The 62,022-nt window shown below is 39.0% G+C and overlaps 4 protein-coding genes across 6 annotated transcripts; 1 reads left to right on the top strand and 3 right to left on the bottom strand.

Moving 5' to 3' along the window:
• Positions 1 to 2,918: 2,918 nt before the first annotated feature.
• mcm9 (minichromosome maintenance 9 homologous recombination repair factor) lies at positions 2,919 to 15,332 on the bottom strand. Its single transcript, XM_042503479.2, has 15 exons — positions 14,946 to 15,332; positions 13,184 to 13,372; positions 12,732 to 12,894; positions 12,367 to 12,473; positions 11,969 to 12,175; positions 11,799 to 11,880; positions 11,482 to 11,682; positions 11,271 to 11,396; positions 10,784 to 10,903; positions 9,323 to 9,497; positions 8,015 to 8,217; positions 7,723 to 7,926; positions 6,989 to 7,071; positions 5,472 to 5,617; positions 2,919 to 4,807 (listed from the first exon to the last, which is right to left on the bottom strand). The coding sequence occupies exons 2-15, from the start codon at positions 13,346 to 13,348 to the stop codon at positions 3,097 to 3,099; spliced, it is 3,693 nt and encodes a 1,230-aa protein (XP_042359413.2). The 5' UTR covers positions 13,349 to 13,372; positions 14,946 to 15,332; the 3' UTR covers positions 2,919 to 3,096.
• Positions 15,333 to 16,114: 782 nt separating this feature from the next.
• On the top strand, positions 16,115 to 34,805 carry gopc (golgi-associated PDZ and coiled-coil motif containing). 2 transcript variants are annotated; one of them, XM_042503012.2, is made up of 9 exons: positions 16,115 to 16,696; positions 19,944 to 20,108; positions 23,839 to 23,862; positions 27,899 to 28,074; positions 28,161 to 28,326; positions 28,410 to 28,505; positions 29,316 to 29,480; positions 29,579 to 29,744; positions 31,056 to 34,805. In XM_042503012.2, exons 1-9 carry the CDS (start codon positions 16,436 to 16,438, stop codon positions 31,169 to 31,171), a joined length of 1,335 nt encoding a protein of 444 aa, XP_042358946.1. In that variant the 5' UTR covers positions 16,115 to 16,435; the 3' UTR covers positions 31,172 to 34,805. The 2 variants fall into 2 exon arrangements, with proteins under 2 accessions (XP_042358946.1, XP_042358948.1); XM_042503014.2 differs by lacking the exon at positions 23,839 to 23,862.
• A 526-nt stretch (positions 34,806 to 35,331) lies between these two features.
• Positions 35,332 to 43,883, bottom strand: cep85l (centrosomal protein 85L). 2 transcript variants are annotated; one of them, XM_042503010.2, is made up of 13 exons: positions 43,565 to 43,883; positions 42,086 to 42,250; positions 40,526 to 41,364; positions 40,002 to 40,087; positions 39,795 to 39,912; positions 39,547 to 39,714; positions 39,158 to 39,310; positions 38,577 to 38,731; positions 38,208 to 38,325; positions 38,059 to 38,109; positions 36,883 to 36,990; positions 36,529 to 36,697; positions 35,332 to 36,444 (listed from the first exon to the last, which is right to left on the bottom strand). In XM_042503010.2, the coding sequence occupies exons 1-13, from the start codon at positions 43,611 to 43,613 to the stop codon at positions 36,278 to 36,280; spliced, it is 2,346 nt and encodes a 781-aa protein (XP_042358944.2). In that variant the 5' UTR covers positions 43,614 to 43,883; the 3' UTR covers positions 35,332 to 36,277. The 2 variants fall into 2 exon arrangements, with proteins under 2 accessions (XP_042358944.2, XP_042358945.2); XM_042503011.2 differs by having other exon boundaries at positions 38,577 to 38,728.
• An 11,965-nt stretch (positions 43,884 to 55,848) lies between these two features.
• Positions 55,849 to 60,269, bottom strand: LOC121955957 (B2 bradykinin receptor). Its single transcript, XM_042504054.2, has 2 exons — positions 60,098 to 60,269; positions 55,849 to 59,188 (listed from the first exon to the last, which is right to left on the bottom strand). The coding sequence occupies exon 2, from the start codon at positions 59,180 to 59,182 to the stop codon at positions 58,088 to 58,090; it is 1,095 nt and encodes a 364-aa protein (XP_042359988.2). The 5' UTR covers positions 59,183 to 59,188; positions 60,098 to 60,269; the 3' UTR covers positions 55,849 to 58,087.
• Between the last annotated feature and the right edge of the window lie 1,753 nt (positions 60,270 to 62,022).

Raw genomic sequence — 62,022 nt, 5'->3', positions numbered from 1 at the left:
AAAGTAAACATTTTTATTTTTATAGATACATTTGAAGAAAAATATGTTGATCCCGACAACTATTTGACAACCTTTGCCCCCTCCTGGTAGATGCTTACCTTCATTTAAAAAATAATGCAAAGAAATCCTGTAAATTCAATGTGGCAAACAGCTGTGGTGTTTGTTGATTTGCTACATTACTCATGAGGGCCTCATAACCCCAGCTATAAAGAACAAGATATACAAATATCAGCTTTATTATCATAAGGATTTTCCAACTGTACAGTGGAATAAATTCCACTCAGCATGGACAATACTTAAGTTTTAACGTGTTTTAAATGATTTGAGCTACCCACAATATAAGTCCTTTAATTCGGATTGATTTAAAGTGGTGGCAGAGGTTATCAGGTGAAATATCAAAAGCTCGTAAATAATGCTGAAAACTATGTGAATGACTCAAATGTAGAAAAACCCTTTGCTTTCCTGATACATAAGATCTTCATGAATATCATGAGGGTGTCACATGTGCTCCACTGCTGCTTCACCTCACTCAGCTCTCCGTTAATCATGCTGATGTCCTCCACCTGTGGTGTTTCCCTGTCTCCTCCTCTGCCTGTCTGCACCCTCCTCAGTAATCACATTCACCTGATGCCAGTCCCTGCTCCTGCATTTAACCTGTGCTGTGTCTCATCCTCACTTCCAGATTGTCTTTAGCCGTGCGAGACTTTCCGGCGTTCTGTTCATGCCTGTCCTCCTGTTGCTGAATCTGCTCGTCCCTGATCAGCCCGCTCTGTCTCTGTCCCGGTGATCCGACCTGCCTTCTGTCTCCTGACTCTGAGTTCGGTCTGTGCTCTCCTGATCCCTGGTCACAGAAAAGAGGGGGGATTCAGCGAGCCTGCCCGTCCGTGAGATCCGCCACCGCTGGGTTGAGATCGGCTGGTCTCCGCGGCTCACCTGCTCCGCTTTCCCGGTGGGTTTCCTGCCTGAGCCTCATCGTCGGTTCGATTCGGTTCGGGGATCGTGCTGAATGTCCGGCATTCACATTCAGCTCTTTGGACTTTTTTGAAACTGTGATTTATTCTGCCTTTGTTATTAAAGACTCTGTAAGACTCCTACCGGTTTGTGTGTTGCATTTGGGTCCTGGTACCAGCCGTGACAGTGGGATCTGCAGAACACAACACTTTATGTTGAAATAAGTGTAAAGTAGTCTCAAACCAAGTCAGAAACATTACTTGTTACGAGGACAACAACGAGCTATGAACAGAGTGAATTCTTTAGCTGCTGCCTGAGGACATTGACTAAATCCAGATTTTTAGTTCATTTTAGTCATTTTTGGGCTTAATTTTTTTGCCACCAAAACAGCTAAAACCTTGCATCCAAGAAATTATGTCTATCTGAATAGAATTGAAACTGACCACTTGAACATTTTGTTCAGACCTGGCATATTAATAGAAACAGAAATAAGAAAATGCTGACTTATTCAACAACCACTACTGTTACAAAAGTTTAGATAAAGTTGGTTTGTAACATTGCATTCTTATGAAAATGTACTTAAGTCAGATGTATAAAGTAACCCAATAGCCAGAACAAATGTTGGCAATGCACACTGGAGCTTTGCAATACCATATCTTTCATGTTAATACTAGTGTAATGACATTAATAATTGAATATTTTTCAGTATTTTCACAAAAAAAATATATTAATTAATCAAAAGTATTCACAAAAATCACAAATCACAAAAATATCGTGTTATTCTAAGGCTATGTCGCTCACTACTATTGTATGTGTCCGCAAATCATACTGCACATTTGTACATTATTATGTAGGAGATACATTGAAACTTAATGCTTAAACAAGGCTGCGGTTAACATATGGATATGGCATTAGGCACAAAAACCACTGTGTTATGGTTGGGAAAAGATCATGTTCTGCCTTAACCCCTTGAAACCTGAGCAAATTGGTTTGATGTCTTCCAAAAACATGGGGAGAAGGCAATGAGCAACGTATGAAATTAGCAAGAAATTAGAATAAAATATTAAAAGAACATTTCTGAAAAAAAATAAGCACAAAAAAGTAAGACAAGGTAAACAAGAAAATGACCTAATATGTGCTACAAACATCATTAAATAGCAATATTAGGTAATTTTTCTTACCAACTTGTACTTATTTTTGTCATTTATGGGACATTTCTAGCCAAGTTGCTTACTGGCTATAGCCCCATATTTTCTACAGAAATCAAACTGATCTGCTCATGTTTTAAAGGTTTAAATACTTGTAAAAGGCATCTAAACGCAGAATACAAAATTTGCTGTTGATGCAGGTGTTAAAGGGTTAACATAAACAGCTTTTTAGTGGCTGAAAAGCAGAAATGACTCGCTAAAAAACAACCGGTTTTGTTGTGTGTTGCTCTCGAACAGTGGTCTTCAGTTTGGCATCCACCTCCCAATGATAAAGTCAGATCACACTACGTCGCTTATGAAATGTTGATATGATACGTCAGAAACTTTCAAATATAATGTATCTGTAGTTTGCAAAAACGTACCTTACCAACATTTTCTTCTGGCGACTGAGCTGGATAAAGATGGATCCAGACTCCTTATGACAAAACACGGATACGGTTTTGACCAAAACATAAAGTAACCTCTCATGTTGCCACTATGTAGCTAATTAATTTCCCTGAACTCGAGCTGCTGTAGCCAAGTTCAAGTTTTTCCAGGTATAAAAAAGCGGAAAAATGCAATTCAAGGATTTCAAACTTCTCATGCGACTGTGAGCGTGTATGGTTGTCAGTGTATGTGTGTCGGCCCTGCGTTAGTCTGGCGACCTGTCCAGGGTGTACCCCGCCTTCCGCCCGATGACAGCTGGGATTGGCTCCAGCCCCCCCGCGACCCTTACGAGGACAAGCGGTTACAGAAAATGACTGACTGACAAACTTCTCATGCGATTTACCCGGTTTATTTTCAGGCTACAGAAAACTCATACACCAGGCAAAGAACTCAACCGATGTGCCCCACAACAAAACATGATCGCATTATTGTGACACTTTTTTATCCACACACACACACACACACACACACACACACACACACACACACACTGTGACAGCAGCTTTTGACTTCAGATTTTGGCTTTCTTTGAAACCTCCTGGTCCCAGTCAGTGTCAAGAACATCATTACCGAAGTCAACAGAGTCAAACAGTCCAGAGAACGGACTCTGGGAGCCACCAACACTGATCTTTGGAGGGCCCAGCTCAAAACACTTCCTCTTCTTCAGATTGGAAGAGCTTTGATAGTCAGCAGGACCATCATTCACTGTTTTTACACTGTTGGTGTGGTTTGCAGCATGAAGAGACTGTGTCTGCTTTGTGAGTTCGGTGGCTGGTGGGGGTAACATGTCTTTCCCTTTGTCTGTGGTGACTATAGTTTGAATCTTCCTAACTAAGGGACTGTATTCTGGGGGAGTGTTTTTATCTTTGGAATTATCTCTTGAGCATTCAGCACCAACTTTTTGAAGCAGACTTTTCTTCACATTTGAGGGATCTGTGGTCGTGGGTTCAGTCACACCGGTGAAGGAGAACTTTGAGAGTCTGGCGAGGGTTGAGGGGGTCACAGTGGACTTGGAAGGCACTGGATCATTGGTGTGGGTGGTTGGTTTTAAAGGTGTGCTGCAAATAAAACTACTTCCTGCAGTCTCATCACCAGAGTTGACTCTTTGCTTTTGACACAGATTTTCACAGAAGTAATATGTGACACAGAAGTCTTCACTTCCCTTTGTTCCACCCACAGTTCTTTTTATTGCCAGTTCGCCCTTTTTAGAGAAATCATCCTTAACCAGCTCTTTTGGTGTCAGACAAATACTGGCTTCAGACCTGCCGCCCTCTGAAAGACTTTGCTCCCAGTTCTGTCCTTTATTCTCTCTGTCCGTAGGTGTAGTGGCTAAGTCTTTGTGACTAAATGGCTTCTGTTCACTGATTGTACTTCCTGTGGAGATCTCTGCGCTGATCTCTGAGCTGGTACTAAGGTCATGAACTAAAGGTCTCATCTTTCTTGGTTTGAATGTAAAGCCTGAAAATTTTTCATGCAGTTCTTTTCCTGTTGCAGCTTCAGCTGCCATCTTCTCCTTCAGCACAGAACTATAGTTCTTAGTCACAGTTTGGTCCCTCTTATCTTTCTTCTCAAATCTTATTCCTTTGCCGGAGGACAGGTTATCCTGAACTTTGGATTTGTTCTGACCTGATGAGAGTGCAGAGGCTGAAGTTCTATCCAAAACATTTGTACTTGCAGTATCTCCAGGCCCTCCCTGTTTGTCACACTGATTCAGCTCCAGCTCCCATTTTCTGTCTTGCAGGTTGGAGACTTTCTGAATCACACACCCTGATGACTCAGGATGTTTTTTATCCTCTTTTCTCTCAGATTGCTTCATGCCCTTTTGAGTTCTGGAGCTTTTTGAGTTTATGTTTTCTTTTTCTTCTGAAGCAGAGCTAATTGTTCCAACAGGATTTGAAACACCACCATAGTTTGATGATGAACCAGCATTATTTACAGTAACCTTCTTCTTTTGACAGTCTGGCTGTTTGGTCTCTGAAAACAGTTCTGACCAAGTGGAGTTTGGTTTCCTGGATGAGTCTGTACCATCCGGTGACAGTGACGGAGAGATTGAGTTGAACCAGTCTAAGCCAGCATCAGTGACATCACCACTGGAGTTAGTGGTGGTGGCAGTGATGTCATGGCAGTGTGTTTTGTTGATGGCGTTTGGGTCTCTGTGTTGATGTTGGTGATTTCCAGTTGGTGGGTCATGTTGGGAAGTCTGTGAGCTGTTGTTCTTCAGCCTGGTGAACAAAGAAAATGCAGGTCAACTGCTTTGGTGTGACCTTTATACCTTTAGCAACCCTGATCTATGTACAATTCTGTGACAGAAAAAGTAATTTTCTGGTCTATTGCCAATTGCTATCGTCAATCAGTCAGTTTGCGTGTGTTAATGTGTGACTCTGGTTTTTCAAAGGATTAGTTTGGAGTCACCAAAGTCACACAACGTAAACTAAGTGATGGAGGCAGTGGTTGACCAGGAACCCCTGTGTTCAGTATGGAAAAGTGACACGTTTTTAATAGTAATGTTTTTGTAAAAATGCATGTGTTTGGAGAGTACTGAGCATGCGACCGGATGAATGAGACCTGGATTATACTGCATGAGATGCGTGAGAGTTTTGTAAACTGATATTTTGATATAGTCTCACTGGTGTTATACACAGTCACCCTTTACTTCAATTCATCAAGTATTTCCTCCTTTTTCAGATTCTCTCTTTACGGGGAGATGTGAGAAAAACAAAGTTTTCTTCAGAAATTCAGTGTAACACTGGGTGAGTCATTGACATACAAATGATCACTTGGGGTGTTCGGTGTTCCTTTACGTGCTGAAATGCGCGTAACAGTGGAAGTGTAACCCAATTTCAGCACTTTAACTGAGACTCATCAAATGATCACACAGTTACTCACATGGCTAATCTGTCCATCTCCTTTTGGAGGAGCAGCGGCAGGTTGAGTCCTTCCAGCAGTACCTGACACTGAGTCTGATACTGCTGACCAGGGTCATCGGGGAATGACGTGAGTAAAGCGTTTACATTTCCCAGCAGAGCGCCGCCCTGAAAGAGGAGTGCAGCGTATAGTTACAGACTGCTGCAGAATCACAGGTTGCAGTTACTCCTGGAAACTGTCCCGCATACTGGGACATGGGTCACGACCAAGATGAATAAATGATAACTCTTTGAAACCTGAGCAAATTGCTTTAAATTTAAAAAAAAAATATGAAGAGGAGGCAACAAGACATGTCCCAAAAACAGCCAGAAATGAGTTAAAAGGTACAAGAAAATTACCCCCTCAAAAAAGCAAAGCAGAAAAGAAAAAACAAAAACAAACCAAAAAAATAATGCAAAAGAATCCTGAAAATCCAGAGAAATTTCTTTTTTCAGCAGAGTAATTACTAAACATAGAATTATATTACTAATAATACAGCTTCCTGGATATTTTCTCTTTATTTTTTGCGATAATCTTCTAGTAAAAGAAGTATTTTTCGGCTCATTTTTTAAGGGCATATTCAGAACATTTTTGCCAAGTTGCTCATTACTTCTCCCTGTGTTTTTGAAAGAAATCAAAGCAATTTGCCCAGGTTTCAAAGGGTTAAATACTCTCTACAAAGTTTCTGAATACAGCACAAGAAGACTGATGTTGATTTAGGTTTCAAAGGGTTAATGGTCACTAATGTGTCAGCGTTGGAACATATCACAATTAGATGAAAATAAAGTCATTCAGCATTTCTACTGAGCAGAAGCAGCTGTCTGTCCTCTACTGGTGGACAGGAACATGGCTTCTCTCTACTGTCACTGCTTTTCTTTTTTCTTTTTTGGATTGTACAACACTTTGGTCAACTGTTGTTTTTAAAATCTGCTTTATAAATAAATATGGAGTGAATTTATTTTTTTTACAATTAAATAATTATTTTCTTATATTTTTCTGTGTGTGTGTGTTTTTCTCTTCGGCCTCTTTTTTTTTTTTTTTTAAAAAAAACAACTAATTTTCAGTTAATTTTCTTGTCAGATTTTATTTTCTTAATTTCTTAAATTTTGCGGGACATCTCTTGCCATGTTGCTCACTGCCTTTTTAGTGAGGTTTTCAAAAGAAATCCTTTTGCTCAGGGCTCAAAGCTTTAAACACATGTGGAAGGCGTCCTCAGGTAACAGAAGAAATTGATGTTAATCCAGGTTTCAAAGGGTTGATGTTTTTCTTGTGTTTATTAGGGTTTTCAACTGTAACAGATATTACATATAAATAAATATATCTTGGCAATATGGTATACCATAAAATTAAAAGCCAAACAAAATAAACAAACAAAATGTTTACATCTCTGACTGCACAGATGCATGCTTGGAGTGAACTTTCCTTATAAGAAGCAAACAAAACAACAAGGGGAAAATCTTTTTTTGGTTATTCTTGTATCAGAGTAGTGTTCTTCTTACCTGCATGGAGCACTCCATGACTGAGACGGCCATGACGGCGTCCTCTATGGTCACTGTCTCTCTGTACATGAGCCTGGCGTGAGCTGCAACATTAAAACACAACTCTGTGTGAGTGCTTTCAGATATTTACACAGTTCCATTGATTAGCTTTTTTTTACCTGAAGAAATTGCTACATTTAAAGAAATAAACTTTCATTGAAAAAGTGTTATTTTTAAATGGTGAACCAACATGAATGTAGCAGTGGTTTCTGCCGCATCACACTACATTACAAACTCTGTCATCTCCCTCCTGCCTAACACTATGTCACTGATTCCCTATAAAACCTTTGTGAGGCAGAAGAAGCTGTCATCGAACATTTCAGGGCCAGACGTTTGGGCCTGACCCTACAATGGACAAGTTGTACGAATGTTTTATATTGAGACTTATATGAACATTTTAGACTTGTGTTGTGTACTATGGGGTACAAAAACATGCGAGTAGACCACAGAACTGACAGAAACCTATGAATCTGCATCAATGGCTGAGGTCAACTCAATAACCAGCTCAAGATTTTAACTGATTTTAAAAATGATAATTAACTAATTTGAAAATGGCAGGAGGAGGGGAAGTACTGTCACTGTCTATGGAATAGGTACAGTCCATTTTGGAGGGTTTATGCTTTATATACTGAAAATTCAATAAAAAGAGGTTTCTGAATGACTGAATTGAAATGAAGTCAAAATTGTGTCCTCACCTTCAGCCAGTCTGCTGAGACTCTCCAGCATGCGGATGGTGGTGCGGGCAGCGTTGCGTCCGTCGCTCTGTCTCTGCAGCTGGTAGTAACGAGTCAGGATGCTGTTGGCGTCCTCGGATACCTGCGGCTGCAGGCCTTTAATCACACTGAAGTAAGCCTTCATCTTCTCCATGGACCACAGGCTGCCGCACTCAGCAGGCAGTCCTCAAGAGACATCACACAATTATCATAATTATTTCTTTTTTTTTTTTTGCTTTTAGCATTTTATTTCAGAAGTTAAAACATCCTGTACCTCTGTCCTCCAGAATAAAAGAGGAGATGATGTTGTCCCACTCTGCGTTTCTGGTGTCCAGCAGCACCAGAACTAGGTCGAAGCGACTGAGCAGAGGGCTGGCCAGAGCTACGTTCACAGACAGCGGCTCATTGGGATCGTACCGGCCTTTAGGGTTAGCAGCTGCCAGGATGGTGGTTCGAGTGTTCAGCTTGCACACTATACTATAAAGAGGAGTTAGAGTTGGACACAGAATAAACAGAAAAGAGAACCTTAGTGTTGATCATCTTTTTCTCTGTTTTTTGTCAAAAGGATCCATTTTAAAAAACAGAATTGGCGGTAGTCGGCTCTTCAGTATTACCATTTGGGCTGCATGATATGAGGTAAATATGCAACAACAATGTTAAATATCACAATGTTACTTGTGATTAACAGACAGATATTAAGTCAGTTCTGCCTTTCTGCTGCTCTCTGTTAAATTCAACAAACTGCTTGTTGAATTTTAAAAAATGAAATAAAATTATTTCCAACATTATTTTATTTGCACACACTGAAAATTATTGAACTTAAAACAAAAATTAGTTGGGACTACTTAACAGCTCAGAGGTGAATGTTTGCCACTCATGTTAGCTTTCTTTTTTTTTCTTGCCTGTGTGTCCCTTTTTTATAATTCTGTGCCCCCTCTCTAAATTCAGAGGTTTCTGCAGGTCTGTGATTGCAGCAAAGGCAGACTGAAAGTTTGTGGAGTTTGTGTTGCAGGGTGCATCATTGATCTGTCAAACCGGTCAATGCTGATCAGATCGGATCAATGTCTGAGAGGAGAGGCAAGAAAGCAGATTTTCAGACCCAGCACAATTAACGCTTTCACACCTGAACAATTTGGCTTGATTTCTTTCAAAAAAATGGGAGGAAGGCGATGAGCCATTTAACAAGATGGCTACAAAATTAGACAGAAATTAGTAAAAATTTACGAGAAAATTACCCCCCCAAAAAAGGAGAATAACTAAATAAATAAAAATCAAAAAAACAACAAGATGTTTTTCTGTAACAATATTTTAAATATCTAATCAAAAGAATTATAAATATAGATTTCTGTACATTTTCCCCCAGTTTTGTGACAATATTAAATAATTCCTCCCCTTATCACCTTTTACTAAATTTTTGCAGTTTTCAGGACGTTTCTTGCCAAGTTGTTTGTTATTTTCCCCTCGGTTTAAAAAGAAATCAAACCAATTTTTTCAGGTCTGAGAGGTTTAAATGATATTGAAAGGCAGCACAGGAAACCAAATGTCAATCCAGGTGTTAAAGACGTGTGTACATGAGTCTCACCCGGCTTTGGCCACACTGATAGACTGCTGCTCCATGGCTTCATGGATGCTGATGCGGTCGTGCTCCTTGATGCTGTTGAACTCGTCGATGCAGCACAAACCGCCGTCTGACAGGACCAGAGCTCCGGCCTCCAGGTGCCAGTCCCCTCCATCTTTCACCGCTGCCACCGTCAGTCCTTCAACACATCACGTCAGGCATGTTAACTGTCAAAAATCCAAAAGCACTTTCGTGTTTTGAAGGGGTGAGCTTTACATCTGAGACCATGCAAATGAATTTCCAGGCCACTGTCCCTATTTACACAGATTTTAGCCCGTGCAGCTGTTTGCTCGAAGAAGCAATTATTAGTTTTGGTGGGGCACACACAGGGAACATGAACATACAAGATTAGGCTCTGGGTTAGAGGTGTTTCCTGCAAGAGAGACCTAATTGTGCTTTTTTTGTATTTTGTATTTATTAAATTTTTCCAATTTTATTTCCCATGATATCAGTATAAGTTTTTGATAATATTGCAGCCCCCTGAGATCTTTTTAAATCAAGTTTTGAAGGGCCATAATTTTTAGTATAAGGTTATTATAGCCAAAATGTTTCCACTATAAAATGAGGAATATTATGATAAAATTCAAGGCTGAAATTTATAAATTCATAGGTTGTGGATTCTTGGAAGAAAAAAAAAAAACAAGGTGTTATATACTAAAACATACCACAAGATGGTGGCACGATACATGCAGCAGCTCAGCACTCCTCGCAAAACTCTCTGTACTGTGTATGTGTGTGCTCTGGTGTGTGTGTGTGTGTGTGTATGCATGCATGCATGTGTGCTATATCTTAACACTATTTGTTATATTTTTACTATCTATTCATTTTATTTTATCTGATGTCCTTTTGATCTATTTAAGCCCTGCTCAGGTGATACAAATGACTTTTAATGTATTCATCTGCCAGTAAAGATATTTTATTCTATTTCAAATCGTGGCATGACTGGGGCCAATTTGAAATAACCGCAAAGATTCTTCGGTGTGTGTTTTTCCATGCTACTCTTAGGCTATTTGGGACAGATGCCCAGTTCATCCATGATTCATTAGCACACTGAACAGGAGGATCATTGGCTGCTTATCGGTGGCTTTAAGGTGAAATGAGTGATTTGCTTAAGTAGTTAATCAGTTAACTAAGAGGATGAGTTCATATAAAACTGTTTCTGTGAGAACATAAAGCTCTGAGGCAGTGACAACTAGTGATGGCCAAATGAAGCCTCTTCACCCATTTTTGTTCTTTTCTAAGCCCACTAGATGGCGCTCTCTGTTCAACAAAGAGTTGAAAGCACCTACAATTGCCATTCCTTTTCTTTAAAACCAAGAGCGCCACCTAGTGGGCTCAGAAAAGAAAGAAAATGGTATATGAGGCCTCATTTGGTCATTACTCGGGAAAACAAACTCCTTTCAGCAGAGAGCTGAGGGGTACTACCTGCACTTGTTGATCCAATCCCGGCTGTGAGGACAGAACGAGGGATGATCTTTGCTGCATACTTGAGGAACTGAGACTTCCCTGTGCCGGGGTCACCAACCAGCAACATGTGACACTCGCCTGGAGAGGACAACATCAGCTCCACAGTGACACAGCATTACACACAGAACAACAACTACAAAAAAGCACTGTAGACATCTGTGATCGTTTCCACATCGTCATGGCCACAGATTCAGAGTGTCACTTGCTGTTTTTGGATTGGTTGTCAGTCTCAAGGGGCAAATCTGACTTATCTGACTAATTCTAAATTTTGACAGAAAGATTTTCATTTTTATCATAAATGAATATTGGTTCCAAATATCACTTATCGATCTTATTAAGTTATTATTATTATTACACCTTCTGGCATCTAGAACATAAAAACTGAGATATCAGTTCCCTCCTTTACAGCTGCTTAATTTAAACCCATAAGAAACATGAGGGATACCTCTGATCTTAGTTCCAGAAGAATCTATTCTCTGCACGCCGCCAGCCAACACCATGGCAACTGCCAGCTTAATCACATACATGCCAAACACCTGCGGGCACAGGCTCAACAGGATGTGGTTCCTCCCTACAGAAGAGAGAACGATGTTTAAATAAAACAGGCAGAAAAGCACAGGAGAATGTTCGATTTCATGAGGCAGATTGCTTCATACCAGCTATGGGATCGAGTCTGTAACTTTCCCAGAAGTCCTCAAACTCTCTCTGAACATCCTTCATGAGCAGAGCGGCAGCAGCCTGCTGGTTGTTCACCTCGATGTTGTTGGCTTTGAGGACCAGCTCCACGTCGCAGCGGGTGCCGTCGTAGAAGGGCTTCCAGCGCTGACACATCACCCCATACACGGTTACATCATCTCCTACAGGAGCACACCGTGCACACAGACCATAATCAAAGAAAGCTACAGCATGAGCACTGCACGCTGCTTCCACAATGCAGTGTTTTCAACCATCAACCATCATGCTGCAACAATACCAGATTTACAGCTGTCAACAAGGTCATCCTCCAGAACCACCACCATGGAACGAGGAACACTGCCCACCGACAGCCTCTGCACCTGTGAGGGAGGGCAAGATTTAAACAGACTTGAAGAACAATCCACAGATGCTGGTTTTAATCAGAAACCACATGAATAAGTGTCTTACCTGCTCCTGTATCTTGATCTCCTGGAAGTCCCTGCAGGCAGCCGGCTCCGATCCTCCTGACAGACAGCTGAACTTGTACGAGTTACAGCCGTCAGGATTGGGACAGGACGCCGGGGCGACAAACGTGTAGAACTGATCGAAATCTGCCTGCATCGTGAAAACGTGACGACACTTTGTGCACATGTAATCCCGCTCATATTCTAGAACCTGTGAGAGAAGGAGAGGGATTGAAAAAGAAGAAACTCAAAACCAAAAATAAAGATATTGTGCAGGAAGTGATTTTGCATATTTGTAGTATGAGAATCTCTGTGCAGCAGCAGCTGAAGGGCAGAGTGTCAGCAAACTTCACGATTTTGATTTTGCATGTGTGTCTGTCATTTTTACAGCATTCTGTGTACCTTGGCAACACTGGTGCGTATGACAGTGCCAGTGACGGACAGGAAGTGTCCTACGTCTCTGGACCTGGGAATGGTGTCTCTGGTCAGCTCTGGACACACTGGCAGACCTGGACACACACATGTAAAAACACTTTGGAAAGAGCCCATTTAAAAGGATGATGGTTTATCCATTAAAACCAACAGCTTGACAGCTATTAAAGTATTTAGTAGGTGAGCACATAGACTATTACTGAGCCCGAAAGTGATGATATTTAAGGGCAGAAGAGACTAGAAACTTCATGTGCATGACAGTCTGAGATACTATTAGTTCTCGCAATGTAGTTTCTTAGCAACATCTGCCTGTCCCTCCCAGCTGGATGTCTGACCTGTAATGCGGGTGTGCAGAGTGTGTGTCATCCTCTCTTTAGCTCTCTGTCCTGTGCTGTGAATGGGAGAGGATCTCTCTGATAACTCCACAGCTGTTCTCTGTAACACTTTATCAAATATGGCCAGGACTTCATTGGGAAAGGTGTTGAAATAGTCTCCAACCTGTGAACACAGAGAAAATACACACACACACACACACACACACACACACACACACACACACACACACACACACACACACACACACACACACACACACACACAAGTTCTCTTTTTTCTTTTTTTTTCCAGAAATGGCAACTTGTCGATGTTATATATAAAAAATATGCCAATTAATATTACACAGATTTTAACTTTATCACCTGACTTAAATGAAACAGATCTTCAGGTCTCAAGGGCACTGACTCATTTTTGTTTATTGGGAATATAGTGTTTTGAATTGTGACATTACCTCCATATTGGCTTCAAACAGAGTCATGGCGTTAACGACAACAGGCCGATGGGTCTCTTCCATAGGATCTGCAATAAGCTGGAAGATGTCCTCATGATGATGCTCTGTCAGGTAGGTCTCGAACACACGGCCAATCAGGGCCTCCTGATCCTGGCTTATCAACATACTGATGTGATGTGATGGAAACCCCTGGAAGAATAACAATTAACATAAATTATATACCGTGAGAGCATACAAATATTATATTCAGTGGAGTTAAAATACATTCTAAATGTCAAATCAGCTCAACCAAGTTTTCAACCATTTTCTATTTTATTTTACTCTTTACTTTTATTAAAACCTATCAAAAAATAAAAAGGTGGTTGTGGTATTGTCCGAAAAACTATATTATTAAAATGGTTTTATATTTAAATTATGTAACAGAAAGAATTTTTATGAAATAAATAAAATATGTTATATGTTATGTTAATATATATATAATAATATATATATGTGTGCGTTATACTGTACATACATTTTCAGCACTTTTTAATTAATTGTCTTGTTTGATTTTGTGTTTTACTTTTTTTTGCTCATTTTATATTTCTAATCATTATATTTACTTATACATTAGTAATGATGTGACAAAAAAATATATATATTATTTTATTTTCTGCATGTTTTGGGGTGGGGGTGGGGGTCATTTTCTCGTGTATTTTTGTCTTTAATTTTTTCCCCCTTTTCCTTGCTAATTTTTGGGCCATGTAATGTTAAGCTGCTTGTGGCCTTGTCCCGTGTTTTTGAAAGAAATCAAACCAATTTGCCCTGGTTTCAAAGGGTTTAAAAAAACTAAATTAAATATAAATTAAATATTATTGTATACTATCCATTGGTCCCTTGGATATTTTCTTGATTAACCAGTTAATAATTTATCAGTAAAATATAGAAATGCCCATCAAGCTTTATCTAATTACCCTGCCAACATATTCGGTTTATCTAAGTACGACACAGAAAAGTAGCAAATCTTCACAATGAATTTGAGACATTTTTTTCCTTGTTTTGTTTTTTGTTTTTTTTTTCCAACGTCTTTTTTCTCCAGTGAGAGGGGAGTGAAAAGGTTTCAGCTGTGCAAGGTAACCAAATACATTTACTGCCAGTACCTACTGTATATATACTTACAAGTATCTCTAATTGACAACAAAACTTGTCATGGACTCATGTAAGATGCAGCATTTTTATTGATAGTATAATGTTAAAATGCTGAATCTGCTGCAGGTCATGCAGTAATATATTGATAAAAATAGTATTTCTAAGGCACTGGGTACAACACTATTGTAACTGCTGTTCAGAGAACATCAGTGACTTTATATTAAGTCAGCAGCATATGATAACCGGGGCTATACAGTATATCACTTTAATGTATGTTTGAACATGCATGACAGTGAAATACCTGCTGTGGTTTATTAGCACATGTTTCAAACACACAGCAGCGTTTGTTTGTGTACAGGGGCAGGCTCACACACATTTATAGAAAGTGAATTATGCAACTTTTCCGAGACAAACGGTAAAACATGGATAATGCGCACCTAACCTGCTGTCTCTGATGAGAAGAAGGTGCAGTGCGCAGTTTTAATGAGGACAGCTGGTGTTACAGCAGCTGTGCGGAGTGACTGTAACGTTAGTTAACCGTCCTCAGGTTTGTCATACAGTCTCTTTGTCGTATCAACACTTTACCTTAGTGACTGAAACATTGTTATAATATAAACAGAAAGGTTTAACATACCGTATTTTACAATGCCAGTGTTTGTGGGACACATTAGTCTCCTACGCCGATGTAAACAAGTCTTGTACGCTTAGAATGCGCGGGCATGCAGCACTTCCTGCTAAACCCGCCTGAACCCGCCCTACTCTGCCTCTGATTGGCTAGTACCTGTTATCTTCGTTGATTGGCTTAGTTAGGTTTAGGCAAGAGGACTAGGATTGGTCAGAGCTCTTTAAGAGTTTACTCTACTGCACTAGGATTGGTTAGTGTTGTAATCAAGGTAGGCCAATAAGAGGCAGAATAAACCAGAGTGGGGCGGGTCATACCTGCTACATCATATGAAAAAGAAAAAACAGCACGTATGTCTGTGGCTGAGTTGTCTGATTATTTTGTTTTCTACAACCTTAAAACCTACAAAAAACCCTTATTATTAAAATTCATTAAAGAAGCACGAAGTGAACCCGTAGAGTCCACTTTAATATTAAACACACTCCAAGCGCTCTGCTCACACAATGCGCTTTTCAAAATTTACCAATATAAAAATATAAAATATTAATTCATTTTCAGAATTTTAACTTCTTTTATGTCAGGTTTTGTCGTGATGCCACAATAGTTTTAGATGGGGAAAAAACACAACAATTAATAATTTTCAGCATACTACTTTCTAAGTATATTTTTTTAAATACCAGCCTGGGATATGTCAATGATTTGCAGCAACATTGATTGATACTTTTTTTGTGCAGTGTCAAATACTCACATTCTTACGCCTCTGCACACAAAATGCAAAGGCAATAAAAATATCATATTATATGTAAAAGGTATGCCCTGTGCATGAACACATCCAAAATTATTTTAAAAAATCAAGAGTTAAAAGCCTGCAAAATGCATCAAACAGTCCCTAAGGGTTAAATAATAGTTGTCAAAATGATTCTTTGATTTGTACCCCTTAAAAAAACATAATAACACAATATAAACATCACCTATGAGATTATTTTTGAAAATACAGACACCCGCTGCCCAAATTTTAGAATACGAGTGATTGTAATCATTCTGTTTTATTGTGCTTAATAATTTGAGAAGATATCTATATATTTCTTATATAAATATTGAGGTGCGTAAACAGGAATAATGCACATGCGATAGCAGCTTGTCCCCAGCAGATAGCACCGCGAGGTCGTCGGCTACTCGGGTTTACTCGGGTTTACTCGGGCTCTTGCTCTGCTATCCATTGCTTTTCACTGCAGTGAGGCAGACAGTAGCTGTCGTGTCACAGATAGGCTCGTCAGTCTGATGTGGGATTTCCTGGTAAGGCAGAGCTCCAGACAAGAACCACAAAACGCAATTTGTCAGACTTCTCTCCGTTAACTCAAAACGCAACCCAGCCGTCGAGTTTCAGCGTTATTTCGGCCGTGTTATTCCGCAGAGAGGGGCTTTATTAACGCTAACGTCACTCCCCATCAGAGTTAGTGTGGAAGCTAACGCTAACGTCAGGGCTCCGTGCTGCTCTAGCCATGTCCGCCTCGGCTGGATGCTCTCCGGTGGGGCAGAGCTCGGGCCTCGGCCCCGGTATGTCCATGTTCCGCTGGTTAGAGGTGCTGGAGAAGGAGTTTGACAAAGCCTTCGTGGACGTGGACCTGCTGCTGGGAGAAATCGACCCGGATCAGGTGGATATTACCTACGAGGGTCGGCAGAAGATGACCAGCCTGAGCTCCTGTTTTGCTCAGTTGTGCCACAAAACTCAGACAGTTTTCCAGCTGAACCACAAACTGGAGGTGAGTGACTCGGTTCATGTTTCAACGACACTTCTGTTTGCCTTGGAGGTCATTTTTCTAACCGGTAAAACTGAAAGCTAGTAGCACAATATAGACTTGACACCTGAAGATAATCTCACAATGTAGGCCAGTGATACTCAATTTACGGCCCACGGGCCAAATCTGGCCCCTGATAGGCTGCCAGATGGACCCCCCCCCCAACCATTTTTTTAATTCACAATAAAAATAAAGCGATTAACTCCTGGGGTTGTTTTTGCATTCGTAGTATATACATTATAAGGTGCCAGGGTGCATAAAACAACATCAAAACAGCTTTTTTATTTAAAAAAAAGAAAGGAAAAAAAGGCAGTGGAAGATCCCCTCTACCCGCCCCGACAGAGGTCCAAGCTAAACCCCTAATGTCCTACAATTCTAGAAATGCCTAAAAATCCTGCTAATGTGCTGAAATTCTAGAAATGTTGTAATGTGCTAAAACATCCTAAATTCCTAGAAATGTCTAAAATCCCAGAATCGACTTTAAATCTTAGAAAGGTCCTGAAATCCAAGAAATGTTCTAAAATACGAGAAAGGCCCTAAAATCCCCCAAACATTCTAAAATCCTAAAAATGTCCTAAAATCTTGTGTTAAAATCCTTGAAATGTCCTGAAGATCTTGAGATGTGCTAAAATCAGAGAAACGTTCCAACATCCTAGAAACATCTCAAAATTCTGTAAATGTTCTAAAATGGTAGAAGTGCACTAAAATCCTAAAAAATGTCCTGGAATCCTAAAAATATCCTAAAAACATAGAAATGCCTTAAAATCTTACAAATCCCAGAAATGTCACAAAATCCTGGAAATGTCCTTATTCATAGAAACGTCCTAAAATCCGGGAAACATACTAAAATCCCAGAAACACATATGTGGCTGCTGCGACTGGCCTCTGGCCTCCTGTCATTTTGCAAAAGTGGCCCCTAAACAAAGTAAGTTGAGTCTCCCTGCTGTAAGCAGTAAAGGTGCGAATCACCACGATAGGTTTTCCCCTCGTCTTGTTTTCTTGTGTAACAGCAGAGAACAACAGAATGACTGCAGCAAACATTAACAACAGCGAGAAAGCACAGTTGGCACTGGCATATGGATACTGTGGAAAATGTGTGCTGGAATCATTTTGAATACTGATAATCAATATTAATGAATGGATATTTTTTGCAAACTACATTGGAGTCACGAAGCTGCATTACAGGGCTAAGAACCCATTTTTACCCAAAAAGCACATATTGATACTTGTGCATCAGTTTACACACAGATCAGGTTGTTACATATGACAGTATGTAATATTTTAATAAAACATAGGCAGTATACTGTCTGTTGCCTTTAGAGGATGATTTACCATTTACAATGCGCGCCTCCAGGGACACTGCCATAGTCATATGACATCAAACAGCCGCTTCTGCATGAAGTCCAGGTGGATGAATGGGAAAAAATTGCAAAAAAAGGTGTTTTCTTTATAAATTGACAAAAAATTCAAAAATAAAAGGCCAGCTTTTTTTCTGGAAGGCCTGTTTCTGTAAAAATAGGGAGTATATGAAATACAAAACACAGCATTTACAGTTATTGCCCCTCTCCTGCGCTTAATTTGATAATAATTTGACCTACCTCTCCCTTCTGGCTCTGAGTGGTGCTCCATTGTAGTTTTTCTAGCAGGAAGGCGGGAATTTTCAAGTTCCAAGTGGTCTGGCATGTAGCATTAGGACTGTTTGTTCTCTAGCTATATAAAGACTGCATTTGAAACTAGCACACACACAGACAGACCCTGAGGACAAAGCAGTCCTCTCAGTGTCCTGGCGGTGATCTTACAGGGTGGAATAGTCTGTGGCGAGTGCTGACATCGTGTGACCCGATGTTCTGACAGTTCAGTCATGTAAGGTTGGTCTCGTTTGACGATGAGTCGTCGGGAGCGATGGCGCAGCTAATGGTCGAAATTGACCTTTGCGAGTCCCATCAGTACAGTCTCTGGGAAGCAGTCAAGATAGCTGGTTTCCATTGTAAGCTCCGGACTGAATGGGAGGACCTACTGTGAGCGTCCTGCTGGGACTTTTCTGTATTCTGTATGTTTGGGTTCGTACAGTCGTGATTATTGATGATTCGGTAATCGTATCCCTCCTGGACAATGATGACCCGGATCATGGCCCTGTCATATCTGAGTTCACCGAGTGCTGTAAGTCGTCCTTCCTCACTATAAATGTGTCCAAGACAAAAGAGATGACAATAGATTTTAGGAAAAATCCTCCAGTCTTGTCCCCTGTGGTCATTAATGATCACGCTGTCGAGGTCGTGGATCAGTATAAATATCATGGCACCATCACTGATGACAAACTGAGCTCTGCCTCTCACACTGATGCTGTCTGTAAAAAAGCTCATCGCTGCATGTTTTTTTATCGTAAGCATCATGGTTTTATGTGTGTGTGTTGTGTTACCTGCGGCTCCAGACAGATTTTTTTTTGTTTTGGGCCAGAAATGGCTCTTTTGATAGTAAAGGTTGCCGACCCCTGGACTAAACGATCTTCCTCACCTTTATAAGAGTCAATCCTGGCCAACCCGAGCCATCCACTCAACAGCCAGTTTTCACTGCTTCCATCTGACTGCAGATTTAGTAAGCCAAAATGCAGGACTAACAGACCGAAGAACTCATTTGTTCCTGCCGTCATCGTTTTTTTAAATGATTCAATGTGATTTTAAATGTATTGTTGTATTGTATGCATTGTATCACTAATGTACTTCTGCTGGCTGCACAAGAATTTGCTCCTTGGGGGACAATAAAGATTTCTTGAACTTGAACTTGAACCTTGAAATGTCATGGAATTGCAATGCTATTTCCAGGCTTGGAAAAGTTTTGGAAAACAAAATATACCCTGAAGGTCACAAAAACTCTTTCACAAACCTTATAATAACACATGATTATAAGATGTTTGAAATTTAAAAACGCAACCATAATTTCTGTTTTTACAGGTCCTGGCTGTGATAAGTTGTGTAATTTTGGTGATTTTTTATCAAAGAAAACAGAGAAGGGTTTGGAAGGCGTGTTTAAAAAAAAGAAAAGAAAAAACCAAAATGCGTTCTTTAAAAAAAAAAAAAAAAAGGAGTGTCGATGGTCATTTTAGAAAATATATTGGTTTGAACATTAGCCTCAAAATCATGGAAATGTATTGATAAAACTGTGTGAATCATGGTTTGTTAACTCTTCTTTGTCTCCGTCCCCTCCGCTCCAGGCTCAGCTGGTGGACCTGCGCTCCGAGCTGACTGAAGCGAAGGCCGAGCGTAAAGTGGTGGAGAGGGAGGTCCACGACCAGCTCCTGCAGCTTCATGCTCTCCAGCTGCAGCTTCACGCCAAGCAAGGCCAGACAGAGGACTCCGACTCCATCAAAGACAGACTGGTAGGTCAGAGGAGGAGACGCTGTCCACAGCCTTCAATGGGAATATTTAACACTTTAACAAAAGAATACTTTTGCAAATATATTTGAAATCAGGAGCTCAGGAGAGGAACATTAGGAACAGACAAACTCAACCACACTGTTTAACTTTCAAAAAAAAAAAATATTGTAACATTTTGGTTACTATACCTTCACCTTCAGTATAAGCCATTATGTGAATATTGATGCAGAATCGTCCACGTCCGCATCGGATGCATCTTTAGAAATTATTAATTTCAACACCCTAATATCATCATCTTTCTCCCTGCATTTTCCTTCACATATAGGAAATTGTCCAAAAAAAAACCCCATTTAAAAAATACTTTTCCCTATTGTGAAATAAAATTTATTTGAAGACAAAATCCCTCACACTGTCTAACTGGCAAAAAATAAATAAAATAATTATTGCGACATTTCAGTAACTAGACCTTCACCAGGCAATCAGTTTGGCGACAGAGAGCAGCCCTGATTAGCAGGGAGCGGCTGTGAGTTTGCAATCAACAACATTCCCCACGAGCAGTGAGAAAGCAGAACTACCAAACAGTCATTTACTATGTGACAATTTACTATATTATACATGGAGACAGAGAAGTAAAAACATGCTGTGTAGTGCTCTACCAAAAGGACATGGGAAAAAAACACCCTGTTGTTGGCTACGGGTTTTCACCTGGTTGGATGTGCTGCCAAAAAAAAAAAAAAAGCATAATCCAGTCTTCCTAACTTGCTCTGACTTATGTGACAAAGATAACTTTTGAGTAGCTAATATCTTTTTAAAAAATACGTGTTTATTTTACGCTAATATGGGCTCTGAAAATGCATCATATTATAATGTCATCCTATGTACTTATACTTATAAAAAACTTGTTAAAAAAATACAACCTTGTATGATTAAAAAAAAACATGTAAAATATTGCTACTTTGATTCGCAATTTTTTTTCAAAAAGCTGCCACATAATCAGGCATTTCAGGCGTCAACGTTCACAGAAACTTCCAGTGAAATCCTGGAGGGACTGATTTCACTTCCATCAGCCATCTCTGGTGTTGTTTCCATGAATTTGGCAGCACATCCAACCAGGTGAAAACCAGTAGCCAACAACAAAGTGTTTTTGTCCGTGTCTTTTTGTTGAGTTAAGTGTTGCTTTTCTAAACCTGCCTGTCTAAGAAACTCACTGTTTTATGTTTATTGTCGTCACTGTACAGCATGTTTTTACTTCTCTGTCTCCATGTAGAATATTGTAGATTGTCACATAGTAAAATGCTCTCTGGTATTTCTGCTTTCACTGCTCATGGGGAATGTGGTTTATTGCAAACTCACAGCTGCTGCTGATCAGGACATCTCTCTGTCTCCAAACTGTTTGCCTGTTGAAGATCTAGTTACTGAAATGTCGAAATAAGTTATTATTAATATTTATAATTTATTTATTTAACAATTGTATTTATTCATTTATTTTCATTTTCTATTTTCTGTTTTTTTGCAAGTTAGTGTTTGGGCGTTTGTCTGCAAATAAATTACATTTTACAAAAGTATTTTTTTTACATGTTTTCTTTTAAATTTTTTGACATTTTCCTTTATGTGGTAGAAACGGTGTAGCTCCAGAAAGAAAATGCAGGGACAAAGATGGCAGGTATGACATAAAACAAAGGTTAGCGTCGGAGTCAGTCTCAGAATGTTGCAGCTTCATTGCAGCATAAAAAAGTCTGAAAGAGATCTCTTGTTTCAAGACATCAAACTGGAGGTTCAGTGTGGGCCGACTGCACAGAGCCCAGTCCCCGTGCATCGCACCATCGCATTCATTAACTGTGCAGATGTTCCTGTTTTTAACATAGTTAACATGGTTGATTTCAAAAAGCAAAACCGTTAATCTCAGGTAAAGGAGGAAGAACACCTGCACACTGAAATAACCTCTTGAAAAATCCATGAATTCAGAAAGATCCCTGAGGCTTAACTTTTGTATTTAGTTTCTTACTGTATGTGCTGTGTTGTGTGGTTTGCATGAACTATAGAGACATCTGGATTTGATCTGGTGAACAGTCCCCCCACAGTACGATGCCAAGGTCATAAAAATCTATAATGCACAAATAAAGACTGAATGATAAATATAACGGCAGTGGCGTCTGACACGTCAGCACATTGTGTTCCTGTAAGAGTTCATCACACACAATGAGCCCTGTTGTTTCAGATAAACAAGCTCAGCCTATGTTTCCTGATCTACAGCTTTAACAAATAAAGTTGCTAAGATAGTTGCCTCAGCTCATTTTAGAAATCTGAAAGTCAGAATTTCTGTCGTGATGACTGCAGAGTCTTGGGAACTCGGGGACTGAAGTTAGCAGCTACTCTGCAGTTTTTTCGTCATGCGGCTCTTATTTCTGGTGTCCAGGATGAAAATGGCCAAAAACCTTATCATGATAAAAAATGGTCATATCTGTTGATATTGATCATTTTTGTCATTGTACATCGTTAGTACTGTCCTTAATCTATTATTGGTAAAATTAAATGAATTATTTTTGCCATTTAGTTTTTTTTAATTCATTTTGGCATTGTTCAAAACATATTGACTTTTACACTTAATACACAAATTTAAATAATATAGATATAAATGGATACACAGGCAGGGAAAAGAAACAACAAAAATGAAACAAAATCAAACCAAAGTAGACAAATTAAACCAGAAAACAACGACAAATAAGAGAAAACAACAACAACAACACAACAACTGATTAATTGTTATTTAAAAAAAAATACTAAACTTTGCTTATTTTAAACACTACACAAACTCCTTTTTTCCTCAATCAAAACTCACAGCAACAAATACTTTGACTGCGTGGCATAGCCTATTGATGGAACGATTAAATTTCACGTTGGTTGAATTCTCAACCACTGATTAATTGGTCATCACTTAATTGTTACCATCCCTAATCTGTAGTCATTCGAATTATATATTTAAAATTATGTTATAGAAAAAGAAATGTATTTTTAAAATTATACATATATTTTTCTACACTTGTTTCGGGTCAGTAGGGGGCTCTAACAACCTGAAAAAGCATTCACACCCATGACATACATAAAGTCACGTAAAATCATACAGCAGTAGATAGATCGATAAAAACGCACGTACAGCTACATTTTAAAAGCAATGGCTATCAATGACTATTCTTACACCCTTTACGAATTTCTTGCCAATTTTTGGGTCGTTCCTTTCGTTGCTCATAGCAATGTTCCCATGGTTTTAAAAGCGATCAGTGTTCCCAGATCAAGCCCCATTGCTCCGGTTTCAAAGGGTTAACAGTCATCCCTCTGACAGCTGACAACATTTCGCCTGATGCTGAGCCTCCACTTTACACTGTGTGCAGTGGCCGGCTGTAGAACGCATTTGACAGAGCTCACAGCCCAGAGCGTAATCACTGAAGTTATGCAAAAGAAGGTGAATTTAGGGGAAAACAGTGGAAGCCTAAAACTACATCTCAGTCGCCAGTGTCTGTTCGGCGGCTGCTGTTGCTTTGGTGCGTCCTGGTCTTCTCCCTTTGCCTCAATTGCTTTCAATTACAGTTATTTTCCATCTGTTGTGCATGTACTGCTTGACAATACATGCTTACTTATATTGACTGGTTCATTTACTCACAGCCTCTGTTGCCTGATATTTCTTTAATCTGTGACTTCTCTTTCTGTTCTTCCTTTGCTTCTTTTTTCCTAAAGCCTGCGCCAACACTGGACGACATGGTAAGTTTGTGTATGGCTGTATTTTCATATAGATATAGATATAGATATAGACATACAAGTAAATATGGATATAGATGTAAACATAGACATAGATATGGATGTCGATCTAGAGATAGACATGGATATATACATAGATATAGATAAAGATAAAGATATAGTCATAGGTATAGATATAGATATAGATACAGACATAGATATAGATATAGACATAAATATGGATATGGATATAGATATAGACATAGATATGGATATAGATATAGACATAGAAATAAATATAGATATAGATACAGACATAGATATAGACATAGACATAGATGTAGATATAGATATAGATATAGATATAGACATAAAAGTAGATATAGATACAGACATAGATATGGATATAGATGTAGGTCTATCTATCTATATATCTCTCTCTCTATATATATATATATATATGAGAGAGAGAGATGGATACAGATATAGATATGTACATAGACATGGAATGAATATACAGTAGATAGTATAGATACAGATATCGATTTTGTCTAGAATGAATATAGATTATGTAGCTACACTTGCTGCAGCTAATGATCACTGATACTTAAAAGCAGGAGTAGAAAGGACCGGGACGTGAGACAGAGCTGTCTTCCTATTTACTAACGGAGTCAGACATCCAGCTGTTCGTAAAAATAAAGAAAGAATCTATCATACACACTAACATTACCATTAAACGAAAATAAAACAAAGAGACAACAACAATTTAAACACAAAGTTCCACCTCACATTCACATCTACGTATATAAAAACGATCGGAAAAGCTGGCAAAAATATCAACATTTTTTAGACGCTCACAACATGAAACTAGCATCAGTGGTGACAGGACTCATCACAGGATGACAGGCTTTAATCCAGCTGGGCTGTCACTGTCTGTCTCTGCATTTCTCAGCTGCATGACAGCTGATTGTCACTTCTGCCTCTTTGATGATTTTCAAACTCTTCTCAAACCTTAATTAACTCTTTGTACTCTTGATCCTCATTTTTTAAGAGAATCTCTGCATCCCTTCTTCTCATCTATTAACGCTCAACTGCACCGAAGTGGGGTGAAGTGATTCTGTTCAAATGTGAATGACCTAGTCCTGAATATAGTAAAACCCACACTGTTTAACCCTTTGAAACCTGGATCGCCTTCACTTTCAGACACCTTCACAAGTATGTAAACCTATGAAATCAGAGACAGTTGGGTTGCTTTCATTTGCAAACATAGCAACTTGGCAAGAACTGTTCTGCAAATTGCAAGCAGTTAGTTGATTTGGAAAAATTCTGGAAAAATGACAGCGATGTAAGAATTATTATTATTATTTAAAGCACCTTTTTCAGGTCAGGTTCCTTGTTGGTTTTTTTCTATTTTTCTTTATTATTTTTTTTTCTAATTTTCAAGTAATTTTCATGTACTTTATACTTTTTCCCCCTAATTTTTGGGTCATTTCTCTAAGCGTTGCTCATTGCCTTTTACCTACATTTTCGATAGACATCAAGTCAATTTGCTCATGTCTCAAAGGGTTAAAATGTAAGTTCAAGTTGCAAAGCTGTTGAAATAAGGGCCACTCTCGAGATGATGGCACTTTGCTGTAGATGCCAAATGAACACATATCTCATGCTGTGATCATAGGTGAGGCTGAAACTGGAGCACAAGATCAACAGGCAGATAGCTGCAGAGTCAGCTGAGGTCATCAAAGCTCAGCGAGGCTTTCAATTTACAAGATTATCATGCTGCAAACTGCAATTTTGGTCACTAGCTGTGGGTGTAGACTGAATGGATGACATCATGGCCACATCAGCAGAAAATGGATGAATCATTAGTGGGTGAAAAAAAAATCACATGATGTCTGAAATAGATTTTTTTTAATGCAGAAACACATCGCAAACACGCAATGATAAAAGCAAAAATGCAAAAAAAAGGGAATAATTCTCATAAACTGCCATAATTGCAGAAGATTAATGTTGTGTACCATTACGTTCCAATGTGATTTTATTTTCATACAAACTGCATGAGAAAGCCTGAGAACTAATCATCATTACACTGATATTTAAGGCAGCACTCAGTACATTTGCATGCCGTTAGAAAAAGTCAAATTATTCTGTCAGTCCGATAAAAGTAGACTTTTCTCCCGCGGTGGTTAGAGATAGGGACTGTTCATTATTTATGAGGGGGGAAGGGGTGCTGCAAAATGGGTCAGGCATTTTAAACTAAAAGCACTGAAGAGGCACTTGTGTTTTTAATTTTGGCTGAAATAAAGGACATGCAACTTGAACAGGTAGTACTTTTCCTTTTTTTAAATAAAAAAAAGTCACACCCCATTCATCCCCCTCCTCTGATAAATACAGTACAGTCCCACAACAGCAGCACTAAAGCTAAGTGATGTCCTGCTGTGGACGGGGCTGCAGCAAAACATATTTTAGCCACCTAAAAAAAATATCAATATCAGTTTAACTGGACACTATATTTGAATCCACATCAATGTATATAGATTAAATGAGCGATCACATAACATCGACGTAGAGTGGCCCAAAAATTAGGAAGAAATTAGGAAAAACTTAAAAGACAATTACCTTTTTTTAAAAGAAACAAGAAAATTGTCTGAAAATTAAAACATATAGTGTATATATACATATAGTTTCCTGGATTATTGTTAACCTCCCCCCCAAAAAAAAGAATCTTGTCACCTTCTCTCACCCTGTTAGACGTTTCTTGTCAAGCTGGTCATTGCCTTTTCTCTCCATATTTTCGAAAGAATTCAAAATACGTTGTTCAGGTTTCAAAGGGTGAAACAGCTTGTGCAAAACATCTGAACGCAGCACTAGATAACTGATGTCAGTTCAGGTTTTCAAGGGTTAACTTATCAGTGGACAGACGGTAACTTAACAGACATTTCTTGAAATGAAAATATTTTCGAATATTACTTCAAACGCACTTTCAGCACAATAACTTTGAGCTGAACTTTCATGATAAACGCAGATATGTGGAATGTGCGAGAGAGCTTCACACTGAGAACTCAGATCCTGCTATTTACTGTGAGTTCTCACCAAATCTCTTCCCTAACCAACCGTCGAGCCAAAGGCTGACCTTGAACCGCCGTTATTACAGTGGTGCAACTGGGTCAGCGTTTCAGCCGCAGCTGTTTCCTCACAGTACTTTCCTGCTTTTCTCAGGGATTTCATATAATCTGTTTAAATCTCAGGGAAAACATTCAGCCCTAATCTGAATATCACTCTTGATTACCACGTAGCCTGCTGGAACTAATAATATACGAGCTGAGCTTTCTCCGCGTTGATATTGGTAAGATTAAACTGTTGCCAGAGATTAACTCTTTGAAACCTGGAGCAATATCGATCTTCCTGTGCTGCTTTTAGATGCCTTATACAAGTATTTCAACCTTTAATGCTGAATCAATTTAGTTTCTTTCAGCAACATGTGGGAAAAGGCAATGAGCAACTTAGCAAGAGATGTTCTGCAAAAATTTTAGAAATTAGGAAAAGCTGACAAGAAAATGAACTGAAAATTATTTTTTAAAAAAAGATAGACAGAAGAGAAAGACACAAAGAGAGAATTTTTTTTTAATGTGAAAAAGGACAACGAGCAAATATTCCAAAAATCAATAGATTTAGAAAATTATTTTCAAATGCTGGGGAAAAATGTTTAGGGAAAAAAAGAAATAACTTGGGGAAATATATTTATAATAATTAAATAGTTATGAATTGTGTTTCAAAATTATCATTTTTTTAGACTAGGCACTTCAGTTTTTTTTGTTTGTTTTATTTTATTTTATTTTATTTTGTTATTATTAGTAGGATTAGTATTTATTTATTTCATTTCTTGCAAATTTTTGGGTCATTTCTTTGTTGCTTTTTGCCTTCTTCCCATGTTTTTGAAAGAAACCAAAACAATTTTTCCAAGTTTCAAAGGGTTAAGCGCATTTTCACTCAGGCCCTCATCTTGCCTCCGCTGCGTCTTACGTTATGTTGTAAAGTGTTCACATGTGACGTCTCGTTTTAGGAACAGGAGCTTGAAGTCAGCAAAAAGGAGAAACTGGCAGAGGCCCGTCTGGAGGCCGAAGTGAGACTACTGAAGAAAGAAAACGAGGCTCTGCGCAGACACATGGCCGTCCTGCAGGCTGAGGTGTACGGAGCCAGACTGGCTGCCAAATACTTGGATAAGGAGCTGGCCGGCAGGTGAGGACAGCACCTCTCAGGTTAAAGTTCGGCAAAACCTATATGGAGTTCCAAGTGACAGCAGAATCTTTGGCTTTGTCTGGCAGGGTGCAGCAGATCCAGTTGCTGGGCCGTGACATGAAAGGGCCGGCACACGACAAGCTGTGGAACCAGCTGGAGGCGGAGATCCACCTCCACCGGCACAAGACCGTGATCCGAGCATGCAGGGGTCGCAACGATCCCAAGAAACCCCTCCCCTCTCCTGTGGGACACGTGAGTGTGAAATCACGCAGCAGGTACAACTGTCGCTACCTTTCTACGTGCTGCTAATGTTCAGTGTGTCCATGTGATTCCAGGACCCAGACATGTTGAAGAAGACTCAGGGAGTCGGCCCCATCAGAAAGGTGGTGCTGGTCAAAGATGATCACGAGGGGCTCGGAATCTCCATCACAGTAAGAAGTCCCGGCTGTTCTCTCTTCCTGATAGTGGCTATGGCAGCCTCCTGAAATTGCTCCCAAAATTTGTTTAAAGCTCTCAACAAAATAATATTACGGCATGAATGAGCAGGACGTCTCGCAGTTGTCATATTGCTAACTGTTTAAGCCACAGCCTGCTCAGTTTAGCTGCATGATGAGATAATGCATGATGGTTCTGGTGGTTCGAAGGATTGGAGGGCGTCATAGTGACGGGGGGCTGTGCCCTGCTGCCGTATCTTAAAAATGCAGAAGGTAGAAGCACCAGCAACAGTTCATTGTCTGACAGCATTGATGAATCTAAAACAAAAATGTGTCAGGAGAGGTCAGGTTTTTTAAGCACTTTTGGCTTAGTGGAGGGGCATGCAATTTTAAATGGATTTTCTGTTTATTTAATGCCAATTTTGAAAGAAAATATGTCTTCCAAACCGTGGGCCGGTGGGTTTGAAAAAAAACAAACATTTTTGGTCATTTTTTCCTTCTTTTATTTATTTATTTATTTATTTAGTTATTTGAGGGAGGGAATTTTTTTTTTCTTAAATTTTTAAAAGGCATTTTTTTTCTTTAAAAATTCACAAAAATCACAGCATTTATTACAGACAGAAACTCTTAAAACAGCAATTATTGTTGGATTAAAAAAGAAAAAAAAAAGAAGCTGGGCAAGCGGTGTTATGTGATTGATACTGTTTGTCGACATAAAAAAAAGAGTTACTAAAACGTCACCAAATCATCACCTCCAAAGACCACTCTGTGAAAAATGTTGAGTGACCTCTTGCGTTTCCTCCTCAGGGTGGGAAGGAGCACGGTGTTCCCATTCTCATTTCAGAGATCCATCCCAGCCAGCCTGCAGACCGATGTGGAGGGCTGCATGTCGGAGACGCCATCCTCGCTGTCAACAGCATCAACCTCCGCGATGCCAAACACAAAGAGGCCGTCACCATTCTGTCCCAGCAGGTAACAACACAGGCCAACACACACATAACACACACTACGCCACACCTGTTCCCTTAGCGTGCTCACTCAGTGTGTGTGTGTGTGTGTGTGTGTGTTAGCGGGGACAGATAGAGTTCGAGGTGGTGTACGTGGCCCCAGAGGTGGACAGCGATGATGAGAATGTAGAGTATGAAGACGACAGCGGTCATCGCTACCGACTCTACCTGGATGAACTGGAGGACAGCAGCACGGCGCCACCCAGCAACAGCTCAGCGTCACTGCAGGGTGAGATCCAAAAAAACTTGTTTTGACCAATAATTATATGCTTTCAGAACGCTTAAGTGTATGAATGAAATTTGTCTCATTTTAAATGTGTGGGGTATTTGTTTTGATGAAAATGCTCCATTGAAACCCATTCAAACTGCAATTTTGATCCCACAGCCATCAAAGCAGAAAAACATTGTATCAACAAGCATTGTATCAGTATCTGGACTTTTGCCTTGAAATTTGTCATTTTTACTATTTTACACCTGATGATGTCATTTTTTTCATCTAAAAACATTGTGGCATCATGACAAAACCTGGCATTTAAAGGAATAAAATTCTGAAAATTATTAATTATTTTGATATTTATGATTAGAACTGATGTTTGTTTCAAAAAAACAACTAAATGAAAGAAGAAAAACATTTTCATGTTCATATTGTTTCTGGCCTGATTCTGAAAAGCGCATTTTGTGCGCAGAGTGGTCTGACTGAGTACTTGACTCTACACAAAAAAATAATGTTTTAAAATAAATGTTGCTGCTAATCATTAACATATACTAGGCTGTGATAAAAAAAATGATAATCTACTTAGCATGTAGCATATTGAATATAATTCTTTTTTATTGTGTGTGTGTTTTAAAATCTAAAAACATAGTGGCATCATGACAGTAACTCTGAAACATAATGAATATTTTATATTTAAAATTAGGACTGATGTTGGTTAAAATAATTAACTGAAAGTAGGAAATAATACTTATGTATAATAGTTTTTAAAGTTTGACTTTGAAAAGCGCATTTTGTGCACAGAGCAATACCAGTGTGTGTAATATTAAAGTGAGCCTTATGGGTTAAGTTCCTGTGTTTGGTGTTGATGACTTTGGCACTGATGAAGGACCAATGTGGCCTGAAACACATTCACTGTGTTTCTGAAGCGTGGGTCATGTTGATGTGAGTTTTACTAGACTTTTGTTGTACTTTTACCAACAACGGGACACAACCAGTCATACTGAGTTGAGGGCACGCAGTCATGCATCTTGGATTTGGTTTGATTTGATTTAATTTAATGTGATTTGATGTAATTTTGATTTTATTTGATATTTATTTTGAACATGTTGTAAAAAAGATGAAAATGAATCAGAATGCCAATAACAGAAATGACCATCTATCCAGAAGTATTCAGTCAGAGGGAACTGTGCTCCGTCTCCACTATGAGCTGCTAATTAAAAGAAGCCCAGGCTCCTCATATCTTTGCTGTGTTTGAAAGATGCTTTCTGGTCAATGTAAAACAACATATTATTCATTATTATGTAAATCTGTGTCCCCCCTCTGCAGCTCTGGAAAAGATGACACTTAGCAACGGAGCCGAGAACGGAGACACTGGGATCTCCAGTGAAACACCTTCAGAGGAAACCCCTTCAAAACCTCCCGAGACTGACTGCTCCTCCTAAAGGCTCTGCTGAGAAATCGGTCTTTTGGAGACATCACAAGAGGATTGACGAGAAAATCCCACTCAAAGGACTGAACAAAGAATTCTGTGACGAGCCTAGGGACAAGGTAAAATGAACAGAGACGGTCTATTTTCCCTTTTTCCTCTCGATGTTGTGGGGTGGTGGTGGTGGGGGGGTCTAGCCTGGGCTTGTGGCAATTATTTGGGGTAAAATGTTTGAAGAAGCAGAAATGTGTAAAATATGTAGAGCAGGAGTGATCCTTAACAATGTCTGATTTTTTTTCTAGGTATTTTATTAAGATATTAATCTCGGAACCCACTGGCGAGCTCTCTGACAATGATAAGCTTTTTGGGGCAATGCCCAATATTTTTGGGGGTTCCAGAATAGCGAGATTTTTTTCTTCCGTTAGCCTGTCTTTTCGGCTAAATCATATAAACAGATATATGGTTATGAATGCAGATTTTTTTTCTTTTTAATTAATACATAGCTAAATTGTCGTGAGACAATAGCCAGTGGATTCCGGGATTGCATTAGTTCTCCACACGGACCTGCCACTCATATGTGATTGGTTGATACAACTCAGACTACAAACATAAACCAGAACGCCAAAACCTTGCGCTGTTGCTTACAGACTCTGCAGGCATATGCAGATATCTGTTGATAGAGATTAAGATACTTATGGAAATTGCAATTGCTGTATGTGAGAAATCTGCAAAAGGAAGTAGATGGCATGGAGGCATAGTGACATTATAAAGAAGAGGTTGAAAATGTCTTTCAGGTTAAGCTTTTAAAGAAATGCTTGTAGAGTATTTTGCTTCTTATGTAGAGGTCGACAGATATTGGTTTTTCAGGGCTGATACCGATTATTAGTACTTAATGAGACCGGTAATTGATATTTGGAACCGATATGCATTTACAAATTTCATACCAAGTTACTCATTGCCTTTTTTGCCGAATTTAAAATTTGGAATATAACAAACTCCAACACAATTTTTCTTTTTGAATACCTTAAGCAACTGTTTAATCAAAAGTGAAATGTTCAACATCATATACAGCAAGTTCCCATCAACCTTTTCTTATAAAGTTCAGTGAGAAAATTTAAATAAAAATGAAAAAATACAAATAGCTTCCTGAGGTTTTACAAAGTAAAAGTTCCTCCCACGCTGACACTTTCTTTGCATGTATTGCAGACTTCACCTTCCTGCTGTTGGTTGGATGTAGTATGGGCACTTTTTTCATTAATTAAATTTATCGGCGATCATTATGATAAAACGCCAATACAGATAATCGGCAAAATGCCAAATATCGGTTCCGATAATCAGCCGGGCGGATAATCTGTTGACTCTTATTCTTATGCATAATTATTCATCTGGCTTTGACAACACTATGATAAAAACAAAAATGATATCATCCTGCAGGGACCCCAGGAGAGGCCAGGAAAATATCTCAATAAAGGAAATGAGTGAAAAAGATCATTTTTTAATGTTTTACAAAAAAGAATTTAAAAAAATCTTTGAAATAGATATCAAATGGAAAGCATTATAAAGTCTTGCCTGCTATCACCAGTACACTTTTTCAAACTTTTCTGAAACTCATTAAAGACCTAAGCTAGGTAGATATCATGCTGAATAATGTATTCAGGGTCTTAATATTTAAACAACCACATGAGTAACAATTAAAACCTAAGAGGAACGATTGGCACCTTTCTTTGATCTCCATTTTAAACATTGTTAAAGTGCTTAAATATCTACTTCTGACTCCAACGTTTGAAATGCTGAATCTTCATAGTCATCCATGAAATGTGCATATGACACTCAATCAACCAACAATCTTATTTACTTTTATCGCTCTCATTCAACATAGAATCTGTAATGTAAAAAGATTAGGGTTACATGTGGAAAAAAATGAGTTTTGAGATGAAAGTCAGAATGCTAATACTTTAGGTCAGATTTGAGTACAAATTAAGAGGATTTAAGTCAGAATTCTGAGATTTAAATTTGAATTCTGGGATGTAAGTTTGAATTCTGAGATTAAAGTTTAATTTAAAATTTAAAATTTCACATTTCTGAGAATTAAAGTCAAAATTCTGAAAATAAAGTCATAGTATTCCAAGAATTACATCAGCATTTTTGAATGTACATCCAAATTCCCAGATTGGAGCTTCAGAATTCCTGCAATTTAGTCTGAATACTCAGACTTGTCAGAATACTGAGACTGAAGTTCCAGAATTCTGAAATTTGTATTTTGAAATTCTCAGAATTGAAGTCAGAATTTTATGACTTGAAGTCAAAATCCTGAGATTTAAATTTCAGACTTCTCAGAATTAAAGTTAGAATGCTGAGCTTTGAGTCAGAATTATGAGATTTAAGTCCAAATTCTGAGAAAAAAGTCTTAAAATTACAAGAATTTAGTTAGTGTGATTTCAAAGTCAGAATTCTGCGACTGAAGTCCAATTTCAGACTTTAATCTCAGAATAAGTCAAAATTCAGACTTTATTCTCAGAATTCTGACTTTAAACTCAAATATATTTTTCACGTGTGGCCATGATCCTCTTCCATAAATGTGTAACAGAGGGCTTTCAGCTGATGGAATAAACCCTCTGGTGACTTTTCTTGCCAGTTGACACCAGTGGCTGTGAAATCCTATGAGTTTTCCATCTTTGAAGGCAGCATGCGTCATTGAGATTTGAACAAAGGTGCCGTCTTTTCTCTAACTTTTTAGAGATCCAGGTTATATACAGCGTATTCATTATTCAGGGGGTCCTTGTCAATTCATTTTCAGAGACGGCATTTAGCAAAACAATCAGTGAAACTATGCCATGTGTCCATTTTAGACTGAAAGAAGCTACTTCTCTTCCGATCTTCTAGATATTTTTAAAAGCAAATACTAAAACAAAACGTTACATCTGACACTGCAGATCCTCTCCTGAGTCCTTGAAGACTTTGTAATTATATCAGTGACTATACGTCATACTTGTGTATGACCTGAACCCCTGCCCTGCTATTGTATCCTATTTATAAGGCTGTGGGGGTGGATGTCCCCGTTTCCCTGCCATAGCTTTTTAACCATGTCCCATCACTAACATATTTCAGCATGTCACTGTATGTTGAGTATACAGGGTTGGGCACAATAACACTTCTCTGAAACAACGTCATTGAATGCAGTCGTTCTTAAAGAAGGGGTCTTTCTTAAATGTGTATCGCTCTACACTGTATTTTGTTATTGTTTTTTTTTTTATTGTGTCACATTCTACAGTAGCACATAGTATTTTGTCCTACCCGACAGTAAAATGCAGTAAAGTACAACAAAGTAAACTGGACTGAGACGCAGGCCTCGCCACTCTTCTGTCTGATGCAGAGACATTCAGTTGATGCATTATTGTGCCCAGCTCTTCAGTGCTGCTAGCTGCCAGCGATCAGGCCCAGAGGAACATGAGTGAGTGGAACCATAACTCTGTGCCCTCTGAGCATTCACACGCCACTCTCTTTCCCCGCTTTTCGTTCTTCCGTTTCCTTGGTGCTTGGTTTGTGTCTCCGAACTCTTCACACATATATGATGTGCTTCTTTATTATACGTAATGTATTCAAGTCATGCAATTTATTTAGCCTTTAAATAAAGTTTGGTTCCAAATTGGTTTATTTGTAATCAGTTTTTTTATTGTCTTTTTAAAAATGTCTTCAAAAAAATCTCTGAGTTTATGAAATAAAGTGTAATTCTGTTTAGACTTGCAAGCAGGTAGGTCAGGGTTTAAGCACCTACTTGCAATTTGGGCCACAAAGGCATTTGACCCAAGGGGATCTGAAAACTATAAGCACACCTCTTTTCTTTTGCAGTTTTGTGCTGGTGGCCTGGCAAAGACCAGGATGTGACAGGTAAGCCTGATTTAGTCTTTAGAGGAGGAATATACTGCAGCCCAATACAACACAACTCAACCCAAACCAACCCATAAAGAAAGCGAAGCACGTAAAAAGCGTCAAACACTCCCTCAGAGTTTAAGCCATACTCATGCCATAACATTTAGTGTATGGTATATACACTAAATATATATATACACACACTAAATTTGGCTGTTTGTTGTTGACTGACATCAGTTCTTGTTTTGCACACTACAAACTCGGGGTATTCTGACACCACTTAGTAATAAAAAAAAACATACAAAATCTTTAGAAAAATAATTTTATTTTCTATCCGAACAAATAAGAGCAAATCCATATTTTAAAAACAAACATACATAGTGATTTAGGAACATGGCTGTATATAAACATAGCTTTGGCATTTATAGAAACTAAAAGCATATCAAACAAAGAATCCTTTCTTATGCAGATTAACAAGCCATCCAGCGGCTTCTTAAACTGAACCACAGAGCCAAACACACCTTAAGTTTGGTTCTCATTGTTGGTTCGACTTCTTCAATATAATGAAATCATTCAGATATAAAATGCCTAATAGTTTGTTGTGTGATAGATCACACTATAACCTGTCTGGTTGCAGAGAAGAAAATCTACCACAAAGTGCATTGTGCTGTTTCACTTTGCTCTTTCAGTTTCTTTGGCTCGAGTTTCACCCAAACACCATTAAAACAATGTATGACAGATGATACATAACATGAACGACTGAACAAATAATCACTATTAAAAACAGGTTTGTTTTTTTGTTTGTTTGTTCTGGTATCACAAACAGCTGATGAGTCCCTTTAACAGTCAGGTGGCCAACAGCACATCTGCACACTTCATATTGCTTATTAATGGCTTACTGAGATTCACAGAGATAAGTGGTTAGTTACATGTGAGACTAATCAAAGATAGCTAGGACACGCTATTTGACCCCATAGAAGCTTGGGGTATGACGCAGTCGCAGTGTAACGGGAGCTGCGATTTTGGAGGGTTACAGCAGACGACGCTAGAAATAAAGGGACGGTCTCCGTTCAGCTGCTCTTTGGGCAGTTTTTAGCCTTTTTGGGTGCGCTTGGCTTGGCAGAACTTTTGTGTACACTCAAATTGATGGCGAGCGACATACAGTGGAACATCTTGAAAGCATTCATCGTCTTGTATTGCAGACACAGAATTGTAATTTTCGCGCATTTCTATAGCTGGGGGTTACAGGGTGTCACTGGGACACACAGCTGTCCCCCATATACTGAGCATAGCGGTCTGAGATGCTTTTCCTCAGGTCATCGATGTCTCTCCTGAGCTGGCCGACCTCCAGCAGCCTGAACCTCAGTTCTTCCTCCGCCGCCACTCTGCTGTCGCTCTCTTCCGCCGAAACACTGAGTGCTGGATACAGAAAGCAAACACTTAATCACCAGGCAAAGGGTAATGTTCAACGTGCCAGACTGTCACTGAATGTTAGCCACATACATTTCATTCCCAGGAGCAGAGACAGGTTGGGCTCTTTGCCCTGTGCTCTTTGAGCCAGGATGCTGCAGAGAGCCTGGAGGTCCAGCAGACACAGGGACATCTCTTTCAGCAGCCGGCCCGCTTCAGGCATCTCTCCATGGGACAGGGGATGCACCAGCAGGTCTTCATGCTTCTCAGTGGGAAACAAGGGTATTTATTTTGATAAATTATTTCTGTCATGCAGCCTAAAACCTGACCATCAGAAAAACACCAGTACACTTTTTGTCTTTCAGATAAAATCCTTCCTGATTTCATAATATGTTCTGCAGTGTGAAGACAGACAGACAGACAGACAGAGAGAGACAACACTGATACCTGTGAGAAGGTTCTGGATGGGCTGGTCAGGTTTTCCTCCTTTTCCAGCGGAGAAGACTGTTGTTGATGAGAGAGACCTCTTTTCTTTTGCAGTTTTGTGCTGGTGGCCTGACAAAGACCAGGATGTGACAGGTAAGCCTGATTTAGTCTTTAGAAGAGGAATATACCACAACCCAACCCAGGTACAACCTGACCCAGGTACAACCCGACCCAATCCAACCCAACTCAACCCAATCCTACCCGACCTGACTCATGCCTGAACCCAACCAAAGAGTTTTAATCCAAACCCAACCCAATCTGATCCCAATCCAACCCAACTCAACCCAAACAAAGTCAACCCAGTCCAACCAAACTATACCCAATCCAACCCATATTAACCCAACCCAACATAACCTGACTAAACCAACTCCACCCTAAAGGCCCTGACACACCAACCCATCGATCAGCGGTCAGTCAATGTTGTTCATCCGCCCTCATCGCTGCGGTGTCCCACATTACTGACCCTCACTGCAGATAGTCAGCTTTTTCCGCCAATTCAACACGCTGAATTGGCAGTGTCGGCCACGGAGCTCATCGCTAAATGAAATCAGTCTGATTGGCTGTTCAGCTCAGCGAATAAAAGGAGAAACAAAAGTCAGGAGTGCAAACAAAGAGCTAAAGTCAAGAGGGATTTAATTTTTAAAAAATAGTTATATAAGGTATATAAGGATTGTTTTCCTGAAGCCATTGAGCTCTTAAGTAGAAATGTTTCCTCATGATTTGTGTAGTTGTTCACTGACGCACTGTTAATATGTTTTGTTCTTTCAACTTTGAGTTGTGTTTTTAATGTGCTAATTGACTAACTAGCATCAAGATGCTCTTCCTGTTTCCCTTTTTAAATGACAAATACAGACAACCGCCATCTGCTGGTATGAAGGTTTATTTCCATTCATGCAGGTGTAGAACTTACATGCTGGTTGTCCTTCACTTTGGTGTGTTAATGCGCAAATTTTTGGCTGACACATGGCGACTTGAGGCGACAAAGCCTCTAGTTCCCTGATATTGGTTTGGTGTGTCTGGGCCTGAAGTCTACAGCCAGGAACCAGTTAGATTTTCTTTGTTTTAAATTTAGCCACACTTGTTTATTTTGTTTCAAGAAGATGACCCTACAGTTGAGAAACTTTGTTTCTTCCTCACCGTCAGCTGCTGGGTCAGTCTCTCAATACGCTCTTTCTGATGCTCTATCAGCTGGAGGGGAACAGAGAGAACATGTTAGTGCATTTTTGACTTTCTGCATTTGTGTACACATGCATGCATTTGTGAATGTGTGTGAGTTTGGACGTTACCCTGCTGCTGTGGTCTTGCTGCTCTAGAAGTTGAGTGTTTTCCACCTCCAGCCGCTTCAGGTCCTGCATCGGTAACCTCACCCCGTCATCCAGACAGTGCTGCACCTTCTGCTGCAGGCTGCATCAAGATAACACACACACACACACACACACACTTATATGCTTACACAGATGTAAGAGATGATGCAGAGCATGTTAGCAGCATTTTTTTAACACCTAATGTAAAGAAAAGGAATTCATTCGGACTGAGTGCAAAGGAATATTAGGGCCGACCAACTAAGTCGTGTTCACTCTGGGCCATGCAAATTGAGGTGAAGTTGCTGCCTCACCATTTTTTCTACTTCAAATCTCCACTAGTTGACTTTGTACCTTTGTACAGATGCCATCAGCTCCTTCTCCCTCGCAGCCTGCTTCTCTATACTGATGTCTTTCTCCTTCATCAGAGCACTTCCTTCTTCCAGACTCTGCTCTAACCGAGAGGCTTTTTTCTCCAGATCCTTAGCTTTCTGCTGCACCTCCTCCTGCTGAGCACGCACACACACACACACACACACACACACACACACAGTGAGGTCACTCAACACAACTCAGCAACGTGCGACACAAATGCATGTTCTGTATTTGTGTGTGAAATCTATTTCCTAAAGGCAGCACTGCGATAAACACATTAATATTCAGGCAAAGTGTTTTTTATTAATCACTCTGGCGTTGTCAGCAGGATCCCAACAAAGCTTGACGTGTGTGAGCACAATAAGGGTTTCTTATCTTTACCTTTATTTTACTCTGTGTGCTGTGCTCATGTGCGCATAATTAGACTGCAGGTTTCGATATACTAATGTAGACTATTAGGGGACTTGATTCATCAAGCTGGCCCCAAATCTCGAATCTTATAATGGCAGACACCGTGTAGAAACAGCCTGCTGAATGTGAGTGTGTGTGTGCGTGTGTACCTGCTGGGCCTGCGCCTGCACCTCGTCCAGCGTGGGCAGGTCAGACAGGTATTTCTCCAGCGTCTCTATGCGGAGCTGCTTCTCCTGGTTCTGCTGGCTCTCTCTCTGACACTTCTTCTTCAGACTGCTGATGTAACGATCCCTTGTCTTGATCTGGCAACAAAAAAACACCTCATATAAATAATACACTCTTACAAATAGCATCTACACATACTGACAAATCACGCATGAATTCATTTGTTGACATCAGTTATGGTTAATATCAAACAAAGTCTATTGTTTACTTGCCTAATAGTTAAAAGTGGCTTGTTTTTTTAGGAATAGTTTCCCCCGATTCACATTTTCTGTCACTTTGTTTGGATGAATAATAGCAAGTTCTGTCTTTGTACCTTCTCCTCCAGTTTTTTAATGTCCTCGCTGTATCTCTGTGTGGCTTGCTTGAAGAACTCGTTTAAATGGAGAACTTCCAGTTCAGCCACGGCGAGCTTCCTGCCGAGGTCTTCGTCACAGCACGGCCTGTCAGAGGGCTGTTTGCACGGCGTTCTCAACACTGATTCCTGTCGCACAAACACAACCTGTGCTGTGACTTGTCTCAAGAAAAGATCTGATCATGAATTCGGATTCATCAGAGTGTTACCTTAGTTTTTGGGATGTGTGGCTCGTCGAACCAGCTTCTCTGACTATTTAGGACCTGCTGAGCTCGCAGCTCGTTCTCTCTGATCCGCGCATGAAGCTGCAAGATCTGCTGCTTCTGCCTGAAACACACAACATCTTCCTGCTTACAAAAACCAAGTTTGAGTGCAGCTCTGCGTGTGTGTGTGTGTGTGTGTGTGTCCTGCAGTACCTTTCAATCTCAAGCTCTCTTTGTCTCAGCAGCCCCTCTTTAACCTTCACCAGAGTGTTGACAGGAAGTGAGCTCCCCATCACCATCTGCAAACACACATCAACACATGATCGGTAACAAACACACACCGATTTACAATCAGTTTATTCTTCAGTCCAAGTGGCCGTTTGTGCCAAATTTAAAGAAATTCCCTCAAGGCCTTCTTTAGATAACGCATTCTCAAAAATCAGATGGATGCAAGGTCACAGTCATCTTGACCTTTGAAAACTGAATTCTAATAAGTTTTTCCTTGACTCAAAGTGGATGTTTGTGACAAAACAAAACCAAAAAAATCCCTTTAGGTGTTCTTAAGATATCACAATTGAAAGAATGAGACAGATGTAAGGTCACAGTGACCTTAACCTTTGACTTGCGACCACCAAAATCAAAATGTTCCAAGTGAACGTTTGTGCCAAATTTGAAGAAATATTCTTCTTTTTTATTTTACTTTCTCCTTTATTTTCTCACTTTTTTTTTTATCTCACCTGGTTTAGCCCAGGCTCCTGCTGATGTCCCTGTTGACACAACAACGGTCCATCTCCGCAGCAGCCCTCCGTCCCAGCAGGACTGATGTGACCTCCTCCACCCTCTCCTTTGGGCCTGTACTCCATCTGCTCCGTCAGCCACATCTGAGTGCGGACCGCCGGCTGGATCGGGGAGCTCCTGTCGGTCTGATGGCGCAGAGGAGAGTCTGCTTGTTTGGGTAAGGTGAGCCCGTAAAGCTGACCTCCTCCCCGAGTCAGCTTAGCTTCTGGTAACGCACTGTAGCTCATGTCCAAACTGCTGTGTTTGGACAGAGCTGAAGGACGGGACAGATCTGGGTCCAAACCACTGGATCTGCTGTGGTTGTGGCGGTAGCAGGGGCCTGCTCCTGGTGAGCGCTGCAGCAGACTGTGGTAGAGTACCGAGGAGGACAAAGGAAGATACAGGTCCACGTTTGACCCGACGGGCTCCTTCCTGTACCCATACAGCAGACTCCTGTCCAGGGAGCCATGTGAGTCTGAGTTATACTGATCACCTGATGTCCTTGTGTAACTTTTATCAGCCCCAGATGATAACTTAGTGAGGGAGGACCACCTCCGGATGGGCTGCTGGTCCTTCATGTCCAGACAGCTCGGTGGACCCACAGGGGACATGGCTGGTGTCAGCTGGCAGGACCTGCTCCAGCGGCCTGAGCTGCTGGGTGAGGCTGGGACTCTGAAACTGGTGTAGGGTGAGGAGGACGGGGACATCATGACGTGGACAAAAGGAACAGAACTATCATCCAAGTGGTGCTGAGACAACGGCTGGAAGGACAGAGGTGTGGTGCTCGAACTGGAATCATCTGTAAGACATTTAGGACGAAAAGGGCAGAAGAAGAGTTTTAGTATGACATCATCATCATCAACAACACAAGAACATTACTGTGTTTCAGCCCATCCTTAGTCCCCCAAAAAATTGCATAAGCATGACGGATTCTTGTTTTTCTTAAAATTCAGAAACTCAAAATATTCAGTAACTAAAAGCCAAAAAGAATACAAGTGCATCAAAGTGTATTAACCCTTCGAAACCTGGATCAGCATCAGTTTTCCTTTGAAACCTGAGCCAAGTGGATTTATGTCCTTCAGGAAATTAGAAGAGAAAATGACTACAAAATTAGCTTAATAAAAAAGGAAGGGGCATTAGAAAAATGTATTTAAAAAAAAGAGGAAAAATGTCAACAAATCTATTTTTAAATTTAAATAAAAAACAGCACTTTTTGAGGTGCATTTTTTACTTTTCTTATTTTGTTTTTTTTTGTATTTATTTTATTTATTATTATTGTATTATTTTTATTTTATTTATTTTATTTTATTTTTATTTTTTTTTACAAATTTTGCACGTTGCTTTATGTGTTGTTTGGGAATGTTGGACATTTGACAGTGAGATGCGTCCCATAAACAAGAGCCAACAGTTCATTCCACCAAATTTATTTATTTATTTATTTATTTGAGCGATAAAAACCACCTGATTGAACCTTTTTGAATGAGGAAATCCAGGCAGAATAAAAGTAAAGGCCGTCCTACCTTCCACGCTGTCAGAGCAGTACGTGCCGATGCCTGTGTCCCCGCTGTCGGACACCGTGCTGTGCCGGCGCCCACCGCAGATACTGTTCCCTGGCCCAGGAGGGTTGCTGTGCCAGGCTGAGTCAGGGCCAGGGACCCATCCTGGAGATCCACCACCACTGGAGCCTAAACAGTTTTAAAAAGGCTTTCTGTTATGCAAGTTTTTCGGTTACAATAAATTGGGGATTATTAGGTGGCACTCATCAATGTCTGATTGGGTTATACCCACAGAGAGCAAGAAATGACTTAATAAATAATAAACAATGTGAAAAGTTTTTTTTTTTGTTATAACCAGATGTTTTCATGGTTTAATGAGATATTTTCATGTTCTAACAGGAAACATTTCTTGTTTTAACAAAAAAGTTTCTTGTTTAAACGACGATATTTTTCACATATTTACAAGATATTTTCATATTATAGCAAGATGTCGCTTATAACATGAAATGTTTCTTGTTATTAAATCATCTTGCTATAACATGAAAACATGTTGTTATAACATGAAAATATCTCGTAAAATTGTGAAAAATATGTTGTTATAACAAGAAACATGTTATTACCTGATACTCATCCATTTCGTTTTGTTTGTTTTTGTTTTCTGGTCGACAGTATTACATTATCACCAGCTATTATTATTTTAAAAATTCTGTTCTTCAAATGAATGATTCAAAACAGCAGTCATTACAGGCCACAGTATATTTACTGTGTTCTACTGTGGTATACCACGGTAGAATATATCAGGAGTGTATATTGAAATACTTGCTAGTACTTGTTATTATCGATTGCTTTTGACCATATCACAGCCCTGGCTGATCGTTAACAGTTTTAGGACGAATTAGTTTTCTATAATCTATTTTTGTTGCTTCTTTTTTTTTAAATATTTTTTTGAAAATATATTTAATTTACATCCCATATATATAAATATAAATATATATATATATATATATATATATATATATATATATATATATATATATATATAATTTACTTGATGCCTCAGAGCAAAGACTACAAACTACGTCACACTTCTTCTTCCATATATTATATTATTTTAGTGAATAGGACATGGTAATGTTGCTTCATAGCACAGTTGTGTCACTGCGGTAAAACTACCTCTATCTCCTCATTTGTTATTTTATTTTATTTGTTTTTATGTTCACTCTATTTAGTTTACCTGACGCCTCGGAGAAAAGACAACAAACTACAACACGCTTTGTCTTCCATACATGTTGAGTTAGTTGACAGGCCGTGCTGATGTCGCTTTATAGCTCAGTTGTGTCGCTGCGGTAAAACACTATCTGCTCGTGTGCGCTAGCTGCTGCACTGCAGCGGCTGCTGGCCTTTAAACCGCAATCACATCCACCGTGAGCTAGCTCTTACACACCATCTGTCTCCCCACACAGCTATCTTATCTGCGATATGTTCATTTTAGAGGCGTCTTACCTGTTTTAGTAGACTCGTATCCATCTTCTAACTCACTTTTATACCACATTCTGGGTTATTGTGGGTTAATTACAGCAGGGGGGGGGAAACTGCATCCGATCGGAGAAAAAACAACAACAAAAAAAACAAGGCTAAAGTCAAAAAACACGGAAACTCTATTATTCACTACATGATGGTACAGACGATCGAAAACCATATGTGAAATGTTTTTGATATCATAAATATTCTGTCCTATAACGGTATCCTTCCTATAAATTATAGGACCGCACGTCCGGAGCTGAATGTCCTCTCAGAGGAAGTGACTCAACAAACTCCTCCTCCTCCTCCTCCTCCTCCTCCTCTGCAGCTCTGCTGTGAAGGAGTGCTGAAAGAGGAGATGTCTCAGTGCAGTGTGTCGACAAAAAGTCAGAGTATTTCGATATAGTCACATCATATTATGTCAAAAAACCATAGTATAGTAAAGCTGAAAGGTTTATATAAACTATACTGTCACATGATTCTTTGATAAAGCCGTCATATAGGCCTAGTTAGTTTAAAATGCTACAAAAATAAAGGTATGTCAAGAGAGGGAAGGTCATAGAATATGTAGAAAAAAGTCACCATGTCAAAAGAATAAATAGTAGTGTTTGTTAAAAAAAAAAAAGAGTCATAGCAAAATATATCAGAAATAAATGCCAGTGTATATTTGAACTATAAATGGCTCAGTATAGTATGTTGCAAAAACTGATAATAATATAATAATAATATTTATCATAATATAGTAGGCTGAAAAAAGTCATAATATAGGTTCTTGAAAAAAATAGTCAAAGCCTAGAATGTCATAAAAAAATTCTATTCTAAACCTTCTATTCTATTCTGTGTAGTTTAAAGAAAAAGTATGTATATATATATATATATATATATATATATATATATATATATATATATATATATATATATATATATATATATATATATATATATATATATATATATATAATATGCCAAAAAATGAATCATATAGTATGTCAAAAAAGTAATAAAAGCAATTGTACAGTAAAGTCAAACTTTTGAATTTTGTTAATTGTCATGGTATTGTGTGACAAAAAATAGTCATTGTAAGGTAAGGGCTAAAATTGACAAAACCGTTAAAAAATAATATAACAAAAAATGTTATAAAACAGGCAAGGAGAATAAAGGTTATTAAAACAACACTCAGGAATTATTTAGAAAGCATTAAAGGATTATGTGCCTATATTTCTGATTTATTATCATGTGAAAAATAAATCAAATGAAAATGAATAAATCTTGTGTATCCTGTGTAATTGTAATTGTTAACAATAATAAAATAATATAATTTGCATAAAATTATTTAGAACATTTAGAACAAAAAAGGTTAATTAAAAATAAATTAACAGATAAAAAAGCTTGACATTAAAAACAGTTCACATTCTTTTCTTTATGTCTGCTTGTTTTACTATTTTTCAGGTAATTTTCTTGTACTTTTTACCAATAACAGCTTAATTTGGGGGTAATTTCTTCTTTTGTTGCTCATTGCTTTCTTCATGGTGATGGCCAAATGATGAACCTTTTTTTAATTTCCCGAGTCTTATTTTCTCAAGGAATGGCAATTCTGTATGATTTCAAGTCTTTGCTGAACAAAGAGCGCAATTTGCTGGGCTCAGAAAAATAAAGAAAATGCCTCATTTGGCCATCCCTACTTGTTCCAGTGGGTTTTTTTAAAGGAATCAGGGTGATTTGCTTAGATTTTTAAAGGTTGAGACTGTTGCGGTAACCCTTTTTCATGACGGTGACACTGAGGGTTGTATTGTGCCCATGTATCCAGTAGATGGTGCTGCTGTTTCTCTCACTAGCATATTAAAGGTTTTCTGATTGTCAGGTTTTGTGGACACTCATCTTCCATGCACACATACATGCACGCACAATGCATGCACACACAGGACCCACAGACCTATACGTGTTAGTTATAGAGAGATGTCAGAGTGATGGAGCTGACACATAGTCAGAGCTCCAAGCAGTTACAGCCTCGGTGCTTTGCCCAAGGGCACCTCAGCAGTGTCCATGAGGTGAACTGGCACCTCTCCAGCTACCAGTCCACACTCTGTAATGTGGTCTAAGCTGGACTATCTTACCAACTAGTTAGTGAGACACAATACTGGATAGTAATTAAATATTTTCTCTATCTTTTACTCTGTGACAGCAAGTATATTATGCTGGTTTGCTACATAAGCAAAACACGCAGCTACTTAATATCTTTTCAGTGAGGTGGAAGCTAATATTTGAGCATAAACACTGAACTGTTTAGCTCAGGACTCACAGCTTGGTACGACCCACAACCAAACAATTCAAGTTGTCGCATTTACAAAAGTTAAATTGTTTTTTTTCTGTTAAAATTGATTGTTGTTTACACATTTAAAAAATGCTCATCTTCAATTAAAAAGTTCTTTTCATTTATAACTATCAGATGGCTGAAACATTAGCTGGTGGATTCAACGCCACAACAGCTGAGCTGCTACCGTCCAGCCAGGTCTACGAAGAGTAAGTGTCATTTTTATTTTCCCTATTAGCACAGGACTACCCATCCAGCACCAGATGTCATTTAGACAGGTTAGGTCTGGTCAGCTTGATTTAGCCCCAGAAAGACTTTAAAAACTGGTCTGACTTGGTTCTAGTTTAGCCCAAAAAGGGATGTTGACAGTTGGGCTGCGTTTAGACCTTTTGACTTTTATGTTATTTTCTATTTTATTTATTTATTCGCACCATTTAAAAAAGTTAGAAACTCAACTGGGCTTATGTAGTACTTCACAGAAGGGAATACAATAAATTACAATATAATAAATTACAATACTTTGATAGTTGGTCCTAATTTAGCTTGAAAAAAGAAGCTGAAAATTGGTCTGTGTTTAGACTGTCTGACTTGGTCCTTGTGTAGCCCAAAAAAAATCAACATTAAAATTGCGCTGTGTTTAGACTTTGTTTTGTCCTAATTTAAATACAGCAATGAAAATAGGGTCTCATAGGCCTACAGCAACTGTGGACGTTTTCTGAACATATGGACATTCTTTGGATGACCACTATAGCTTCTTTTAGGTCAATTACAATGTTTTACATTTATATCCAGATGTGTGTGTATTTTTTTAATTTGACAAATGTAAACCGCCGAGTATCTCAGACTGACCCCGCCTACTGCGCATGTCAGTGAGAGAACGCTAGCGTCATGGACGTGCTATGGACCGCCAGCTTTTCAACGTGACTATTCTTCTAACTTTCTGGATGTTAGCTGGTGGATCATCAACGTTCTGGAACTGTCTGGATGTTAGCTACGCGGATCATTAACGTTCTGGAACTGTCTGGATGTTAGCTACGCGGATCATCAACGTTCTGGAACTTTCTGGATGTTAGCTACGCGGATCATTAACTTCTGGAACTGTCTGGATGTTAGCTACGCGGATCATTAACGTTCTGGAACTTTCTGGATGTTAGCTGGTGGATCATTAATGTTCTGGAACTTTCTGGATGTTAGCTACGCGGATCATTAACGTTCTGGAACTTTCTGGATGTTAGCTACGCGGATCATTAACGTTCTGGAACTGTCTGGATGTTAGCTACGCGGATCATTAACGTTCTGGAACTGTCTGGATGTTAGCTGGTGGATCATTAACGTTCTTGAACTTTCTGGATGTTAGCTGGTGGATCATTAAGGTTCTGGAACTTTCTGGATGTTAGCTGGTGGATCATTAAGGTTCTGGAACTGTCTGGATGTTAGCTGGTGGATCTAGTGCACCTGAATGGACACTTTCTTAAAGGGCTCTGGGTGGATCATTACCTTTCTGGAACTCTCTGGACCACTAACAGTCTAAAGGAATCCTTCTCATTTGGTGAGTCTTTCAGAAATCTTCCTACAATTTACAGTGTCTTTATTGCAGTAAAAAGACAGTATCAGTTTTTCTATGAGATGTATTACTGCTGTATTTGAAGCTATAATGATATGCTGTGGTGAAAACTGTTTCTCTGTGTTTGGAAAACTAGTATATTTTGGACAATTTTAAGCTGTTTTTAGTAACTTCAGTGCCACTGACATGAGCGTGCTTGATGCGGTGCTGCCTCATTGTGATGCTAATGGTAGATAGCTTGCTAACGAGCTAATGCAACTTTAAAGTAGCATTAGCTAATGGTGGAACAAAAGGAGGAAACTCTCTAAAAAAGGTATGGTTTCGCATTGGGGCATTCAGGTTCAGGGTGCCAGATGCGGTCCTGTCCGCCTCTCCTCACTTGATTAAACTCAGAAGCCATAACCTTAAAATTTGTTAGTGAACTTAATATTTACCAAACCCCATTACAGTAATAAACTTTTACTGTTGAGTAAAGTGAGTAAAGTGTTGAGTTTAAATCCATCCAGTAAAGAGTGAAAGAGGGGTGTAAACCTAAAATATTTTGTTCATGGATAAAGAATTTCTCCACTAAGTGAAAAAAAAACAAACTAATAACATAACTTAAATCGTCATAACAGATTACATATTGAAGGGTAAACTATTAAATGATAAATTACAGTTATTGAAAACGTGAAAACTTAAATCAGACCAAAAATGTATTGTTATTTTACACTGAGAAATAAGTCTCATCAGCCTGCCCACAGAAAGATTGTTCTGGTTGTAACGTAACATAGGCTGTTAGCAACATGTGATGAAGTTAACATAACAAGCTGTTTTAAGTGCGTGTCAGTCACACTATATATATAAAATATACAATCAAATGACACGGAAGTTCTCAATGTTTTTAAACAGTCATCTTGGACCAATGTTTTTCTTTCAGTCTGCAGTTGAAATCCATTATTGGCAATTTAGTGGCTGTTAAGTACTGAAATTTGACCTTCAGTGTAAGTGAGGATGCAAGCTGCATGGTCACTTAATTAGCTACACCTACAATCTAATGCTATCCAGTACAACAACAGCTCTGCATACATTCTGCCTTAAAAAAAGCCACTAACAGCCACTAAAAAAAAAAAAGAAGAAAAAAAAAGATATTATTTAGGAGGCTATATAACATGATGGAAGAAATACTAGAACCTGCTCATGGACATGGCATATTGCCATGGTGTGCCAGGAAAGAAAAGTCTTAATTAGATTAATAAATTAATAAATCTAAGTAATTAATTTCGACATAACATGAGGTCCCCAGGTAATAATAGTACAGTGCAAATGGGCTTTATGTCTGTGTTAGCTGCTGTGACATGACTATCGCTATATATCTCCTTATGATGGTCCACATGGTCCACGCTGGACTTCTGGACTCAAACCCTGCACCCTCTGGTTCCCACACCAGACTGAGCTACCGCGCGCCAAACTAGATCTATGAATAGTAATCGACATATTTATTTTCTTTAAGTCTGTGTTGTGGTATTGGTTGGCCGCTGCGCTGACTGATCTGTTTGATTATTGATTGTGGCCGCTGTGCCATGACTAGCCGTCTCTCATCTCTGTTACTATCCCTTATCTCCAGTTTTACCTCTCTATCTCTCTGTCTATCTCTATTCCTCACCCCTCCATATGGCCGCAGTGCCCCTGACTATCTCTCTATATCTCCTCTCTGCTGTGAGATATAAGTGTTATTTACATTTTGCCACCATAGAATTATGAGCTTCTATCTGCTTTCTGAGCGGTTTTAGGATATTGAGCTTCAAACCTTTGCATTCAAAATAGCAAAAATTATAAGAACCTTTTTTTAGTTTTCTAAATAAAAAGTCCAAAAATATATAGAACTTTTATGAAACACCTCATGTAATATTAATATGTTGTCACAGAATAAGAATAATAACTTAAAAAAAGTCAGATTAACCTTCATAATGCTGAGGTGGCAATTTGTATTGTGTTTGGTTGGTTTGATTATCTGTCATGGCCGCCGTGCCATGACTATATGTTGTTATCTGCTTGGATCTATTAATTTAGATCTATATGATATGATAACAGTCAAAATTATACACACACACACACACACACACACACACACACACAGGACCTATAGACATGCATTAGTTACAGAGAGATGTTAGACTGATGGGGCTGACATACTCACTCAGAGCTCTAAGCAGTTAGAGCTTCAGTGCCTTGCTCAAGGGCACCGTCCTCCAGGTTCCACGACAAGTCCCTGCAGACTGAGCTATCGCCGTCCGGCAAGATCTACAAAAAGTAAGTGCCATTTTTATTTTTCATGTAGGTGTTGTGTTTTTGGTTGGCTGCCGTGCCGACCGATCTGTTTGATTATCTGTCATGGCTGCCATGCTGACGTATCTGTTTGGTTATCTTTAATGGCTGCTGTGCCATGACTATGCCTCCATATATCACCCTAGAGTGTCTTTCTGTTATCTTTCCCACCTATATCTCTATTTATCTCTATCTCTGGCTCATCTCTCTTGCCTCTCACATAAGATATATAGTGTCTTTTTCCTAAAATCTGTCATGTGTTTTTGGTTGGACAGTGTCCTGATTCTTGGAATGATATTGTATGGCTGCTGTGCCGTGACTGTATGTTATATTTATTTTTTAGCTTGAATCGTTATTAATACAATAATATATTTGTAATTATTAATCCCTCAATGGGGAAATTATTATTTTTTTCAGTATTGTAATCCTTACATACACAGATACAACAAACATACACACATTGATATGCAGTACCTTAAGGCATGCCAGTAATTGCAAAATGATGTCAGAGAGAGAGAGCTGCTGCATAGTGTGTGCTTCAAGCAATAAGGGCTTTGGTTCTTATTGTTTTTCACCAAAAGCTGTCTGTGTGTACCAATACCCATACTACCATACTACACTGTCAGAAAAAGGAGTACAGTTGGGGTACATTCATGTTTTCCAACTGTTGTTGATGTATCGTCAAAGGGTCATAGTTGGTCCATAAGATACTATCATACCTTTTCTAGGTTGAAAGTGTATATATAAGTACACATAAAATTTAGATAATTAAATGTGCTAAAACATGGTTTTTGACTGTTGCCACAGTGACAAGCTGTTGGACCCCTAAAGGTATGAATGTTACACATTATTTCTGAAGGTGTAAAGATATGATTCATGAAAGATGCTGTGCGTATTCTTGATATTGTCCGCGTCCCTAAAAAAAGACAAACATATCCGTCCTTGGATAGCTGGTTGTAACAGGATATTTCAAGATAAATTTGATATATAAAGCTCATTAACAGATTAAATTGCAGAATATTACATGTATTTCAGGATATCAGAGATTCATTATACATATGAAATAACATCTGTAGGGTATCAGGTCCATTTATATCTTTTTTTTTCCCCACAAATGACATACAAAGCAAACAAGAGAAGACAGAGCCAAATGGACGAGACAGACTGCTCGAGAATAGACAGACAGGACAAGCAGAATGGGACTGGACAGACAAGACAAGACAAAATGAACAAGACAGAGGGAAAGAGATTAGGCTGTTAGGACAAACTGCAAATTGTGATTTTTTTTTAGCATGTTACCTAAGAGAGAGGAAAAAAGGGCTGATATGAGACATTTATAAGGGGAGCATTTATGGAAACAAAGAGGGATCAGCATTGAAGGTCTTGCAAAAAGGGGAACCAGGTGTTCTCGTTGGATGTGATGTTATTTTTCAAAGATGCTGTTAGTTTTTCCAGATTTGAGTGGTCTGTGAGTAAATTAAGCCAGTGGAATATGGATAACTTAGATCTGTCATTCCGATTTAATAGTTTGACCTTTTTAGCAATGGTTAATGATATTAATATGAATGATGTAAGGTGTTTGGGTGTGTAATGAAGAAATATCACCAAGTAATGCGATAATGGGGCACAGAGGAGTGCTGAGGTTGAGGATGTCAGATAGCTGGCTCATGACCTCCAACTGAAGTTTTGAATGAGTGGGCAGAACCAGAGTGCATGAAGTAATCATCAGTTATGGTGGGACAATGTGAGCATGTGTTGCTTTGGCTGAAGCCCATAGGGTAAAATTTGACTTTATATTGTATCAGTTAGGTTTTTGAATTGCAGGACATAGAGAATGTATTGTTGCATATGTTTTGCCAGTTGAAATCTGTTGGGAGGTTGCTGATGTCTACCGTCAATATATATCTGTGGGGACTGATATTGTACTGTCTTTGGATGTTAACAATTTATATATTTGGGAAGGAGTCTTTTGAGGTTTTAGTAATTGTAGCTTTAGATAGAGGGGAGGGCTATGGTTGTTAAGAGTTGCAGTTAGGGCTGAAGTGATTCCTCGGATAATTCGAGTACCTCGATCACTAAAAAGCATCAAGGCAAATTATACTGTCTGACCCAGCTGTAACATCCAGAGGAAAACAATACCTCGATCTCAAGCCTGAGCAATGGAACATGATTGAGGAGCTGAGCCAGGCCCTTGAGCCATTTGAAGTAGCTACACCACCGATCTTTGGTCAAGCTGTGCATCTGAGCCATATATGAGTCTCACAATTCATTTTATTGAAGAGGAGTGAGCTCTGCACAGCAAATGTTTACTGACAGTATACTTTCCAGAGGACCATACTGGGGAAATAATCAGCCAGGGGCTGGAGGATGCACTCAAATCCCGGGGCATCTAAACCGGTATAATATTATTATAGTGGTATAGTTTTTACATTTATTTTGTCTTACAGTTTAGCACTTGAATGTGTCAGAGGGTGTAAACCACATGTTTACTTAGTTTTGTGCTGCCTCTAAAGGCGATAATTATTATTTAAGAAGTGTTTTTTAAGTTGTTTACATAAGTTTTTTACAAAATCAAAAAAATGTAAAATATAGTGAAAATTGACTAGTCACTTAGTTTGCACTTGTCTGAAAGCATATAAGACTCTGTATGAGCTAAAGAGCGCTGCTCTGAGTTTTCTTTTGCCAGTTGTGGACCCTGCTGCTCTCTCAGTGTGAGAGGTGATTCACCCTTATAATGTGAATCCTTTGTCTGCATTAAGACCTTAACAAAAACATTTTGTGCTCATTATGGAAGGCATATTATTTCATTTTTTTTATGTTATTAAACTTTCTTGGAAAGTTTCAGTGAATCTCTTGTTTCTTCAGGCTTCAGTGTCCCTCACACTGGCAGCATCTGCAAAAACTACATATCGGGATAATAATCGAGATCGATCAATATGGAAAAACATATCGTGGTAGTATTTTTTTCCATATCGCCCAGACCATGCCACGTCATTATAGGCCATAAAATGTATGAATTTCAGAATCATAATTCATAACTCTTTAAGGGTAGTGAGCAGAGATCTGTATATATTTATTGTGAACTCGTATAAAGGAGAGGAACACCCGCCGGTTTGACGCTGGTGCGTTCGTGTGTAATTTACAGTAATATGTACAGTAGGATGTGTGTCTTGCAAATGTCTGCACAGGAAATTTGCACAGCTCAGAATTTTTGCGTGTGGGTTCCTTACATGAAAATCAGTCATCTCTGGCGTTTTGGTTGAGATCCGTTGAGGCGTTATGGTTTGATGAATTATTGCAATTTTATGACCACAAAATAAGCGCATCTCGGGCTGTGAAGCACCAGATCAGCTGATCTTTTCAGGTCAGCTCACGCTCACCAGCAGGGAGACTTGCTGAGAGTTTGGTGCAAATCGGACTTCACAATAATATTTTCTCTCAGGAGAAAATCCAGGAAGTGTGAGGGTATTTAGGAGTGGGAGTGGCCTCTTTGTGTGAGACCATGCTGCCATCCAAGTAAGTGTGTTTGTTGATCCAATTCACCCTTATTTCCCGTAGCTTGAGTCTTGTATGTGAGTTGTAGTATATTGGCAATTGTGATGCAAGCTATGTAGTAGTTTAGCTTGCATCTGTGAGAGTATATGTGATAGCCAGGTGGTACTGTCACTACCTGGAGCTCGCATGAACGGAGTCTGGGTCTGTTGAAGGTGGCAGGACTGAGGGCTGGCACTAGGGGAGTGGCTCTGGGATGCCAGAGTTCACTGCCTAGCCTCCTGGAGGTGTTGTCGGACCAACTAAGTGAAACACTGCTGAGAGGAGGTTCCCACCTGATGACCCTGAAGATGTGTTAGTCTTCACTGTGCTCTGACCTTTATATTTAAGCCATAATAGCTGATTGGTGACCCTAGTTTCTTTAGTGTGTATATTCCTGGAGCATCAGTTTCTTGTGCTCAGTTGAAATCCCCGTCCGAGTGACGGGGAGGAGGGGGAGGTGGCAGAGCTTTCAGCCCGATCCGGCGGGGGTGGTTTTGAGTCCGTTCAGACCTGCCACCCTGGCTCTGCTTCCTCTTTCCCTTTTTTTCTTTTTTTCTCTTTCTTTTTCTATTACTGCTCTCTGGCATTCATATTTAAGTGAGAATTGCTGATCAGTGACCCTAGGATCCTCATTGAGTGCTTATCCTTTTCTAGAGCACAAATTTCTTGTGTTTTAGTTTAACTTGATTACTAAAATAATTGATTACTGTCGCCCTAGTTGTAGTGTTGATGTTTTTCTTGACGACGTCTTTTAGCTGGATATACTGGAAATATCAGTTATCTGGATGTTATTTTTAAATTTTTTTTTTTTTTCTGATATCTTAAAGAGGATACGTCAAAGATGGAGTTAGTATATGAAAAAAGGGGACAGAGATCTTTAGCAGATTTTAATTTAGGGTATTATATGTATATTTAAGGATATCAGAGATGCATTAAATATATGGAATCATATCCATCGTGTATCAGGTACATTTATATCTGATATCTAAAACAGGATACGTTAAAGATGCTAGTAAATTATGAAAAGATCCAACACAGATCTTAAGCAGATTACATTGTAGGATAAGATAGGATCAGTCAAAGATGCAATGTGTATTCTTGTGGAAATTTTTTGTATCTCTGACAAATACAAACATATCCGACCTTGGATAAAAAAATTGAGTAAAAGAAAAAAAAACACATAACTGACAGATAGGGATGATAAGACCACCCCCATGATTTTTGTGGATAAATATCTTGGTCAATGATCTTGCATCTGTATCCTCTGAGGGTAAAAGTGTGCATGTACATGTGCTGCCAGCCGTGGATGTCCTGTTTTACCTGGGAAATAATGAGATGTGTTGCTGTAGGACGGGTCCCTCCCAGCTGAATCTATTAACACAATAAATTCACAATGAATTTGACATCTCCCCATGGTCACACTGTGTGACGAAAACTCAAGCTTTTGATAACTTTTGACATCAAATGTGTTTACATGGTACATCTAACATGGATGTTTTACAGTTTTTAAGAGTTTTAAATAAGAGGAGTTTCCGATATAATTCAAACCAGTGAGTTTCCCTGTATATACATCCCTACTTGATAGACCAAACTGTCATGTTTAACAGGAGGAATTATGAGACAGAATCACTAGATGTTGTCAGACTGGTCACTTTCCATTAACCCTAAAATTACACAAATTGAAATTGCGATTCACAAAATACGACTTATGGAAACAATTTTGAAATATTTCAATTCAGTTTCGAAAAAACTCCTGTTTATCCCAAAGGTTTTTACGCTTGCATAAGGTGGTATTTCAGGCGATTCGAAAAAAGCTATATTTTGCAAAACTGCAATTGAAACACTTTTTTTTCTCTGTAAAAGCTCATATGATGTGCAACACTGGGTGGCATTAATGCAACTTCAGGGATGCCAACCGCCATTTAACCCAAAGTGGAAGAAAAAGTACAACAAAGTCACAAGACATTCTACAAAACATGATTTGGTATGTGTGGATGGAGGAAGAGACCGAGATCTTCTTAACTCCTATACAAGACAAAGAAATCATGGGTGAGCTATGAGATTGGCTTTATTGAGTGGCTGCAATGGAAATAAACCTGCCAGTGTTTTGGACATCCATCGCCGTGCTTCATGGAATGTTAGCACAAGAGGAAAGTTGTGTAATATCGCAAGAGAAGTCACACAATATCACTCAACTGAAACGCAGTCATCTCGCAAGTGTGTTTTATTGAAATTTAGAAAATTTCGCTTAAGTTTTGCGCAAATCTGTAATGGAAACTCAGCTACTGTTTTCCCAGTTTTATGTTTCAAATGTTTTATTTTTTTCAAATGCTTATACAGTATGTGCAGTGAAATGCAGGGTAGATACAACAAAGGTTTGCTTCTTTAAAATGAAACAGAATTGCAGACCTAGTCACGACTCACTGATATCTATGTGATTTACAGTAATTGACACCAGATGTTATACATCATAAAAGGAAAATCATAGCTCTAAGTGTTTGCTCAGGTTTGAATTACAAATATTATTTGGTGTTGATAATCTGAAAAATCCTAAAAGTACAAATGAATCCACTTTTAAACAAAAGCTGACCCCTATACCCCTCAATAAACATAATCACTTAGAAGATTGTGACTTATTCAAACATATCTATACATCTCCCCAATAACCCATCCGCAATGGAAAACGTGTTCAAACTAAAACAATTATGACTCCATATCAAAACAAAAACTCTCTTGTATAAACACAGAGCTTTGTAGACAGGATTTATTCATTGGTCTGCAAATGATTTGTGGACAATTAAAAATAGAATATTAAAAGGTTTATCCTTTATGTTTCAGGTTTAAACCAATTTACTTTTGCTGTCTTTAAGCACTTAAAACTGCCAAATCATTTGAGAAGTTTTGGCAATCCCACCCTCTGGGCCTTTCCAGCAGAAAAGAAACCTTGATGAAAAAAATGACTAACAATTAAAATGATTATTGGATCTTAATTAAATGACTTCTATTATGAGTACTACTTTTTTTTAAAGAATAATTTGATCATTAGTCAGTTTAACAATGTTGCGATAACTTTCCTTCATACTGCAGGTCTTGAATAGTTAGCTTTCATAATGATGCACAGACTCGGAGATAATGAAAATCTTTATAGATCACATTGGAATTCTTCACAGCACTTCACAGCAGTTATCAAACATCTATTACATACAAATCTTACACTGCAAATGGGTCTCTTGAAGATGATCATTTTTCTCAGCATGTCAGTAAAATTATGACAATGACAATAAGACAAGGCAAAGGGAACAAGGACACAGACACAGACCCAAACAAACTATTTGTGCTAATTAGTCCCTTGGTAATATTGGTGCATGCAGCCTCCGGTAATTACAACTCCACAAATCAATCAAATCACGAATCATCTGGAACATTCCAGATCAATGCATACATTGTTGGGTCACAAGAAGCTTTTGTCAAAACTGTACTAATTAGCATTTTAATATTAATAATAGCTCATATTACCCTAACCCCTCACCCTCACATACCCTGACAGATGATCAACAACAACTCAGTAGTTCTACTCTACAGACCATATTATGCAATCCGGTCTCACTCAACTTATCAAATATCAACGCTTGGTCACTGACCTTTGGCTTGAGATACTGATGCACCCTTTAGTGGCAGTGTGCACTGGGTGATGGCATTTTTTGATGCTCCGGGCAACTACCATCATATAAACTCAAGAAAGTCTGCATAGGTAAATGGGTCAAAGGAACTCTGGACTTTTACTTGGGAGACTGCAGTTTATGTCCTGTGTTGAAAAGTCAATCAAGCCATTGTAATTAAGACTTTGTGTGCTAAGATATGTAGCATACTATGCTAGGAATGTATGCCACATGATGTTTAATGTTATTACTATGTTAATAATAAACATATTGATTTTAGGCAAAACCATGACTTTTTTTGTAAACCCAACAATGAAAGTGAACCTAAAAACTATGTTTTTTACTTACATTGAAGGTTCATTTGTAAAGGACACTGTATGCATTTAACAAGCAGAAACTGTAGATTTCAAGTGAAAATGGAAGTTTATTTTGAAAAGACACACCATCCCTGAGCATCCAAAGCTGACAAAGAAGGGAATGCTAATGCTCCTCTGTGTCTGCTGGATGTGTAAATAAATAACTGTTTACAAGCAACTTTACAAAGTGATAATGTCAGTGTTGGGTTTACAGCTTACTCTGCTGCCCTCAAGTTGCCAAAAAAGTCAATGACAGCTTGAAAGTTGATCACTGCAGGCGTTCCACTGCCTGACCAGGCAACAAGTCCTCATTCCTCATTGGCGTGGATAGTTAGGATTAGGGGAAGGAGGCACATGGTAAGCTGAAAAAACACATCATATTCATATGGGAAGCGAACATGGGACTCCTGCATGAAAGTCCGGGGTTTGTCGGAAGCATCCATTGGCCACATGCTCTTTGTATTATTGGTAGTGTTTCAACCTGATGCTGTTTTGTTGGGTATCATGCGCATGTGACAGGTTAGATGCGGCTGTATTCTTGAGTTATGCCGCCTGTTGGGGTATAAGGCTGCCATGGCAGGTGCCCTCTAGCTGTCTGGTGACTAAACACCACAAGTGGTTCCGTCCTGACGCGTTCTCAGCTGATGCCATCCAGAGGCATCTCATATGGATGCGAAAGTTCACTTTTGTCAATGCAATGGTACACCAAAAGCACTGTCAAAGCCACAGTATTTGATGACTTTGGAATTAGAACTGGCTTGACCAGCCCATTAGTCATGATATAGTCTTTTTTAGTCCAGATTTTTGAAACTTTTCAATACTTATACGCTGTGTCTCATTGAGTCTGTTCACTGAGGTGAAGCTCACAGTCAGGTAGGACATGTCTTTTGACCAGGGGTTCAACGTTTTTCCGAACACTTCCTTTGCCCTTCTTCTGAAATGCTTCCCCACAATGACAAACAGGAAGGGGTTAACAGCACTGTTGCTGTATGCCAGATAGGTAGACAGCTGTATGCCAATGTCCAGGACATGACCCCAAAGGCATCCAGGTGTGACCTGAAAGTAATCCAGAGTGTCAAGAAACCGCATCACCTGGTGTGGTGTCCAACAGAAGAGGAAGACAGCCAGCACGGCCAGGACCAAGTAGGTGGCCTTACTTTCCGTCCTCACCCTGGGAAGTCCTCCTGCTCTCCGGTCCCTCAGTACAGCTATGATGTGATAACTGCAGTAACCCACAACCAGGACAGGGATTAGGAAACCCAAGACATTACTTGTGATGTTGCGTTGGACTCTCCATGCTGGGTGCGGGTAGGCCAGAATGCAGGCATCCACACCAGGATCTTCTACATACGTCACTGTACGGAAGAACATAATGGGTAGAGTATAGAGAAAGCCAAGGCTCCAGATCCCCAGGCAGGTACGTTTAGCGCAGGCAGCTCTCCTCAGAAGACAGGTGCTCATAGGTTTCCCCAGAGCCAGATGGCGGTCCACGCTGACCAGCATGAGGAACAGAACACTGCAGATGTAGTTCATAGAGATGGCCACATTGACTAATTTACAGAGGACCTCTCCAAAGTCCCACTGGTAACCCCGGGCGATGGTGAAAGCCCAGAAGGGAAGGCACGACATCATGACCAGGTCGGCAGCTGCCAGGTTCCCCAGGTAGACATCTGCCACGGTGCAGGGCTTCCTCTGCAGGCAGAACACACAGAGAACCAGGCCGTTCCCCACCAACCCCACAACACTGATCAATCCCAGGTAGGCCGGCTGAAGGGAGCTCAGCCACAACCAGGCTTCAGTGTAGTTACCGCAGGGGTCCAGCTCCGGGTCCGCGGTTGGGACCAACCAGTCTGATGTGTTCACAACCATTGGAAACTGTGAATGAAAGTAGTGATCAAAGCACATTTGTAGTCAGTGTCTCCTGAAGACCTGATGTTCCCCCTTTAGTGGCCAGAGGGCTAAACAAAGCGTTAAAGTAAAATAAAAAGAAATATATAAATAAGATAAAATAGATAAAATAAATCCCAGCCTTAGAGGACTGGTTTTAAAATTTTGGGGTGCTAAAAGAGCTGGAAAGAATTTAAAGCTGTAGATCTACATATATATTTGGTTGCAAGCTTTACTGCACATTTCTGATCCAATTAGAGTCGACATAGGGATGATTTTTTTAAATAAACATATTACATTCTATTCATGAATGACACCTCTCCAAATGTTAAGGGTTCTGACTTTTTGCTATGATCCTTAGTAGGAAAAAGCAGACCACATGCACCTTGAAAAACTGTCATTGCATACATTTGTGATTCATGGCGAAAGACGCTTTCTCACCATGAAATATTGTGATGATGTGGAAATGAGCAATGTTTCATCACCTATGAGAAACAGATAAAATTGTCAAGTGGCTCAGTAAGATTTTCCCTCTTTACTCATTGTAAAAACTTGTATCATATACGGTTTGAGATTCTGCTTGTTTTTTCCACTGCTTACATTTTTAGCTTGAGACTGTTCATAGATCCAACCTTGTGAAATTTTTCAAAAATATGCTCAGTAGAAATGTCCGTTCAAGGTAAAGGCAGTATTTCTAGAAGTAAGACTGGATTAAAGTTTAGCCTAAATACAGCTCCAGAAATGGGCTGATGAGTTTTATACACACTCTACTGCAGTCATAAATCAATAAAATATAAACATGTTTCAATCCTGGCACTAAAAATAAAAGGCAAGAAACTGCCAACAAATACACTTTCCTTTTTTATCTGCTTTGTGCAAAGCTTCTGAGGCGCTCACCTTATCTCTGTGGCCCTGCCGTTTCCATCCAGACGTGCCTCGGGTTCACTCCCAGCTGATAATCGGCATGATGATCTGGCCTCCACTGCAGCGAGCTCTGGGAGAGCGGTCACTTTTATACATGCAGGTTCTGAGATAATCACTGCGTCATCACTCACAGCTTCCATCTGTTTACCCCTCACAGCGACTGTGCTGTATTCTGCCTCACCAAAATGGTATTCACTGTTTAGCAGCATTATTCTTTTACTATAATCCCTGACTCAGGGACCGGGAACAAATAGTCAGTTTGAGTTCAGTGACACATAAGAACATGTAAAAATACACCTTGAAAATGATTAAATTTTACTTTCTTGTATTTGTTTCATTTTGTCATGGCCTTTATCAAACATTTCCTTTCCTGGTTTGAGTCAACACCCAAATAAAAGTGATCATGTTTTATTATATTCGCCGCAGAATGATAAAAATGAAAACCCCTTGCAGCTTTTGAATATTTTTTTTAAACAAATTCACTGTAGAAATTCCCATTTAAGGTACAAGTTGTGTTAACCCTTTGAAAACTGAGCAAGTTGGCTTGATTTCTTTCAAAAACATGAAGAAGGCAATGAGCAACTCAACAAGAAATGACAAACATTTAATTGTAAAAAGTTTAAGAAGAAATTGACCTGAAATAGCAATAAAAAGTAATTTGTTACACTGTCACACTTTAGTGTGACATTGTAACATCACCTGAAATGTATTGTGACATAATTTACAGTTAACAATATAAGTTAGTTAGTTTTTCTTTCTATGTAATGCCAGCCTGGCCCCATATGGAATCACAAGATACCATCACAATACAAAGCATGTTTATAAAAATATAAAAGATGGATAAACTAGTTACAAAAAAATACATTACTAATATTCTTGCAAAAAAACAATTGTACAGTGAAAAATAAATTTGACCAGTTTACAGTCTACAGTTTATCTTAACAAAAAGCTTGTTTTTTTTTTTATCTCCCATGGAGATAAAGAGCTAATCTAAATGTTTCGTATGTAAATAACCACCTTGATCTTTGTGCAACATCCATATGTACTAAATCAATACCTGTTTGTACATTACTGAACAATCATTTGCACACTTCCATATAAAAAGGGCAGCAGAAAAAAACAACTTGCTTTCTATATCAACCAAGCAACACGTGACAAATCCAAGTTTCTCCTAATTTATATATCGCCCAGTTTCACGTGTCAGTAGTAAAATACCAGACACAGCACAGCAATAAACCTTACATATGCCCACATATCAGCTCTAAACAAGGGTGAATGGGAGAATGAAGATGGCGTGGCAGTAGACTCTAATTTCCTGTCAGTAAACCAATATGTAAAACAATTAAAGAGTTTGGCCTTCCAAATATTAATTGCCTCAAAATAATGTCTTAATATGCCTAAATAAAATAAGAGCCTTCCTAGCATCATAGATAATAAGAGATTTAAAAGGGATTTTTTTTTCATTGGTATATGAAGTGTGTTTAACAAGCCAAACACACTTGAGTCGGTCATTCTGCAAAACCAGTATTTCAACCCATTTGATGTTTTTTTAATCACTAAAGCAGTGGTTATATCTCTCTAACTGGATATCAGACAATGGCCAGGCTGGCAAAGTGACTGTGTTTCTGTTGTAGACATGTTAGATGTTTTTTTTCTATCCGCTCATTACGCAGACAAAACCTGTGTAACGCATCTAACAGCAACATTTGATTAGTAACTGTAATGTGATTACTGGATTTAATAATAGTAACGTGTTACTTTACTGTCTTACAAACAAACATAATGTGATTATAGTAATGAGTCCCAGTGATAAGTTCAGGCAACAAACTGCACAGAGACCTCTCCATAGGCAGGTTTCCATTAACCCTCAAATTGCACAAATTGAATTTGCAAATATA

Source organism: Plectropomus leopardus, chromosome 16, assembly GCF_026936395.1.
Source record: "Plectropomus leopardus strain MGB_pleo_1.0 chromosome 16, ASM2693639v1, whole genome shotgun sequence".
NCBI classification, from domain to species: domain Eukaryota; kingdom Metazoa; phylum Chordata; class Actinopteri; order Perciformes; family Serranidae; genus Plectropomus; species Plectropomus leopardus.
Note: the sequence above shows the minus strand (reverse complement) of the source record. Positions and strands in the feature narration are given on the sequence as shown.

What these genes read in the sequence shown, in the direction of transcription:
- mcm9 (XM_042503479.2), bottom strand. Translation starts at nt 13,348, where the DNA reads ATGTTGATAAGCCAGGATCAGGAGGCCCTGATTGGCCGTGTGTTCGAG. An exon ending in TTTTATTCTGGAGGACAGAG is followed by an intron (nt 7,927 to 8,014) that starts GTACAGGATGTT and finishes ATGTCTCTTGAG; the next exon opens with GACTGCCTGCTGAGTGCGGC. An exon ending in GAGATGGACAGATTAGCCAT is followed by an intron (nt 4,808 to 5,471) that starts GTGAGTAACTGT and finishes TTTGTTCACCAG; the next exon opens with GCTGAAGAACAACAGCTCAC.
- gopc (XM_042503012.2), top strand. Translation starts at nt 16,436, where the DNA reads ATGTCCGCCTCGGCTGGATGCTCTCCGGTGGGGCAGAGCTCGGGCCTC. An exon ending in GATAAGGAGCTGGCCGGCAG is followed by an intron (nt 28,075 to 28,160) that starts GTGAGGACAGCA and finishes TTTGTCTGGCAG; the next exon opens with GGTGCAGCAGATCCAGTTGC. An exon ending in TCCCCTCTCCTGTGGGACAC is followed by an intron (nt 28,327 to 28,409) that starts GTGAGTGTGAAA and finishes ATGTGATTCCAG; the next exon opens with GACCCAGACATGTTGAAGAA.
- cep85l (XM_042503010.2), bottom strand. Translation starts at nt 43,613, where the DNA reads ATGTGGTATAAAAGTGAGTTAGAAGATGGATACGAGTCTACTAAAACA. An exon ending in TTAAAAAACTGGAGGAGAAG is followed by an intron (nt 39,311 to 39,546) that starts GTACAAAGACAG and finishes TTTTGTTGCCAG; the next exon opens with ATCAAGACAAGGGATCGTTA. An exon ending in AGCAAGACCACAGCAGCAGG is followed by an intron (nt 38,110 to 38,207) that starts GTAACGTCCAAA and finishes GTTCCCCTCCAG; the next exon opens with CTGATAGAGCATCAGAAAGA.
- LOC121955957 (XM_042504054.2), bottom strand. Translation starts at nt 59,182, where the DNA reads ATGGTTGTGAACACATCAGACTGGTTGGTCCCAACCGCGGACCCGGAG.